The sequence below is a fragment of the Tamandua tetradactyla genome, chromosome 15 (genome assembly GCF_023851605.1).
Source record: "Tamandua tetradactyla isolate mTamTet1 chromosome 15, mTamTet1.pri, whole genome shotgun sequence".
NCBI classification, from domain to species: domain Eukaryota; kingdom Metazoa; phylum Chordata; class Mammalia; order Pilosa; family Myrmecophagidae; genus Tamandua; species Tamandua tetradactyla.
The window spans coordinates 83,412,881-83,484,969 of NC_135341.1; the positions used below are offsets into that span (position 1 = coordinate 83,412,881).

Sequence of the window (72,089 nt, forward strand, 5' to 3'; positions counted from 1 at the left end):
TATGAACCAAATGTTAGAATTAGCTGAAATGACATTAAATATTATGATAACTATGTTTTCATCTTTCAAAAAAGTTTTAAGGAAAGATGGAAGATATTTTAAGAGGCTTCAACCAAACTTCAGGAAATGAAACATACAATGTCTGGGATGGAAATTACACTGGGTGGATTTAACAACAAATTAGATATGACAGAAGAAAAGATTAGAGAACTTGAAGTCATAGCAATAGAAAATATTCAGAATGAAACACACAGAGAAAAAAGAAATTTAAAAATAAGGAAAGCATCAGTGAGTTGTGAACAACTTTGGTTGGCCTGTGTCAGTTTGAAACTGTTGTGTACCCCAGAAAAGTCATGCTCTTTAATCCTCATTCAGTATTGCTTGGTGGGATCTTTTTTTATTGTTTCCATGGAGATGAGACCCACACAATTGTGGGTAGAAACTTTTGATTAGATGGTACCCATGGATATGTGTCTTCACCCATTCAAGGTGGGGTTACTTATTGGAATCTTTTAAGAGGAAGCTATTTTGGAGAAAGCATCAAAACCAACAGAGACCACACAGCTGGAGACCTTTGGAGATATCCAAGGAAAATACCTCTGAGAAGCCTTATGAAATGAGGAAAGAAAGCTAGCAGACATGCCCTCCCAGCTGAGAGAGAAATCTGGAACTTCATTGGCCCTTTCTTTGGAATTAAGGTATCTTTCTCTGGATGCCTTAATTTGGACATTTTCATTGCCTGAGAACTGTAAGTTTGCAACTTAATAAATTCCTTTTTTTTTTTTTTAAAAAAAACAAGCTGCTCCATTTCTTGTATATTGCATTCCAGTGGCTTACGAACTAAAGCAGATTTTGGTACCAGAGAAGTGAGGTGCTGCAGTTTGCAAATACCAAACATGTTGAAATGGCTTTTTAAATGGATAAGGGAAAGATTCTGGAAAAGTTGTGAGGAGCTTGATAGAGAAGGCCTAGAATGCTTTAAAGGAGACTGTTCGTAGAAATGTGGGCTCTAAAGATACATCTGGTGAGGCCTTAGATAGAAATGATATACCTGTTATTGCAAACTGGAAGGAAGATGATCCTTGTTTTAAAGTGGCAGAAAATTTAGCAAAATTGACTACTGGTTTTGGCAGGAAGGTAGATTTTAAAAGCCATGAACTTGGATATTTAGCAATAGAGATTTCTAAATTAAATATGGAAAATGCACCCTGGTTTATCCTTGCAGCTTATAGTGAAATGCAACAAGAAAGAGATAAGCTGAGAACTGAACTCTTGGGTACAAAGAAACCAGAAATTGATGGTCTGTGAAATTCTGAGTTTCCAGAAAGGGAGGCTCCAGAGAATAGTGCCCCACGTGAGGATTTAACCAAACATAGAAGCAGTCAGCCATTACAGGACAAGCCAGGATTGGAGATGGAGTTATCCAGGAAAGATTTTTAGAAAGTCCTACTGTCTGATGGTTATGATACCCATCTACTACATAGAAAACTAGTAAAAATGTTATGGGATCTGTATAAACAATTACTGCCAGTATAGACTAAAAGGGACAAATTGAAGGGAAAAAAACCTTCAGAGGCAGAATTATGGAAACTAAGGTCTGAAGCCTAGAAACCTCAGGCCAAGAGAGATGACCCGCACAAGTACTTGGAGAGGGTGGGCAAGAGTGGGCCTTCCACCTCAGTGTTCTGGAAGGGTTGTACCCCAGGTCTTGGAGAGAGTGGAGCACTTTCCTTGGGGATTGGGAAGAGCCTGGCTGTCACCACATTGTTCGAGGGGGTTGAGAAGGTGCCCCAGAGATGGCAGAGAGCCCAGGTGCTGCCCCAATGCTTGGAGAGGGTGGAGAGAATGAGAAAACGGTGGTCTCCTCAGTGTCCTCCAAGGTTGCATTTGGATAGAGCCAGGCCACCATGTAGGCCCTTGGAAAGGGTAGAACTTCCACTTTCTAAAGCCCTGAGGATAAATGACTCTCAGACTTTGGAATGTAGTGGAGTTTGCCCTGCTGTTTTCAGAAGGGTTTGGGTCCAGTGACCCCTGTGTTCCTTCCAGTTTCTCCCTCTGGAAATGGGAATATGTATCCCATGACTGTCTCTCCTTTTTATATTGGCAGCAGCTAACTTGTTCTGAGTTTTGCTGGTCCAGAGCCAGAGGAGAGTTTTGCCTTAGGGCAGACCATGCCTGTGGCTGTCTTTGATGAGATTGTGTACTGTTTTTGACTGGGTACTGCGTTTGTATTGTTACTGAAATGTTTTAAGGCTTTATGATATTGTAATGGGATGAATGTATTTTGCATTTTGGGAAGAATATGTCTTTTTGGGTGTCCAAAGGGTGGAATGTCTTTTTAGGGTCCAAAGGGTGGAATATGCCAGTTTGAAACTGTCATGTATCCCAGAAAAGCCATGCTCTTTAATCCTCATTCAGTATGGCTGGGTGAGATCTTTTTTATTGTTTCCATGGAGATGTGACCCACCTAATTGTGGGTGAGATCTTTTGATTTGGTGTCTCCATCCATTCAAGGTGGGTTGCTTACTGGAGCCCTTTAAGAGGGAACCATTTTGGAGAGTGTTGACAGAGCCCACATAGGCAGAGACCTTTGGAGGTGCAGAAGGAAAACACCCCCAGGGAAGTATATCACCATGTGTCCTCCCAGCTGAGAGAGAAACTCTGCAATTCTTCAGCCCTTTCCTTGGCGTTAAGGTATCTTCCTATGGATGTCTTAACTTGGACAGTTTCACTGCCCGAGAACTGTAAACATGCAATTCAATAAATTCCCTTTTTAAAAGCCATTCCATTTCTGGTATATTGCATTCTGGCAGCTTACAAACTAAAACATGGTCTAATGTTTTATTGGAGTCCCCACAGGAGAATTGGGAGATAGGGGCAGATAGAAAGAAATATTTGAAGATGTAATGGCCCAAATTAGTCTAACATTGATGAAAATTATACCAGAAACATGAATGAAACTATATGAAAGCACATCATGATCAAATTGCTCAAAACCAATGATAAAGAAAGAAATCTTAAAAGCAGTTAGAGAAAAAATGGCATATTATATACAGAGTAACAGAGATAAGGATGACAGCAGATCTCTCATCAGAAACAATGAATGAAAAAAATCAGACAACCTAGATTTTTATACCCAGCAAAAGTGTCTTTCAAAAAAATGAAGGTAATATAAAGCTGTGTTTTGACAAACAAAAGCTAAAAAAAATCATCACCTGCAGATCCACACTATAAGAAACATTAAAGAAAGTCCTTCAGACAGAAGGAAAATGGTACTAGATACTGATTTTCAAAATGATACTAGATGAAAATCAGGATATACACAAGTGAATGATGAACACTGGAAATTGTATCTGCATGAGTAAATATTTATTATATTTTAAATTTCTTTAAAACAGACTGCTCAAACAAAAGTAGTGACAATGTACTGTGGGGTTTATAATATATTTATAAGTAAAATATATGATAAAATAGCATAAAGGCTAGAGGGTAAAAATGGATGTATGCTTTTGTCAGGTTTGTATAATATGTTGACATGATATAACATCATTTGGAGATAGACTGTGTTATAGGTTGTGATGGTTAATTTCATGTGTCAATTTAACCAGATTATGGTGTCCAGTTGTCTGTGATGATATTTTTGATTGTTACTGTGAGGATATTTCCTGGATTTAGATCTTGCTTGGTTGTTTGCACCTGTAGCTTAAAATATCTGCAATCAACAAAGGAGGTTGCCTTCAGCAATGAGAAAAGTCCCATAGAATCAATTGAAGGCCTTAAAAGGAAAACTAATGATTTCAGCAATCAGATAGAAGTATTTCTATCTTTACTTCAGTCAGCCTTCTTCATTGGCAGAATTCAATGTCACCTTCATCAGGTTTCCAACTTGTGGCCTGCCCTACAGAATTTGGACTTGCCAATCCCCATGCTTGTGTGAGTCAATTCCTATAATAATCTCTCTCTCTCTCTCTCTCTCTCTCTTCCTCTCCATACATATATATATACATAGGTATATATAATTTTATAATATCATATTTATGTTTCTCCAGAGAAATCTGACTGATACAGATTTTGGTACCGAGAGTATTCTTGAGAAACAGAACATTTTTTCTTTTATTTTTTTTTGGAGGCACCAGGAATCAAACCCAAGTTTCCAGCATTGCAGGTGAGAACTCTTCCTGCTGAGCCACCATGGCCCACCCAAGAAACAGAATTTTAAGGATGAGAGATTTTTGAGTTGGCTCTGGGAATTTGGGGATTGGCGGTTGTTCTAGTTTGCTAGCTGCCAGAAAGTAATATACTAGAAACAGAATGGCTTTTCAAAAGGGGAATTTAATAAGTTGCTAGTTTACAGTTCTAAGGCCAAGAAAATGTCCAATTAAAAGAAGTCTATAGAAATGTCCAATCAAAGGCATCCATCCAGGGAAAAATACCTTGGTTCAAGAAGGCTGATGAAGTTCAGGGTTTCTCTCTCAAGTGAGAAGGCACATAATGAACACAGTCCGGGCTTCTCTCTCAGTTGGAGGGGCACATGGCAAATAAGGCGTCATCTGCTAGCTTTCTCTCCTGGCTTCCAGTTTCATGAAGCTCCCCGGGAGGTGTTTTTCTTCTTTATCTCCAAAGGTCTCTGGCTCATGGACTCTCTGCTTCATGGTGCTGCAGCACTCTCTGCTTTCTCTGAATCTCTCACTCTCCAAAATCTTTCCTCTTTTATAGGACTCCAGAAACTTATCAAGACCCACGCAAGTAGGTGGAGACATGTCGTCACCTAATTCAGCTTAACAACCACTCCTGATTAGGTTACATCTCCAAGGAGATGATCTAATTACCTACAGTATTGAATAGGGATGATTCTGCCTCTAGTAAATGGGATTTTGATTAAAACATGGTTTTTCTAGGGTCCATACATCCTTACAAGCCAGAACAGCTGTCTAATATGATTAGATTAGAAGGCTTTAATGACTCTATTTCCAGTGATCAAGAAGGCACTGAGAGTCCATAGCATAAATTGGCAATAGAGATATGCAAAGTATTACCATTGGATGCTGGTATTAAAAAGTTTCTAAGAGGCAAGGCTCTGAGTGACAGTGGATTTGATACCTTGACAGTTTTGTGGTGTTAGAAAGTAGAATGGTGTTGGCTGGGTGATCTTAAATATGCTGGATATAGTTGTTAAAGAAAGGGATGAACTCAGGGCTTCAAATTCTTATCAAATGGGCTTTATTCCAGAGAAGTAATTCAATGTACATCACCAAATTGACAAAATATAAAAGAAAACTACCTGGTCATCTCAATTAATGCAGAAAAAGCATTTGAGAAAGCCAACATCCATTCCCAATAAAAGTCTCTGCAAATTAGGAATAGAAAGGAACTTCTGTAACCTGACAGAGGACTATGAAAAATGTACAGTAACATGAGAGTTAATGTGAAAGACTGAATATTTTCTTTCTAAGATAAGGAATAAGACAAGATGTCACTCTCATCACTTCATTCAACATTGTACTGCAGGTTCTAGTCAGAGCTGTCATACAAGAGAAGGAATAGAAGGCATCCATATTTAAAAAGAAGAATTAAAATGGTCTGTATTTGCAGATGACATGATTGTCTATCTAAAACATCTGATGGATTCTACGAACAAGTTACTAGAACTAATAAGTGAGTTTTGCAACAAACAACCAAACTGAAATTAAAATAGCAATACCATTTACAATAGCATCAAAAAAAGAGGAAACCTTTAGGACTAATTCTGACAAAAAACAAAACAAAACAAAAAGACAAATCGTGGCCAGTACAATGAAAATGATAAAACATTGCTGAAAGAAACTAAAGATGACATAAATAAAAAGAGAGATAAGTTTCGTTCATAGGTTGGTAGACTCAATATTGTTAAGATATCAGTTCTCTACAAATTGATCCATAGATGTCATATAATCTCAATCAAAATCCCAGCTGACTTTTTGTAGAAATTGGAAACCTGATTCAAAAATGTATATCAAAATCCAGTATCCTGGATTATCCAAAACACTTGGGGAAGAAACAGAGCAAAGGTGGAGGACACATAATTCCTTTTATATAAAACTCTGGAAAATTCAATTAATCTCTAGTGAAATAAAGCAGTGATTTCTTGAGGGGTCAGGGGTTCGCAGGAGCAGGAGAAAGGGGCATGAAGAAACCTGGGGGGATGGAAATGTTTAATATCTTGACTGTGGAGATGCTTTCACAGGTGTGTATATATGTCAAAACATCCAACTGTATACTTTAAATATGTGCAGTTTATTGGATAACAGTTTTACCTAAATGAGCCTGTCAAATTTTAATTTATTTATTTAAAAAAAAACAATCCAAATAAACTCCACTGGGAAATCCTTGAGGTTAGGGCTGTGCATTTCTCGTATTTTCCCCAGAGTACATCCCCAATATGGGTGTAGATAGGCTGCCCAATGAAGGGTTCTTTACTTTCATCCTTACGAGACATACCTGCATAGAAAGGAAACTCGCCAAGCAAGGATGTTTACTGGTTCCATTAAACTGATGGGGTAAGCCTGGTTTCCTGACGGTGCCAAAGTCATAGGGGTGAGGGGAGGTGGTGAGGTCACAAATTTCTCAGGAATGCTAGTTCAAGTTAATTTATTTTTATCTGAAATATTTGCAGTCCTGGAAGGATTTTAAAGGAGACAATTCAACCACCCAGGCAGAGAACAAGATGAGATGAGACAAAAATGATGATGATGATGCTACTATCTGCCAGTCGAGGGGCACTGACCATGAACCATCTGTTTCATGTCTTTAACCCTCACCCCAGCCCTTTGCAGAAGCTGTCCCCATCCCATCTTACAGAGCAGGAAACCCAGAGGTGGTAAGTAACAAGGACTCATCCAATTAATAAGTTGTGGAGCTAGAATTTGAACCTATGTCTGTTGGATTCCAAACCTTAGCCTCTTACCACTAAACTGCCCCATTCCCAGGCCAGTACACACTTGCCTACTTACCTACATACAGCACATACAAGGCCGTGCAAATACACACACATGCACAAGGGTCATCTGTTTATACACACATGCACACACATATTTGCATACACACATTTGCAGGGCACACATGGCCACGTGTACATGCCCTTGCACATACAATACACACACACACACACACACACACACACACACTTAGGGCATCATCAGAGCACACGTTCTCCCCTTTTGGTTCTGGCTTCTCCCCAGCAGTGGCCCACACATCCTGCTGCCAGCCTCTCCCAGCCCAGGCCCCAGGAGTCCTTAGGACGCTACAGACCTGAGTCTAAAGTGAAATTATGCTCAGGTCCTTGATCTGAGAACCGCTGGCAAGTCAGGACAATCAGATGCATCACATATTCTCATGAAAAAAATTTCTGACGGGCTTATTAACCTTTGAAAATATCAGCTCTCAGTTCAAAAGACTTCCTGAGCCCAGATCGAACTGAAAAATAACCTTAAGACAGACCACCCGGTTCCAGGCTGAGGGGAATTACTTTCAACCCAGGCCAGCACGTCCCTCAGACAAAATGTTCCACATACCGAACCTGACAGCAACCAGCTCTCGGGAGCAGGGGAGCCAAGTGTCAGCAGTTAGATTCTATCCACTGTGGTGTGACACGAGGCCGTTGTTCGGGACCACGTCCCTGTGGGGGCGACGGGTCGCAGGGAAGGAGCTGGCCAAGTGCCTTTGACATTTCTGCCACTGTGTTAGAGGACAGAGGGAGGGTCTACTTAGTAGTGCAGACAGTCACAGCCTTGGCCTCGTTCTGACCATCACTTTCTGCTGCAAATATTCGGTGTGGGGAAGAATCTCAGTGGGTGCTCTCAGAAGAAAAGAGATGGCGTGTCATGCTGAAAATCGGAGATAAACTGATAAATGAGGGTTGGAGGAATTGACTCATCTATGCCCACTATTTCCTGGTGGGGGCAGACTCCCCTCCTGCCTTCTTTTGGGTCACATTCTGGGCTCAGAAGACCACCTGTATTGTTTCTGAAAGTCTCGGTGTTCTTTCCCATCCCATGAAACTTATTTGACACAAAGCTTTTCCCCCAGAACAGCTGTCACGGACCACCAAGGCTAGCCTTGCCTCCGCTTGGAATAAACTGGGCAGTCTTGGGCAAGACCTTTAACTTGTGAGCCTCAGCTTATGCACGCATAGATGCGTACACTGGCGCCTGGCTGTGTACCTCAACAGTTGGCCATGAAGCTCAGCAGGACTAATGAGAAGATTGTGCAGAGTGAGAAGGAAGGTGACTATGCTTTGTCCCATTTTTCACCATTCTCCCCATTTGCTCAAGACTGCTGCATGGGTGCAGCCTTGCACAGGCCTCCAGGCATGTCCTCAAATGTTTTCTCTCTTCATGTACACCCATGAGAAATAGCATCCTGGCCTCCAGGTCCTGGATTCCTCTTCTCTTGCACTGCTGTAGTCAATCCCACCATTAGTGGTCTGGTGGGGCTTGAAATTCTAGCATCTCAGCCATCTGCCCAGCACCCAGCAACTACTTCAAACATCTCACTCCTGTAGCACCCAACACGATCCTCGCTCTTCTCATCTGGTCACTTTCCTTTTGATTATTCAGAGAAAATAAAGTTAGAGAGACATAAAGGCCCCATGATTGTCTCCCCCAAATTTCATCCTCTACTTCGTTCTACCCCTCTTCAACTCCTTCCTTCCTAGTACAAAGATTCCTTCTCATCCGTGATCAATTTCTCTATTTATCATCCCACCCCCTGCAGCCTTCTTGGGGACCACACATCACCACTGTCACTGCTGGAGCTTTGCTCCTTCCCTTGCTACTGGTCCCTTTGCAGCACATAAAGGGATTTTAGCCATGAGATGTGTGTTTCTGTAGAAACTTCTGTAGAAATTTGGACCTTGAGTTAGGCCAGAGGAAAAACACTATGTGAGGACAAGAATGGGGGAGGTACAGATATTGAGTAAGCTTCAAGGATAAGACTTTGAAGAATACAGTTGATTTACATTATGCACAGTAATTATGTTCTGTAAAGTTTCCATGAACACTGAATTAGCACACACGGAGCCATTGCTCCTAGGGAAAACACAGGGTTGCATTCCTGTGTACCTTTGGTCACACCTAGTCAATGCATAACCTAGTTGTTTTAGTCTGTTAAAGCTACCAGAATGCAATATACCAGAAGTGGCATGGCTTTTAAAAAAGGAATTTATTAAGGTGCAAGCTTACAGTTCTAAGGCTGTGAAAAAATCCAAATTAAGGCAACAATAAGGGGTTGCTTGAGCAACCTCTTGAAGGTTGCTCAAGAAAGGCTGATGCTGTCCGGAACACCTCTGTCAGCTGGAAAGACACATGGCTGCTGTCTGCTGGGGTCTTTGGTTTCTGGATACCTGTCTCAGCATGGAGGGCATGTGGCAATGTCTTCTGGCTTTCTCTCCTCATCTCATAAGGCTTCCCCAAGGCACTTTCCTTCTGCGTCTCCAAAGGTCTCTGGCTGTGTGGGCTCCAAAGCTTTTTCCAAATGATTCCCTCTTAAAGGACTCCTGTAAGGAACCCCACCTTGAATGGGTGGAGACACATCTCCTTGGAAACCACCTAATCAGAAGGTCCCACCTACAACTGGGTGGGTTACATCTCCATGGAAACAATAAAAAAGACCCCACCTAGCAATAATGAAAGAGGATTAAAGAGCATGGATTTTCCAGGGTACACGACACATTCACACTAGCACACTTGTCTTTTGTATGTTTCTATTTAGCAACACATTATTTAATATACTAGTAAGTTCACTAACATTGAACTTGCAGCCAACAACACTGTAATTCATGCCTGTATGAAATTTATCCAATATACATGTGTTTATTCCTTAGGTACATCACAGCCTTCTTGAGCTCAGGGACACTAGACAGCACTTCTACACTACTCTTGGGGGCCATTTTAATCAGCAAAATCACCAATAAAAGGCATAAAAATGTGGAAAATGTGACCTTAAATATATTGTGAAAAGGACGCTGTGTACAGTGTGAGAGCTGAAACAAGATGGCAGTGCATGGCCTTGCTTACCTTCAGCTGGGAACATGTATGTCACGTGGTTCGACTTTTTTGAAGACATTTTGCATGTCTGCAAATGACCAGAGAAGTGTCATGAGGATTGATTTTGGGGGCTACAAATAAATTTTAGTAAGGAGACAAATCCTTAAATACACAACCCCTGAATAATGAGGATTGAACTGTATATAGAAGTTGCCGTAGTGTTGCTGGAGAAGGGTCCTTGGATTGTGCAGACACTACATCCTCAGGCCCGTCATTCCCACCCACTCTACACCCCCATCTTGAAGAATTCTAAATCCCCAGGGCAACCAGACCCTTTAGAGGAACAATGAAAATTCAGGCCCTTGTAAAATCGCTGACAGTTGGGTAACTGACACATCACTATACTTTTGTTTTACAAATGCTAAGAAACCATCCTTCCCCCATAGAGCTGGCATCGTTCTCCCAGGTGTGACCTGATGGGTGCTACCTCTAGCTGCAGTCAGGTGGTCTCAGGACTTGCAAGCAGAGGGCCACACTCCCCATCTGCCAGAAGCACCTAGAACCCAGGCTGATCAACCTCTCACACCAGGAACTTGAATTTGATGGAAAGCATGTGGTTGAAACTAAGTCATTGTGTGAGCAGCCTCCTGGAGAAATTTCTCACGAGTTTATGCCTCTGGGGCCCCTGAGCTGCCCTCTTTCAAGCCTGAGGTTTGGCTGTTCAGTTTTTTCTTAAACTCTGTGAGCTATTCAAATCCTTCCAGTCACTCCCATTTCTGTTTTAGTCAAGACTTCAGTTGCCTGCAACCAGAGAACTTTGACGAATATAGGACTCTATAAAGCATTTCTTCTAAAAGCCCCCACCTCACTGCCACATGACCCCCCCCCCTCCTTCATAAAACGCCAGGCATCATGTCCTGTGCGGCTTTATCCTCAAAGTCGAAAGGGTAAGTGCTCTCATATCTACTTTGCAGGGGAGGTACCCGGCTCTGAAAGATGTGGGGATCTGTCCGGGGTTACAGAGTCTTGGTTATTCCCTGTTGGTAAACTCCTCCCAAGTAAAGGAAGTTAATGAAGGAAAGTGGAGGCTTTATGTCCAAGGCGGCACCTTTCTTCATTTCTTTCCTTCTCAGACTGCATAGTTTCCCATACGTGGAGGGAAGATATTCTTCCTTTTCCTGCTTTTTTCTGCAGATCAGCTTTTTCTTTTCACTCTTCAATGAACACCTTGCTAAAAAGGGCTCTTTCAGCCCCAACTCTAGACAGTGATTAACTTCAAGTTTCCATCTCTAACTACAGTTTCTGTTTCCCTTAGTTTGAATTATTAAAAAAAATTCTGCTTAGTGTCTGACCAGCTGTGGTGGAGTGAAAGATGGCCCCTGTATTAGCTAGGGTTCTCTAGAGAAACAGAATCAGCAAGAAATATCCATAGATATAAAATTTATAAAAGTGTCTCATGTAAACATGGGAATGTAGAGTCCAAAATCCATAGGACAGGCTGTGAAGCTGACGATTCCAATGGAGGGTCTGGATGAACTCCACAGGTGAGGCTCGCCAGCCAAAATAGGAAGAGACTGCCTCTTCTGAATCTTCCTTAAAAGCCTTCCAGTGCTTTGCTTAAGCATCACTCATTGCAGAAGACACTCCCCTTGGCTAATTACAACTGCAATCAGCTGATTACAACTCAATCAGCTGTGGATGCAGCCAACATGATCATGATTTAATTCTATGAAAAGTTTTCATATCAACAGACAGACCAACACTTGCCCAACCAGACAAACGGGCACCACCACCTGGCCAAGTTGACCCATGAACCTGACCATGACAAGCCCCTCAAATTCCTGGGACCTGTGCATATTACCTTATATGGAAACAGGGTGTTTGCAGATGTAATTATGTTAAGGATTTTTCGGGGGGGGGGGGGGAGATTATCCTAGATTATGAAAGTGGGCCCTAAATGCAGTCTCAAGCATCTTCATAAGAGGGAGACAGAAGCATATTTGGTACAGCTAGAAGAGGATAAGGGGATATGAAAATGGAGGCAGAGATTGGACTGATGTGGCCACAAGCCAAGGAATGCCTCCAGTCACTAGAAGTTGGAAGAGGCAAGGAAAAGAGTCTCCCCAAGACCCTCCAATAGGAGCATGGCCCTGCTGGCACCTTGGTTTCAGTCTAGTGATACTGACTTCAGATGTCTGGCCTCCAGAACTGCAAGAGAATAGTTACCCATCATTTTAAGCCACCAGATTTGTGGTAATTTGCAACCACAGGGAACTAATACAGCAAGTGTCCTTACATCGTTCAATCAACTGTGTGCAGGGACATGTTTACAGCAAAAATATGGCCGCTGAGTCCTGCCCTTTCAGCAGGGACTGTGGGAAGGGGGTGGATGGTTGATTCTAAAAGAAGGACTGGGGCTTGGAGACACCTACATGGGTTCCACTACAATTCCCTGACATCTGGCATCACAAAGGTATTAGAAGATGTGATAGAAAGCAAGATACAAGTCATGCCTGAAGCTAGTACCAAGCCTAGGACTTTCTCTTCCCCTGCTCAAATGGGGAATGAGTTCATTAACGGGCACTGGAGGGAAAGGGGAGAGGTTAGAAGTCTACCTGACCAGCAATTCAAACAAGTCAAACAAGAATTTGCGTAGTACTCTCCTTTTACCAGGCCTTGGGATAAGTGCTTGGTATAGGCACCAACCTGCCGTCTAGGGAAGACTAACCCCTGCATACCCAGGATAGTTAGGAAAGAATGTAACAGAATAATCTAATCATTCATTCATTCAACAACTGTTTGCTGTACACAAAGATGTATAAGATTAGGTGATATTATAATATGTAGAAAATATAAATAAAATATTTTCCTCACTCATGGGGTGAGGAAAACATGTAAGAAAACAAGCAAAAACAACCACAAATTTTGAAAAGCGCTGTGACGGAAAGGAGTACTGTGCTGAGACAGAGAATAAGGTGTGAGGAGTGGTGGGGCTGATCAGGGCTTGGAATCAGGAGTTGTGTCGGGGGTGGGGAGCGAGAAGTCGAATGGGCAATTGGATTTAAACCTTGGACTGCGAGGAAAGGTTTGCGCAAAAAAAGTGGAAATATGTTATTTAGAACCAAAGGAACAAGTAAAATGGTTCAGGAAAATAGTATATACAGAAGAAGGTATAAGTCTTAACTTTAGCTCAGTGTACAGAGAGGGACATGAACATCTACTTGTGAACAAGCAGTTTGGAAGAAACCAGGTACGAAAAGCCCAGCAACCGCGTTGCTTCCGCCTTCTCTGTGCTCAGACTACATTTCCCAGAATGCCGCACGAGCCGCGCGTGACCCGGAAGTTGTTCTTAGCCGCTTCCGACACAGGTTGACTCTGGACTATCATGGCGACCTACAGGGCTTGCGTGCCGCTTTGGCGTTGCCTGACAAGTTCCTGGGACGCGGAACGGGTCTGTTTCCGCGCCCGAGTCCGTCTCCGCCTCGGCGGCCTGCTTCGGCCGCTGCCCGGACCCTGCGGAGCGGGGCCGCCATGCCGTCAGCTCGGCTCCGAGGCGGGTAAGTGACCTGCCGGCTGTCGCTGAGACGCCCTCCTGCGAGACCTAGAACTTGTTCTGGCTGGAGAGAACCCCCTGGCTTGTCCTGCAGCACATTCTCACACCCGTCCAACTCCCCTCTGTACCTGCAGGATATGTTTGCCACTGTGTGTTCATTCATTCACCCAGCTAATAGCGCCTGAACTCCGATCGTTGCAAAGCCCCGCCGTAGGCTAGGGGCTATGGCAAATTGAAACGGGCTTTTCCTTGAGGGAACTCATGGCTCAATGGGAAAGTGGCAATGGTGTGTGACCCGGGCTGTGATAGGGAGATGTACGTAGGAGAGACACCTAAGCTAACTTAGAAGGTCAGAGAAGGCTTCCAGGAAAATAGGATCAAAACTGAGACCTGGTAACCATGGAACACTTTGCCAGCATTCCAAGCAGAGGGAACAGCATAGGCAAAGGTTCAGAAGTGAGACTGAACACAGGTAGTTTGGGAACGCATTTTGGTGTCTGAGTTGATGTGACCTGGTGATAGTTTTGTATCTGTATTTAGAGGAGAAATCACAGTTGCGTCTCAAGTTTCTGTTTTGAACACTTGAGTGAAGAATAGGCCCGTTTATGCCAAGATGGTGAGGATTAATTGTAGGGACTGTTTTTGTTTTTGTTTTTTTTGGCGGGAAAGGGAGCAGGAGTAGGAGATGGGGTGGGGAGATGGAAAGGGAGGCAGAATTAATCGTTATATTATGAACACGTGAAATTTGAGATATCTTTACGATTCAAGTGGGAATTTCTGGTATGCAGTTAGACATAAATTGAGAAATATCTGAGTAAAGATAGTATATGAAAGTGGGGGTTTGGGTAAGTTTGCCTGAGGGCATAGTGCTAAGTACCTACTGTATGCTGGGCACTTTGAGGGACCCTTGTTGCCAGAAAGAAGGGCAAGATAGGGTTCTAGTTTTCGGGGAGCACACTTTGGTGGGGGACACAGAGAAGTAAACAGACCCTCTTAGCTTTTTTCTAAGTGATGTTGGAAGCCATTGGTGAGTTGTAATCTTGGAAGTGATGCTGACTACATTTTGGAGAGATTATTGTGTTTGGGAGAATGGTCTATAGTGGGGCCAGAATGGAGGTAGGGAGACCACTTAAGAGGATGAGGATGAGGATGGCCCTGACTAGGGTGATGGCAGTGGGAAACGGAGAAGAGGTTTATGAGGTGTAACTGACAGCATGCTCTAAGCCTGTGTCTATGTCTCTTTGTAAAATGGGGATAATCATCCCCCCGTGGGGTTATTGTGAGGATTAAATGTGTTAATTCTATAACATACTTTGCTCAGTGAATACTGGCACATAATAAATATCTAATAAATATTAGCTGTAACCATTACTGTTCTCTTCACTACAGCTACTGAGTAGATGTGGAGGATAAGGGAGATGCCAGGGATGACTGAGGTTTCTGCCCGCATGACCTGCTGGACGAGGCTGAGACAGAGCAGTAGGAAGAGCAGGCTTCAGAGGAGAGAAAGTTGATGAATTCTGATTTGGTAATGTGGTTGTGCATATGAGATGTTCATTGGGTAAGCGGACGGAAGATGCTTCCGGTTGGTGACTCAGGTTGTAGAGTCTCCAGCAGCTAGAGATAACATAGGAGGCTGGGGATCATCCAGCAAGAATGTGGAAAGGGAGAAGAGAAAGCACAGTGTAGAATCCTGAGGGACACCACTAGATGAAGAGGTACTGGGAAGGAATGGCATTTTCGTCTTTTTTCCAGTGGGAGAGGAAATAGAGCTGAGGCAAAGGGATAGGCACGCTCCCTGAGAGTGCAGGGACAGAGGTTTCCTCTTCTGCCTGAGGCCCTCCCAGGACACTGCATGGATCATGTCCAGTGATCCAGTCCCCCTTTTCTACTTGCAATGCTTCACTCTAGGATTTCCTTTCCTTTTTTCTCTACCCCACTCAGTCTCCTGAGAAGCCTTTTCTGATCCTGGCGTGCCTTTCCCTGCTGCCAGGCTATCATTAGTTACTTCCTCTGTAATCACACAGGTCCCTGGGCTTCCCTTCTATGTAGCACATATGGTGAGGAGTACCAGGGTGGATTTGAAATGATCTAGGCTCTAGAATCAGACAAACTTTGATTTAAATCCTGGCTCTATCACTTAATAACTAGTTATTTCAGGGTAAACGTCAGCATCCTTATTTATAAAATTGGAATATCAGTATTTATTTTGTGGGTTATTCTAAGCATTTCTGAAATTATATGTAATGCCTGCTATATAGAAGACACTGAAAATGGTAGCAACCATTATTATTACTACATTACTTTTTTTCCTTGTTCCCTCTCTCACTAGATTTTGAATGTCTCAACACAGTGAGTATTCGGTAAATTTTAAATGAAGGACAATGAATGAGTGAATCTCATAGGTACTGATGTTAAGCAGTGTTGAGGCCAATATTTTGTCAGTTGTGTTTATCAGTAACTTACTTTTCTATTTAGAGGTTTGTTGGCTTGTCATTTTTGCCACCTTCTTATTTACAAAATTCATTTTAGCAGATTCTGGTAGCTCAGAAATCAAGAAACCTACATTTATGGATGAGGAAGTCCAAAGCATACTCATCAAGATGACAGGTTTGAATCTGCAGAAGATTTTTAAACCAGTTGTGCAGGAACTGAAGCCACCAACCTATAAATTAATGACCCAGGCACAGCTGGAAGAGGTATGTGAACGCGGCCGTAATGGTAGAATGCTGTTCTTTAAGGGGCCACATATGATTTCCAGAGGTTCCTTTAGATGCTCAGAGTGGCCCTTCCGCAAGCACTTGTGAAAGAAAGGAGCGCGGAGCATGGCCAGAATTAGGCAGGGCGGGGCACGTAGGTCAGGCCTGGGTGTCCAAGCGGAGCCTCCTGCCTGCTCGCAAACCAGCCTGGACATCCCTCCTTTTTCTTGCTGTTCCAGCTTCCTTCCTGGAGAAACAGCTGCCATGAGCTGCTTTGGGGCTAAAGGGTTGATGAGACCATGAAAGGTTCTGCTAAATAGCAATCAACTCTAAGGCTAGTGTTCTGTAGCCATGGTTACTGAGTGCTTTGTGGTAAACTCATTGATGCATGAATCTTTGAAGCATTATTGCTCTTATTTTCTAATTCAGAAGTCGCTTATAGTCACAGTAAATATTTCAAATATCTAGTAGTGTATCACGTGAAGAGTGAAAGTCCCCTTTCGCAGAGGAGGTGACTGCTGTTAAAAGAACAGCAGGAAGTAATGTATGTGGTAGTGAAGGGCATGGGTCCTGGAGTTGGGCTTCCTGGGCTTAAATCCCAGTACTACCACTTCCTAGCAATTTACTTAACACTTGTGTGCCTCTGTTTTCTCTCCCATAAAATAGAAATAATAACAGCACCTCAGTCACAGGCTTGTAGAGGGCATTAAATGAGCCAAGTATATTTGGAACAATACTAGGCACCCAGTAAATGCAATGCTTTACTCTATTTAAAGCAGGCTTTGTAGCCTGGCTCTGCTTCCAGTGCATTCATTGCTGTTCTGGCGATGGCTGACCCTGCAGCGGTTGTCTCAGCCACACGACAGAGGCAAAGGCCAGGAACCAGGAACCCACGCCTGGCTTTTTACTCACAGATTCATGGCTGCAGCTTCTTTTTCAGCCTTTAACATTTTTTTATTAATATCTGCTTTTGTAAGATGATCTTTTTGGCTCTGTAACCCTGTGGCTTTCTTTAAGAAACATTTTATTTCATTAGGCTACAAGACAGGCAGTTGAGGCAGCTAAAGTACGATTAAAAATGCCACCAGTTCTGGAAGAACGAGTGCCAATAAATGACGTATTGGCTGAAGATAAGATTTTGGAAGGAACAGAAACGGTCAAATACGTGTTTACTGATATATCATACAGCATCCCCCACCGGGTGAGTATGCCTGACAGCAAAATGACCTGTGTTGGAAATACCATGTGAAGATGGGCCTGAGGGATGAGGGTCATGTCCTCATCCACAGCCGTCTTTGATACTTCCAAACCAGGATTCGAGAAGATGTCATTTAAGGAGGAAGACAAAAGCAGCACAACCCCACGTCAACCTGTTACCATTTCTATATAGATCACGGACATACAGTGTTCCAGATTGAGACAGAATAAGGGCTTTACAGAGAGAAACAGACAGACACTCATACACACATGCACACCCCAAAACCACAAATGATAAGAACCTTCAGGGCAATGGGAGAAGGGAGAGTCTTCCTATCTAAGGTATAATGACTTCCTTAGGTGAAGCTTTTTGAGAAGATGGAGTGTTTCTTTCGTATAAACTCACTGATGGTGTCCACAATTCTCAACCTTCCCAAAGAACTTTTACTTCCAGAATGGCAAGTGTTTCTCAGATAATTTTCATTCAGTACTGCCGCCTTCTGTTGTCGTTTTTATTGCCTGGCTCCTCTTCCCTTGATTCCCAATTCCAGAGTAATGCTCTGGCACCTTAAAAATATGTTATCAGTTTCCTGCTTCAGCTTTTAAGTAAAGAGTAAACAGTATACCACACAATGCTGGGTTTGGGAGAACGACCACCCCATATTAATTGGTCTTTTATCCTAGTGATTGTTGGTTGGAGGACTTATTTGAGTCGTATCCATGTCTGTTTACCTGCCATCTGCTTTTGTGACATAACGAGGGATCACAAAGATTTCATTTTAATTAGAACTTAAGTTTTGAGGTTCTTTAATATTTGTTTACAGTGCTGTGAAGGCTGGTTGTTTAACATTGTATAACCTGAAAGAGATAAAGGAATGTGGAATTCAGTTTTCTCAAATTACCAAAAATCTTGAAGAACAGTTGTATTATTTTGGTATCTGCTATTTTTTTTTCTCTTCAATTTACAGTTCTTGATAAAGTTTTAATTATATCATCCTCAAGATACATCCAGAGACTCTTAAACCTCTGAAAAGTTGGGAGTCAGTACCATCTGATTATTTAAACATTAATTAGATGTGTATCAATTATCTTCTATGTGCAAGACTCTGTGTAAGTCACTCTGGGTGTTGCAAAGAATTATAACCCCAGTTCCTGCCCCTTCCAGTTATATAACGATATCTAAGAGGTGTCAAGTATTTAGCACAAGGTAAATTGCCAATAAACAGTAGGCGGATGCAGAGGAAGCCACTGCCACGGCCTAGGATTCGACAGTGGGAGAGTGAAGGGGTCAGAGGCAGGAGGGCCGGGCAGTCTCTGTGAGGCATTTATGGCCATATGAAAAATCCTAGTGGTGCAGAGTCAGAAGTCCACTTCCTTGGGTACTTTTTTTTGCCCCAAGGACTTTAAATGTAGATCATAAAGTAGTAAAATCTGTTTAGGTGAGACTTTGGGGTGGGGAAATGAAACAATTCAGAGCAGGCTTATGGCACATCTTTCCTCTGAAAAGGATTCAGATAAATTTAAGATCAGCTTTTTTTAGTTGACCTGTGTTATCTATTGAACCTACCTTAGCACCATTGTCAGTACTTAATAACTTTTCATTTTAGATTTGATTGTCAGACACACAGCAAGTGATTAGTGAAAGAAGTATCAAAACTTATCAAGTCGTTAAGGTTTAAAATTATCATTGAAGGCATCTAAGAGTGATTGCATTTTACATTTGCAAGTTGTGTTTTTATATCGTTGATTGCAAATTATTCTTATAATGGTGCTTAATGGGGTACTGGAACTAAAAATAAGTGCTCACACACTCATCCTTGATTACGTTTCTATTTTAGGAGCGTTTTATTGTTGTCAGAGAACCAAGTGGCACACTACGCAAGGCCTCTTGGGAAGAACGGGACAGGATGATACAAGTTTATTTCCCGAAAGAAGGTCGTAGAATTTTGACACCAGTAATTTTCAAGGAAGAAAATCTTAAGGTAAGGTGATTTGGGTTTCATATACTACAGTTAGTAGTGATAATTTCGTTGTTGAACCAAGTTGACCCTGGTTCTGCCTGGCACTGTGCCTTGGTAGACACAGATAAGCATTTCTGCTGTCACTGTAATGGGCTTAGCTGGTCTTTGAATCTGGGTGTGAGTCACAAAGCCCGTGTTGTTTCCATATACCTCTTGATGGGCACAGACGTGGCATGCATGTGGATGGGCCAGCTGTGGTGATGGCAGGACAGCTGCTGAACTTGCGTGTTCTTCTCATCTAATCCCAACCCCGTATGTCTGTGGTTTTAGGCCATGTATGGCCAGGACCGGCATGCTGATGTCCTCAATCTTTGTGTTGCCCAGTTTGAGCCAGATTCCACAGAGTATATCAAGGTGAGTGTGTTTTATAGTTTCTAAAACATGGTCTTAAGTACAGTTATTGTATACAATTTTTAAATCCAGCACAGTGAGCCTGGTTGTAAGCTTTGATACAAGAGGACGGAAGGAAAATAACTGAACACCTGAAATGTACCAGATGCATCTTCTCTCCTCACAGTAACCTTTGAGTGAAGGATCAGAGAATTTAATCTTTGAGAGTTAAGGAGTTTGCTGAAACTCGCACAACTAGAGCTTGTAGGGTTAGGACCCAAATTTGATGGCAAAGCCTTGTCGCTTTTCATTTTATCGTAGAGGAACGTTTTTTACTTAAAATTTGCCAGTATCCAATGTGTGTGTGTTGCTGTTCACCGTGGTGAGTAACCGTGTATGTTTAAGGTATTGTGTCCCTGTGTAAGACGGTGGTGTGAGGATGAGGATAGGGGGCACTTGGGGCACTGTGTAAAAACATGCCATCCAGACATGATTGTGGGGAAGGGTGCTGGATAAGTATTTGGATAATTGTCCCCTTTGGTCTAAAGTGTTAGGTGCTGAGAGAAGGTTGCAAAGTGCTCTCAGGAAAGGCTTCACAGGTTCCTTGATGGGCCTCTAGAAGGACAGGGAACACTGCAGCTGGTGGCATCGGGTGAGGAGAGGTGTTTCAGGCAGAGGGAACAATAGGAACCCCAGGCAGGAAGTAACAAGTATGTTTGAGAAATGGCCAATTGTCCCGTTTGCTCATACATGCAGTATATATGTTCAGATTAAGCTGGAATGGTGGGCCACAGAACAGGTGACCTCAGGTGCTGGGCTGAGGAATCTGGACTTAATTCAGCAGAAAATACTCTAATCAGAGTTCTCCTTTAGGAAGATCAGCTTAGTGCCTAATAAATAATGCTTGGCTGCTGAAAAGTAATTGATAGGGTTATAGATGTTCGTCATAACTTTTCCCTCAGTGGAGAAGGTACAGATTTGCTATCATTTAAGAAAATTCTTCTTTAATAGGACCTTTCTTCCCACCTAAGGTGGGTTGTACAAGGATTAGCTAGATCATAACTATTGGTTAATGATGTGGAGGTGGCTGGAAGTATACTGGGCTTTACTGGTGCTTTGTCTTGGGCAGCACTGATTCTAAGAAGTGTATATTGAGTAATGCTGCTTATTTCCTCTATTTTTATGTATCTGAAGATTGCATTTTATTTTGATAGGTTCATCACCAGACCTACGAAGATATAGATAAACATGGAAAATATGACCTTTTGCGTTCAACAAGACACTTTGGTGGGATGGTTTGGTATCTTGTAAATAAGAAAAAGATTGATGGCCTGCTGATTGACCAGATTCAGAGAGATTTGTAAGTGTGACCTTCGTAAGAAAAGGAATAATTCTTATTGCTGTTAACTGTATCTGTATCTAAGTTATGATGTTTTCCCAGTGATAGTGTCCTGCCCAGTGATAGCGTACTGCCCAGTGATAGCGTCCTGCCCTGTGATAGCGTCCTGCCCGGTGATAGCGTCCTGCCCTGTGATAGTGTCCTGCCCGGTGATAGTGTCCTGCCCGGTGATAGCGTCCTGCCCTGTGATAGCGTCCTGCCCGGTGATAGCGTACTGCCCAGTGATAGTGTCCTGCCCTGTGATAGCGTCCTGCCCTGTGATAGCGTCCTGCCCTGTGATAGTGTCCTGCCCGGTGATAGCGTCCTGCCCGGTGATAGCGTCCTGCCCGGTGATAGCGTCCTACCCTGTGATAGTGTCCTGCCCGGTGATAGTGTCCTGCCCGGTGATAGTGTCCTGCCCGGTGATAGCGTCCCGCCCGGTGATAGCGTCCTGCCCGGTGATAGTGTCCTGTCCAGTGATGAACTGAAGCTGCTGCTTCCCTTAATGTGTAGGTTTGCTGCTCCTGGCATAACCCAGCTTTCTCAGTCTTCGCTTTTGTGTTGCATGAACAGGGCTAGATTCCTTGAAAGAGCAGTGACTTTGGATCCATACTATATACCCTGGTCTTGGACTTATTCATGGGACATCCAGTGCTTGTCTTGTGTGTGTCAGGGACTGTGCCTCAGGATTAAATAGGAAGTGTAAGGAAGTGGACATAAGCTCTGCAAGGTGATTGTTTTCTGGTGTGACTGTTCCTAGGGCTTGTTTCAGTAAAAGTCATTTAGTTTATAGACATACTTTTGCTTTGATATTTCATGCTTTTGCAAGATTTTTACATCAGAAGAATTGGTTTGTCTTTTTTTTTTTTTTCAAATTACCTTGAAACAAAGAATGTCTTATTTTTAGTATGCAAGGTGGAGTGCTCCCAAGCTTCTAGCAGAAATAATACTGTTCTTTACAATTTATGATAAAACTGAAGAGTTATTTGGTTATGAGCATCTTTCTATCCGTGGCGTTAGGAAGGCCAAAATGACAAGAAACAGAAACTCATGGCTATAATAAAAAAGCCAGCCTTCCAAAAAAAGCCCTGGACTAAAAAGTCTGAACTAGAAGAGGGTTTAATGATTATATTACCTTCACAGAGCTAGCAGAATCAAGGTTTTTTGACTTACAGAGTCTCTTATAAGTAATCTGAATCATACATACCAAGGTAAGCATTTGGAATTAGAAGTTTCCATAGGCACTGTCTAAGGAGTACAGCCCTCGTTTCTCATACAAACAGCATTCCCAACGGTAGATGACTTAAGGTCAGCCCACTTCCCCAGCATGTGATAGTGTAATCCAACTCAGAAGCCAGAAGTATATTCCATCAGGTTAAGGAGGGGCCTGGGGGTGGTGGGGATGCTCATAAGTGTCCTCCTTGCCTTTTGGTGATTAATCAGCAGTGACATCTGCAAATAAATTTTCTGCTTGTAGAATTTCCCAAATATAATCATCCTGAAATTATTAGTATAAAAACAATATAACATTTTTGTAAAATTAAAAGCAACACAGAAATGTATCTTTTGAAATTAAATTGCTTTATCAAGGTGTACTATTCCATGATATTATATCATTATCACTTATAAAGGTTACATCTGAAGTGGTTCATTTGCACATGGGAGGGAGCTTTGGGTGCGCCCCCTTTACTCCCTGCTGGCAATGTGGACAGGACCGTGAGCTCGCTGCAGATCCCAGGCTGGACAGCAGGGTGGCTCTTCCTTACCACTTGGAGTTGGGCAAGCCTCAGTTCAGTTGGTTCAAAACTGAAATCTTTTTAAAATGCTCTTAAAACTGTAAAATGATTTTGCTCTCAATTTCAAATATGGGTTTGATGTGAAGCTAAATTGTTCTCAGACCCAAGCATAATACTTTAGCATGAACCATGATTCTAATATATAGAAACCCAGTTAAACACTTTATATGAAGACTACATGCCTAAGCTTTAAAGGGAATTACATTAAACTTTTACTTGGGGAGATACTTTGTTGCCATGCTTATTGGACTTTTTTTAGATTATAACAGGTACAACAAATTTGTAATGCACATTTTAGAATTTTCCCCCTAGAAAACTTCATGTATGAGCAGCTCTGGTTTCCTGTCGGTTCTCAGGATATGGCCTTGTTGGTAGGTGGGCCTTGTGATACACCAGAGCAGTTCTCTAACGCTACCATGGCTTGAGGAATTCTTTACCTACTTCCACTGCCACCCCCCTCTTTATCCCCCGATTCAGCTGAGAGAGCACTGAATTAGGGTGTCTTCACTTTCCCACCCCAAGGTCAGAAGCCAGTAGCTTGCTAAATAAGTGTCCCTAGCAGAGGAAGGGTTATTTTTATGTAGTCCCTAGCTTTGAGGTGCAAATGGTCAGAAGGTGTTGCCTGTGTGAGAAGGTAATGTGATAGTTTGAGAAAAGCTAGGAAGTTTTTAATAAAAATTGTTCATAAGTTTCTAGAAAGGTAAGTACAGACCAGAATGGAATTCTTGTCCTAGCTTTGTTGTAAGTAGTTTTGTGAATTTGCTAAAGTAGAACCTGAGTTTCCTTCTGTCTGATCTGAATAATTTCAAATTTGCTTGATGAGGATGCTGATTTTTAACTATTGGGTTCCTGTGAGTATTCAGATGGCCTAGCAGTCTTTCCTCGGCGTCTAGGAAGCCTCTTGTAAGGGCAGCTGAGGTATTTATTTATTCACTCATTCACACTCTCACTGAAATCCCATTAGCAGGTCATTTTGAGCATCCCCAACCATGAATCTCCTGCTATATATTATGGGGTGCAGGTGTATTTCTGCCCTCGGATTGGATTACCCTGTCACATGCTGGGGAAGTTGAGCTGGTTTGAAATCATAAACCATTCTGTGTGCTGTTTCTACAAAAAAAAATGATGTCCTTTTTCCAAAAAGAACATAGCCACATTTGGAATGTAGTCACTGTGATAAAACTAGGTACTGCCTTCAGTGACTCCTGCATTACCTGACACACAGAGTTGGGGAGGTCACATTAACCAGTTTTCCTAAAAATGCTTTTGAAAATACAAAGCAGAAGGTATTTACGTTTTTTTGAATTAGCTGGCCTGAGGAAAGTTCAGAAAGTAATTTAGTTTCAGGTTTTAACAGGACTGTAAAGCACATAAAAATAATCCTTCAATAATAGTAAGCCCTTTTCTCAGAGTTGATGATGCCACCAGCTTGGTCCAGCTCTATCACATGCTCCATCCAGATGGCCAGTCGGCTCAAGAGGCCAAAGAAAAGGCTGCAGAGGGATTAAACTTAGTTAAGGTAAAGAGTCTTTTCTCACGTTGTCTGTTTTTTGTTGGTAATAGAGTTGGGAAGAATTCAGAAGTCAGTCATACTTAATGGTAACCAAACAAAATCTGTGAATATGGAAACTTTGTGGTCTTGACAACATCAGTGTGATTTATGCCCCTATTATTTCTTCAACCCAGACAACTGTAACACAGAGGGGGTGGGGTGGGGATGGGGGGTGTGCAGTAAGATAGGTCTGGCAGTGCTGGTGCAGCTGAAATCCAGGAGTTCTGAGAGTGGGGGCAGTAGCCCACGCATTCTTTGGAGCACTGGCAGGGCCGAGCAGCATCTGAGGTGGTGAAGTCACCAGCAGAAAAGGGCAGAGGACTAAGTAGCACATGTCCCAAGAGCAGCTTCCTGTCCCTGGGAAGATGGCTGGTTCAGCAGTGATCACATCCCCATGGGGGAAGTGGGTGAGTGTGAGGAAGGGGAGAGGATGATGCATTTGTGTTTCCAAGCCTTAGCTGTGCTACCCTTTTGGAACTGCTTATCTCTCAAAACCATAGGCTTAGATTCTTCTGTAAATGTTGAGAGCTCAGGTGAATTTTTTTCTGGAAGGAAGGGAGAAGAGTTTACTGTATAATTTCATCTCCTAATGTTCAGAACAGGCATGATTTGGTGGATTGGCTTCCATCCCAGCAGTATTTTTTGCACACTGCAAGAGCAGCTCTAAGGCTTACTAAGGATAAAAATGGCCACTGATAAAACCCTAGGAGTAGAGAGAAATTAAATCTGATTTCCTCTAATAAGCCAGATAAAGCAAAATGCTTTTGGAGAAAATATTCTTGAAAGTGAAAAATTTGTTTGCCAATTCCAAATTTCTGTTGAACTAATGGTTTCCATTTTGCTCTAACAGGAGGTGCAATGCCAGGTTTTAATTTTTTTCTGAAGACAGGCTAAAACACATGATGGCCGTACTTCTGGTGTTTACAATAGTACTCTTGAACTGAGCTGGATACTGTTTTTCTGTCCATATGGATGTTTATTGTTTTATAAGTAAAAAAAAATTACTGTGAAACTTGGAAGTTTCAGATTTAAATGGGACTTTTGTTTGCTACCACAGGAATGTTAATGAGATCTCAAGACTGAAAATGCTATAAAAGAGTATATGTTCTATTGCTTAAACTTTTTTTTTAATTTGAACAGGTTTTTGCAAAAACAGAGGCACAGAAGGGACCATATATAGAATTAACACTGCAGACTTATCAAGAAGCATTCATTAGTCATTCTGCAGCTTCCTGAAAGTGTTTTTTAAATAAATTTCATTTTACTAAATACAAGATTTCTTTGTTAATATTGAACTAAATATTTTAAAATGTCAAGATTAAAAGGTATTGATATATAGTTTTCTATAAGGTTCTGTAAGTTCCAGGTAGTGGCTCTATAACAATCACAAAGAAAAACTTGGTAACTTATTTTCTTAGGCTACAAGTGGATAATTGCAAAATACCATGAGTGTGTTTATGAATTTCTCTAATTACATTAGATTAATTCATAGATTTTTTAAAAAAAGGTCCTACGCCTTTCTGAATGGGTAATTCAGACAGAGCCCCAGTTAATGAGGTAGTAACAAAGATCAGGGCATGGCATAAGAGCTCATATAGGCTGAGGGAAGAGATGCAATGACATTAAGGAAAAAGGCTTAGAGAATCATCACATAATTGAGTTCTAACAAAAATATGACTGATAATATCTGAAAAGACAAATTTAGCTTTATAAAGAATTAAAGCTTAGTCTTCTATAACTAGAAGCCTTCCCATTATTCAGAAAGCAAACAGTAAAGCATCATTAATTCAAGCTTTTATGAGATACAGTCTAATGACAGTATGAAAAAATGAAAAAAATCAAAGCGCATGTCTGCTATAGTTAACAAGGAAAACACAGTGATTTAAATGCTGTGCATGAATTCCCCTTAGAAGAGGGGGGTGCTCTGCTCCCTGTGGTCCACAGCTTCTGGGTATAAAAACCTAAGGGGTTTCTCATAGTCCAAAACACTGGTCAGAGTAAAGACCAACACCTGTACATAATGATCTGCTTAGTCCAGGTACATGGAAAACATTAATTCAGTATTCCAAAATATCTTCATCCAGATTGATATCTGTTGTGTCAATATCTTCTAAATCCAAATTATCCAACTCTACGTCCAGTTCGAGTAAACTCTACAAGGAAAAGGAGAGGGTGATGACGTTATAAAGAATGTGGCTCATGATCCAAAGTGAGAACTGAAATTCTGTTAATGGTTGATCAAAGGGCATCTTCCCATTTCAAAGACCCTGCTCTGAAGCTGATTACATCACTTAAGTCAAGTGTGGGGGCCTGCACATCCCGCAGACATCATGGTGACTTGTGAAGGGAGGGCCGGGGTGGAGGGGGGTCCCAGAGGGAACTCAGGGCCGAGGTCTGACCAACCTTCTCTTCTTTGTTGGCTGTATGGGAGGCCACTATAACTGTGGGAGGAGAAGCAGGCTTCCCTTCAAGTTCCTGAAAATCAAATGGAGATACATATGAAGACAAAGGAATTTGTTGTGGAGTTTAAAATTCCCCCCCAAGGGAAGGATGGTCAAGATTAGGAAGCCAGAGATGTTACTTAAAATTAATAAATCTCAAATCAAATTATCAAACTAAGAAGTTCACATGCAGTGTTCTACTGACCTGTTGGGGTGCAGGTCTTGAGGGTTGAAAGCCTTTAGCCTCTTCCATAACATTTCTTTCTTCATTTGGCTATCAGAGCATTAAGGCAATGATGAAATAAAATATTCTGAAACATAATTCAACTATGAACTTAACCCAACAATGATGTATTTAACTTAATTCAAAACCTGAAGTCCTGAGCACATTCTTTCCCTTGTCACATTAAGTGAAGCTTGATAGCCCAACCACTCACCGTGACAAGTGGGTACTGTTTGGCTGGGCAAAGATCAGCATGTGTTTCCTTCACCCATTCTTCAACGACAAATGCTTCTTTTAATCCAGGGAAAAGGTTTTCATACTCTGTTGGGTCAGCAAGGGACTCCGCTGCTTTCTGGTTGACTTTTGAAAGATTCTCTCTCCAGAGTTTCACCACCCTATTACAGATACCATGGGACCCAAGAGAGACTCAATACATACGCTCTGTTTTTATTTGGAAAGTTTCCTTCTAAAAGTAAAAGTCTGTACCTTGAAACTTGACTGGGTAAGTAAGTTCGGGCCAGGAAGGCAGCTTCTGGCAGCCGTCCAGTTCTAATCAAGAGTTCTAGGCAAGCATCAAGCCTAAAAATTAAAAGCAAGAAATACTGTTATCAAGAGTAAACACCGTAATAGTGACACACTATAGAAATCTGGATTTAGTGCAAAGTCAGGAAGTATTGCAGAAGTATTTCCGAGTCAAAATTCTCCCCACACATATACACCTAATTTCTGTCACTGGGCCACTTAACTGTCATGATGTGTTATACTCAATGGACTCCAGGGGATAAGACATCTGTGATCATTTCCAGTCCACTTAACTTAGTTTTAACAACTCTTAAGAATAATCTAAAGGGGTTTTTCAAGACAAGTTAAGGAATCTTAAGTAAGCAAGTTTTACAAGCTTCAGGATAAATATGTAACCAGAAGCTCAGTTTCACAAGTGGAAACACCGAGGCCAGCATCTCCCACACAAGAAGTGCCAGACGATACAGTGGTGCCCAAAAGGGAAATATGAGAGTGTCTAAAATGTTTCTTTCCTCTGTTCTTAATTCTATTTTTTCTATGTAAAATTTTATAATGTGGATGATTAAAATGCAGCCATGTGTGTTTAAGAATTAGGTATATTTTGGATTTTAGAAAGATAATACAATGCATATATTATACCTTTCATAACATACCCAGCCTCAAACAAAAATCACACATTAGTGTTTCTGCAATAACATACATACTAAGGGGGGGGGGGAGATTAAAACATCTAATTTTATATTTAAAACAATATAAAAAAGGTCAAGTGAGGTGAAAACAAATAATAGTGCTACCTCAGAGTTTGGGTCAGTTTTTGCCATCCAATTAAAGGAACTTTTCAGAATTATTTTGAATTTTTGAATTATGGATAAGAATAGTGGACCTATTCCCACACATATCTAAATCTATAAAAAATTTACATATATCTATTAGGGTACATATTTAAAGTGGGATTTACAACATACGGAAGTTTGGGATTTTAAAAGGTGTTTAGGGCAAGGTTAATGACTATGTTTATGTTTTATTTCATAATGTGGTCAACTGATGTCCATAATACTAATTCTTCTGGACTATAAAAAATATGTGACCTCATGCTTTATGGTTGGACTCAAATCTAAAAGTAACTAAGATCCTCATCTCTCTTTATTCTTGCTATGAACACATCAAAATTATCCAATGTGGGTACAATCACCTGCTGTTCAGTTACCAAATGCAGCAGCATAACAGCCTCTTGCCTTTATAAAATGTCTCAGCCATTAAGTGGCAGGGCTGTTGGGAAAGGAGTTGAACGTTTCTCCAACTTAGCCTCCCTGAGCAGCTCATTGGCTCCAACATACAGACCAAAAGTGCTAAGAGCATCCTTTGTCAAAGGTAAGTGCCATCAAGGTAGCCCTGTCCTTTTTTGGATGTGAAGCACCAACTGGCCTTCCCTCAGTTCTCTGTCCAGGGTTCGTTCCTCACACTCCTCTCCAAAACCCATCCTCAAAGTCCATACAGGAATGACTGGTTTTAGTACCACGCACACCTCTTTCAGAACCTGGGAGTGATACTTACTTGCCCTGTAAAAAGTAGCTCATGAAGGCCACGTTATTCTTGCCATCCTTCTCGGCACCCTCTGCCAGCTTGTTCACCATGGTGGCGTTTCCAGAGGCAGTGGCCAAAAGCAGCAGACCCCCATAATCCTGTGCGTGGTGCAGGCACTCCTGGGCTAGGCCAAACTGGCACTTACTGATGGCAAGCTCGGCAAGCTGTTTCCACTTCTGTTCTGACTATAAGGAAGAGTTTCCAAGTCAAAATACCTTTGGAAATAAACACTGAAATTTCTAATACCAACATTATTCTGTTAAGCTGTGCATTACTGTGTTGACAATGGAAGATACTGCAGCCTGTCAGAAATCAAAGAAAATACTGCGCATTCGATCATCTTAATAGAGCTAAAATCCATTTTGCACATCTCAAATGGATTTATTAGTAAACACTAGATTTAAATAACAATTGGGAGCCCTTACGATACAAACATCCATACAGTGTCATTAAACTGTCTTTTGAAATGTCAGAGTCCTTCCTTAAAACCAAAAACTTTATCACTAGTTTGGGATATTGGCAAATTACTGCTACATCTGCACTCTTTTAAGAATTCCTAGACTAGTTTCTTAGATCTTTCCTTCACTTCCAAAATACACGTCATACAGGATATGAAAATACATTTTCTTAACAAATTACAGTGCTAAGAATATCGCCAATATGATCCATTTAATGTATGCAAGGGTTAGCATAATGCATCTTTAAAAAAGACCAAAGACAGATAATTACCTCACCAAAATGGGTCACTAATTTGTATTTCAGAAAACTTTCATAACATCATTATGCCAAACATAGTGCAGTACCCACTGACCTTTCCATCACTTAAGAAAAATTATTAATTAGTACGTACCTCTGCTTCCACTGCCAACTGGTATGCAATTTTTAACTCTCCAAGCTGAAGTGCAAGCTCAAAGCGATGCTCAGGGTCTGTGGATACTGTAAGAGCTTGCTGCTTGAAGCCCTAAACAGATTAAAAACAAAGCAAAACACCATTTATATATGAAGGGGTATGTATCTATGCACACAAAATTGTGCGTGTGTGTGCTGTTTTACAGAGAATGCATACACACAAACACAGCAAATTATCCATTTCCATCACAAACTAAAAATACTCAGCTGACACAGAAACCCCACCCTGTAAAAAATTGAGTCATAAAATACCTAGTTTTCCTAAGATAACGAAAGCTGGCTGATGCTAGATAAACTCATGTAAAACAACAATCAACAAAATTAGAAATGTAAACAGGAAAAGAAATGTCAAAAAGAAAAGGACTTTTGGGAGGTTGCTTGAACAAAAGCCATTTGAAAATCAAAAAATTAGGTATGGGGTACAGACCTAGCTGTTGATAATCTACTCAGTCCAGTCCCCTGTTTCACAGAGGGGGAAACGGAAGAACAGACAGCTTTTAAATCACATGGCCAAAGTGAGTCGTCAGTGCACGATTATATGGCACGTCACTTACCTGGTTAGTGGCAGTATACGGGCAAAGAAATGAAAGTCAAACATAATACCTTCCAACCTGCTATCACTGTAGGTCATTTAGGAAAGCTAGACTGGGTCTGTTGTGAAAGTTATCACAGCCACAGTAAACACTGAATACCGATCTAACCAAAGTGCCGACATAACTGTTTTGAGAGGATAAAGGACAGGAAAGTGGTACATGTGTGGTAGGGGCAGGAGGTAAAAGAAAGCTCAATCCTTATCTTCTACAGAATTGGACGTCAAAAGTAAAAACTAAAACTAAAAAATGAAAAAAATAACAGCAATATACACATGTTACTTGGAGATGTGGAAATAAATATTAAAAACCTAAAAGAATTAAGTGATTACCTCTGGAGAAGAGAAATGGGAGAGAAGTGAGGGAGGGTGGGGATGCTTTTTTCCTTAAGACTTGCAGAATTTACTTTATGCTCCTAAAAAAGTGCATATATAACTTTGACTACAAAACACTATATTAAGAATATAGAGAAAACTCACTGTAGAAATGAAAATATTAATAGTATGGAAAAGGAAGACTGACAGTCACCTCCAGCATTTAAAGGGCACACACAGTACACAGGGAGAGGAAAAGGAAGAGCAGAAGGAGAGCGTGCCAACCTGAAGCAGGTGGCTTACACTTGCAGGAGAAATCAGAGGCAACTGAGAAACAAACTTATCCAAATCCATGCTAACATTCTTTCAAACTGCTGGCTTTAAAAAACAAAGAAAAAGAAAAAAAGAAACCAAAAACCCTCTCTACCTGCTTTTCCAAAAAGTGGGCAACTCTGGTCCTCTGCTCTTTGGGAATGGTGGGCAGGACCCTGTCAGCCATGCTGAAGTCCCTGCGCATGACGGCCGTCTGGTACTCCAGCACGGACACCAGCAGGGCGTAACTCACGATGCTCAGCTCCTTATCCCCCAGGTAAAGCCTGTTGTCCTTAGGAATGTAGCCCAGCAGATACATAGTTCTACAACAGAAACAGAAACTAGTTTACAAGCCTAAACTGCATGCGCGCACGCGCACACACACACACACACACACACACCAGCAGATACATAGTTCTACAACAGAAACAGAAACTAGTTTACAAGCCTAAACTGCATGTGCGCACGCGCACACACACACACACCAGCAGATACATAGTTCTACAACAGAAACAGAAACTAGTTTACAAGCCTAAACTGCATGCGCGCACGCGCACACACACACACACACACACACACACCAGCAGATACATAGTTCTACAACAGAAACAGAAACTAGTTTACAAGCCTAAACTGCATGTGCGCACGCGCACACACACACACACACACACACACACCAGCAGATACATAGTTCTACAACAGAAACAGAAACTAGTTTACAAGCCTAAACTGCATGTGCGCACGCGCACACACACACACACACACACACACACACACACACCAGCAGATACATAGTTCTACAACAGAAACAGAAACTAGTTTACAAGCCTAAACTGCATGCGCGCACGCGCACACACACACACACACACACACACACCAGCAGATACATAGTTCTACAACAGAAACAGAAACTAGTTTACAAGCCTAAACTGCATGTGCGCACGCGCACACACACACACACCAGCAGATACATAGTTCTACAACAGAAACAGAAACTAGTTTAGAAGCCTAAACTGCATGTGCGCACGCGCGCGCACACACACACACACACACACACACACCATAGTTCTACAACAGAAACAGAAACTAGTTTACAAGCCTAAACTGCATGCGCTCACGCACACACACACACACACACACACACACACACCAGCAGATACATAGTTCTACAACAGAAACAGAAACTAGTTTACAAGCCTAAACTGCATGCGCACATGCGCACACACACACGCCTCTAGCTCAAAACTTTTCCACTCGATTGATTCAATTTGGTTAGCAACAGCCAACCTAAAACAACAGCACACACAAATCAGGCTACTGTTCTACAAGCCAGCAACAGGTTTTATTTAAAAAGAACTCTTTTAATTTACAATGTTTAAGACAAAAACAAAAAGAGACTCAGCTACCTGTCCAAGTGGGCAATGGTGACGATCTCTCCTCCAACATAATAATTTAATCTGTTCACAGAACTTGTGTAAATGAAGCAATCGCCTACCCACAGCCCTGTTTTCACAATTTCCTGAATCTCACCAAGGACCTACAGAAAGAAAATAAAAACTGTTACCTTAGTCAACATAATAATACGGCACCTACAGAAAGAAAATAAAAACTATTACCTTATCCAACGTTATAATTACTGGCAATAACAAAAAGCTGAATATAATTAGAGATCATAAGAGATTATAGGGAATGCAAAGTATAACCCTATTTCAAGAAATAAAATCTTTCCTTAGAATTTCTCTCTCCTTTTTTCAAAAATTTAAGAAGATTCCCGGATAATTATTTTTAATGTGAAGTCTCATTGTTGGGTCAAATTATTTTAATGTGAAGTCTCATTGCTTACTGTGATGTAAACCCCTAACACATGTGATACTGGAACAATAAGTATTATCTTCCAGGACATCTCCACAACAGATGTCGTTATTATTTGGGAGCTTATTTAAACAACTCTGGCTAAAGAGCGTAAAACTTTTTAATTTCCTTTCTGAAGGGTATCAAAGTTAGTACCAAAGATTTCCTAAACACATTCTTTTAAATATATATTTGTTCAGACCCTAATCTTTGAGCCAAGATTTTAGTTTTCACATTTCACCAGAACTCCTTCTTAAAGGTTTAGTTTCCCCAAACCCAATTTATAATGAAGTGGTAAAATCAGTGGTGTTTTGTCAAATATAAGAACACAAATTGGTTAAGAAAGCTAAAGTTGTGCTGATAAAATTACCTCAAAGGCATCTTCAATGCCATCTTCAGTAACTCCCTCATGTGTTTCTTGTGCAGCCAGGACTTTTTCTGACAGATACTTAAGGATAAAAAATGATTCTTCAGTAGCAATACAGACAAGCTCTCCAGAGTCAGACCAGAAAATCTGCAATACAACAAACAAGGACAACCAATTTTTGGATTTCTGTGTGGATATAACAAACTTCATATACTTACTTCATTTCTTACAAGACCTATGTTCTTGTATTAAGATAGTAAGTATGCACTAATATATATATATATATTTTTTTGCATGGGCAGGACACTGGGAACTGAACCTGGGTCTCCAGCATTGCATTAATTTCATGTCATGGATATATATATATATACATATATGGGGATGGGGTGTGGTAGCAAGGAAGTCCTTAGTGGTGGAAAGACCAAGGGAAGCAGGAAGGAAAGCTGTCCTTAAACACTGGACACACTGTAATTTAAAGGAACAGCAGCCTATTTCCTGATACTCTAGAACAGTATTTCTCAAACATTTTTTCATTATCATTTCCCTAAAGACCCTCTGTCGACACTTTTTTCCTAACCTCCTATCGTCATAAAATTTAAATACTACAGATATATTACAATATTTATACACATGCAACATATATGAATAACACATGTATACACATGCACAAAATATAGCCTACGTGTATCTGTGCTTTATTCATAAAATTAGTAAGATTTTTTTACCCCCCCCACCACCCTCCAAACTAATTTTTACCCCTGTCAAGGTGACAGTGCCCCTGTTGAGAATGCATATTCTAGAAGACAGAACAAGGACAAACAAGTATGAGTTCCAATAAGGACACTTTGTCTCCAAAGGTAATTTCCTAAAGATGAAGCTGCAAACAAAGAAGCAGTCAGCTCTGAAAGATACAAAACTTTCTGTCAAGGGTGACATTCAGCTAAAGTTTTAACAGCCATCATCAGGCAGAGTTAAGAAAAGGCTTTCTGAACTGTGTAAGAGCTTCTTGGGCCTTTCCAAGTCAAGAGTTATTTGATTTCTTGTCTTCAGAGTATGCTTTCTTTTACTCTGTCAAAGACCACTTAAAATATGAATAGTACTTGGCATCAAAATATCCCAATGTCTACTGCCTCCTTCCAATACCACAATCCTGTTTTTCTAGGCAACCCTGAGTTAAATGTTAGTGAATCCAACACAACGGAACAGGGACAGCAGGGTACAAAGACATTCCTTGGTTCAGGGACCCAGAGACCATCACAATGATGTATACTATAAAAACAACAATGGGAGAAAACGCACGTGTTTGGGCTGAATTTCAATTCTGCGTATGAGTTCCGTGTTGTCCCAGTCATAAAAGGCTAAGCCATTTACAGATCTGACTCCCAATAAGAAACCTCCATAGATACCTAAAAAGAACGAAAAGGATTTAGTTGTTTTTGAACCATACCTAGTTTCTAAAAATGTATCATATGGAAAACAGCACTCACTTTCAGCTCCAAAATCTGGTTTAAATGATTTCTTTTCTTTGAAGTTCTTAAATATCTTTACAACACTGTTGCTCTCTCTTATTGCATACCTGGGAGCGGGGGGAGGCAGGCAAACATAGCACATTACATACTAAAACCATACTTCTGCCAAATGTTAGAAATATCTTAAAATATTTCTGAGTAATGAATTATGCAAAAACACAAAAAGATTTAAAGATTCAATGATGTATTTTTTTTCCTAAGATATCACTGAACTCCTTACAGTTGAATAAATACTGAATGGGTTTTACTCTATTAATCAAAATTACTAGGGCTTACAAACCATTTCAGAACAACCCAAATGTCTATCAATAGGCAAATGATTAAATAAACCACGGTACAGTCATACAATGGTATATTTCTCAGCAAGAAAAGGAACCAATTACTGATAGATGTGACAAAATGAATGATTTCAAAAATTATTCTGCTGAGCAAAAGAAGCCAGCTATAAGACTGCATACTGTATGATTCATTTTTATGAAACTGCAAAGACAAATTTAATCTACATATTGTTAAAAAGTGGATCAGTGATTGCCTGGGCCAGAGATTAGAGGCAGGGGAGCCGACTGATAAGAGGAACAAAGGGATCCGGGGGAATGACACAACTGTTCTATATCTTGATTCCACTGGTAGAAATACACTGTAGGCATTTGTCCAAATTCACTGAAATGGACATTTAAAATGGTGCATTTTATTGTGTATTAATTATACTTCAGTAAAGGTGATTTTTAAAAAAAAGAAAGAAAATCTTTTACAAGTGGCTCATGAGGCAGTTATGCTTGGCAGGGGCTCATGGAAGTGCCTATACTCAGGCCTCTGCTTGACAAGAGAGGCTGCGGCTCTCTGTGAAGGAAGTGACCTGACAGATGAATACTTCGCTTATGGCAGGGAAGATGCTGAGCAGAGCCCTGGCTGGATAGAAGTGAAAGGAGAGAGCTATCCAAATAGAGAGAGGTATGTTTAGAGCAGTGAAGCAACTCATGAACTATAATTTTACGTAAGATGATAAAGTATCTTAAAGCATATGGAACTGGATGTATGTACGAGTGTATTTGGGAAATTAATGAAAAGATCAAAACAATTCCTGACTTCTCAGAAATCTCATTGCTGAGGTATCCCATTGTTGGGGATGGAGGAAGCAAAATATACGGGGAAAACAAAACAAAGGAACTATGAAGATATAATTGAGTTGTGTGTTCTGAAAACACCAAAATCCTAATGTTTATCACACACCAAACTAGGAATCAAAATAACACCAGAATCAGTAACTCTCTAACAAAAATCCAGAGTTAAATGATTTTCCTGTTTTTAATGCAAACAGTTCATGAACATATTTGATTCAGACAGAAATTTGTTCTGTTAAGAAAAACAAAGGGGGAAGGGGCACCACCATAAAAATGAGTTTAAAAAAGATTCAATAAAGCTTTCACCAAAATGACATCAGACTGCAGCGTCTTCCCCAACTAGCTGGCAGAGGGCAGCAGCATCTTTGCATGCAGACCCAGGAGAAAAAGCCCATCCAGAAGGGCCTGGCTAACGACCTGACGTGGGGGCCTACTCGGCCTGCAACCCAAAAGCATGGGTTCCATCAAAGAAATGGGTACTGAGTCCCTACCTGAACGATTACTAGACTGGCCTGAGGGAGCCACCTTAGCACAGCTGTCTCTGACGCTAACCTTCCAGCAGGCAGCTCTGGAGAGAACTGTTCTTAAACATGGAGACACACAACCCACACTGAGCCTTGAGAGCCTCTTGAACACACCTGCACACAGAATACTCATCTGCAATCAGGGCAAGCTGAGCACCACAGAGCCACAACTTACTCTGAAGAATCGTGGGCCCATGCAAACTCCTGGGCAGACCCAAAGCTCTTGTTCCTCAATGCCATCGCAGTATAGATGATATACTCACCATCGCCGCACACCACAACAAACCTAGAATTAAAGAACCCAGGGAGGGAAGTAAGAAGGGCTGATGGCAAGTAAAAGTTTACGAATGATGACTCAGCTTTATGGGAAAGTAATTTTAATAACAAATAGTATTTCAGTTGATTGTTACAATCTAATCTAATTATCTTTTAAAAGTTATACATTTCTTTAAATACAGAGCTAGATATAAATATTCTAGCTAACAAATCCAAGCGCAAATTATGAGAGTGGAGTTATTGGTGAAAATGTTATTGCAATGGCCTTCTCCTATACACAAAGGACTCTAGGGACAGGAAGATGAGAATGGCTGAAAAGGTACAGGGGGAGGATTCTATTATTCAATTAGCAGTTGCTGAGTACCATTCGCCCAGCAGTTGGCTCATGACATTTATACCAGAGAAGGCACTATCTTGCTGCAGCTCTATCTTCATTTTAAAGCTGCGCATTCAAACGAATAAAAACTTTTACTCCAGTTTTTAACAGCTGTTAAATTTATAAAAATAAAAAGGATATCTTAACATACAAATAATGAGTACAAACAGAATGTTGCTTATTCAAATAAAATTTTCTCAACAGACATAAGATAACTCTCTCTAAAGTTATCATTGAGAACTCCTTAATGGCTGCTACCAAAAGCGTGCCAAAGGTAGCTGCAAAATATACAGCAAAGAATGTTTATGATATTAAGGGAAAAATATATAATGCATTCTTTTTTTTTTTTTGGCATGAGCAGGAACCGGGAATTGAACCTGGGTCTCTGGCATGGCAGGCAAGAATTCTGCCACCGAGCCACCACCACACCACCCTATATAGTACATTCTTAATCTTCATAAGATAATTATATTACATATCATTATGGGTATGACTGACTGAATTAGGCAGAACATCTTCTTTACATTTTGTCTTTTTTAATAATTGGGAGAGAATCATAAGATGCCCAGGCCTTTAAAAAGCTCCACAGGTTTAAACCCATTGTGCCAGAAATTCCTCTCTCTAGATGTTCAGTGCTTTATAAACTTAGGGGAGAAACAGAACTGACAGTTCAAATTCCAAATAAGAAGCGAGTTATTATCAATTCCCAACTTTTAAAAGTGAAACATGCCTTAAGAGCAATGTATCAGCAAGAATTTAGAGTACCTATTAAGTCTCAGGATAAGGCATGCTCCTTGCCCTCAAAGAAGCACAAAGGACACAAACCCATCACACTTGAAATACGAGTAAACACAAAATTCTTTAACTGTTCAAAATCGTGTGGTCTAAGAACAGGTCGGGAGGGAAAACGCTCTTTGCCTTGCCTGTCAACCCGCTCAGCTGGCACGGCCACCCCAGGCGTGCCGAGAACTGCGAAGCCAGAGCAAAAGCTCAGCGGGGAGCATGACCTGGACTGCGGAGAGACGCACGCCACAGGCAGGGGTGGCACAGACCTAGATGTCCAGGCCCCGCCCCAACACACACAGACGCGCAGAGGGATTCCTGAGAGTCCTTACCGCCCATTAGGATTGTGCTGAATAGTCTGAGGATATATCTCACAACTGCCCATATCCTTTACTGCCAGTGGCAATCTCTCTCCATCTTTAATTTCAGCATCTCCCATGGCTTTTAAGTTGGCCTGCTGCACTTCTGAGTGCTTGGCCCAAATGATCTTCCCATTGGCGTCCATGGACATGGCAGGTTCCTCCCGACCAAGCTGGAAGAATGGCAAATAGCTCTCAGCAGCGGAAAGGAGAGGAAACAAAACCTTAACAAAACAGACGCTCTACTACTTCAGTTACGGGAGTGCCCTGTTTACCAAACCTCCAGTACTGAATCTCTATTGCTTACTGAAAGAAACTCCAATTTAACAAAATCCTTGACTTGGAAAATGACCACATTGAGATACAAGGAGAACTGCGTCCCCTACGTCCACCGTCTAGACAGACTGGGCAATGCAGGGATCACCTTGATGATGATGCTGCCTTCATCATATCCCAAGGCGACGTTGTTGGACCCTCTCAGACTGGCCACGCACCAGACCCTCTCCATTCCATAATTTAGCGTGCTCTCCAGACGATAGGTACTTGAATGCCAAATACGCACTGTTCCTAAAAAGAACAATATAAATATTCCCTTTGGATTTGAACATCCAACAATGAAGTGTATCAGAACCAGTCAGATGAAAACCTTTCTATTCGAATGGAAAATAATACTTGGCAGCTTAATAACCAGTTTTTAAAATTTATAGTCTATAAGTAATTTTATAAAGCAACATAAATAGACATAAAATATTTATAAAAAAACGCAAAAACTAAGAAGTAAGATTTTCTGGGTAGAATGCTGACTCTGTGCCAGGTGTTTTATATAAAGTGATCTCTTTTCACTCACACAATAACTCCTATGAGATAGATATGTCTGTTCCCATTTCATAATTTTCCCAAATCACTATCCCTGAAGTGGCAGAACCTGAAGTTGAGCCCAAATTTGTTCAACTCCAAAGTACATGCTTTTTCTGTTTTTCTCTAGAACATCTGGTATCCCTTTATGTAGGTGACAGAATCAAAACACATTAAAATGATAATGATGATGATGATGATATCAATGATGCCCTTTTATTGTTCTATAGCTTAAGTTCACTACTCTAACAAAAACACCAAAATTCTTGGAAACCTCCAATCACAAAGCAGGAACACTACCTCACTTAGAAATCTACTTAGCAATTATAAGCATAGGAGAAAAAGTGCACTTATAACTTACCATCTTCTGAACCTGTGATAATGATTGGCAACTCAGGATGAAAACTGGCACACGACACATTTTGGGCATGCCCCTCCAATGTCTGCACACATGTTTTGTTCTGTAATCAAGACACAGAAAACATTTTTATTAGTGAAAAACAAGTAAGCCATCCTTAACCCCCCCAAAACCAGATATGTTGTAAAAATAGTGGTTATGACAATTTAAATAGTGTTCAATACAGAAGCTTTTGAAATAGAGTTCTCTTGTTGTATACATGAATATTTTCTCTAATTATTTCAGGCAACATGCAGACAAATGTAAATGTAACAATCAAAATTTCTTTAATCTTTAAAGAAAGGGGGGGGGAACCCACCCTGGAAGATTATGGTGTTCATTTGCATATCATTTCCCAAGTTCCAAAATAACGAATTTCCACCTTAATACCCATACCCTCCACCTGTGGACTCAGTAGAACAATGCAGCTTTCGCCTTTAATATTTGGATTCTGTATTTAAATACAGCTTTGAAGAAGTTTCAAATTAAAATGGTTTTCTAGTCCTCATTTTATTAACTGCTTGTGGAAGCTTTCCCATGTAAGAAGAAAAAAACAAACATAAGAAAATCTTGGCAGAGTAACAAGAGTTCATATTATGTCTACAAGAGTTCTGTGTGACAACAGGGTTGTACCATGGCTATGTCATGACATTATTCATTGACGTGCTAGTTTTCAAATATAAATAGAAGTGTGTACTGAGGATACCAGCAGATATTAGAATTCATTGTAATTAAAACGTTAACATTTCTAGTTTCTACTATTAAAGAAAAAATAAACATACTGGCATTTTATTTTTAAAAATCTTGATATGCATTTGTTTTTATCTTCAGGAAGAGTTCTAGAACTGCAGTTTAGGTTCAAACAGGGAGGCCTTAAGTATTATGCTATGAAGAGAGTGTAACAACCCAAGTTTTAACTCACCTATAAGAAAGAGTAAGAACAATATTGCATGTATGGCAAGTGAGGTTATGAAAACACTGTACCTGATAGTCCCATATTTTAACAAGACGGTCATCTGCCCCGGAAATGAGGTATGGTTTGTCACCACCACTGTAGTAGTCAATGCAATTCACACCTTTCTCATGTCCCTCCAGAGTGAAGTTTGGCGAAGAGGAGCCAAGCTGCCATACCTGCAGAGGTCAACACAGGGCATCTGCTTTCAAAAGGCAGCACCTTACATCTAGTAAATGCCAACGTCTGGGAAAGAGAAGCTAAAGAGCAGATTTTTTCACTTGTTTAGTTTTTTTCTTTCTCACTTCACTTGAACTTCCAGGGAACAGAGTTTTCAGAATCACTATGACATTTAATAAAAATGCCAATTTCCAGGCTGTACCTCTAGAGATTATAATTTGGTGGATCTACAAGCCCAGGAATCTGGATTTTTAACAGCCACCCTAGGTAATCTACAGGTTACACCTTCAGAAATATTACTTTAAAGTTAGAAGTGATTTTTACAAGAGATTGAATATAAAGCCAAAAAGTGGATTTAGCAAGATGAAAAGGGGGAAAATTACCACTCATATTTAAAAAATTTAAAGTCTGAAAAAATAGTCAAATATTCCTAAAATATTGGAGATCAAGTTTAATCTTTACAAATTATTACCTAGGGAGATCCTGTGGGGAGTGCAAAGGTATATAAACAAACATTTACCCCTTACTATATACAACAAATTTTATGGGAGCCAAAGATAAGACAATTCTTGCTCTCAAGATAAACCTAATTTAGTGAGGAAAGTTTAAAACTAATTACAACGTTTCTAACCCACGTAAGAAAAAAAAGGACAATGTGACTAAAGGAGAAAAGTAAGGTCAAAACTCTAAGATAATCAGAGAGATAATACTTTATATAAGTTAAAGAAAAACTAAAAAAGTGTTATGCAGATGTAACATACATGCGTTAAAAAAGTTAGTGTGAGACAATTTTAAATTTATGCATGTAGAGATAATTTAAACACTACAATGGAAAAAAAAATATGAATGCTTTCACTGCAACATATCTTAAGCATCTGATAGATAAGGCACTATGCTGTTTGCAACTGGGTGTCTGGGGAGGGAGGGTGACAAACAGTTCTTGCCCCTAACATCCCAACATTTCAGGGGATAAAGATTTCCAGCACAGTCAGTCAGGATGCAATGTGAGGAAGGCTACAGGAGAGGACAAAAGCAACTGAAGGAATGGGAGGAGCATGACAGGCTCTGCCTACAGGTGAAGGAGAAGTCTAAGGAGAGCTGCTCAGAGTAAACACTTGTGCTAATCCCTGAAAGATAAGTAGTTCTCCAGAGGAAAATAAACCAGAGACTGAAGAGTATTGCAGGCAGAGGGAACAGCTGAATAAGGCCAAGTTCTGCCATCATCCATAACATCTCTGGAAGACGGTAACTGGACCAAGGTCATAAGAGCTATCTCATAATATTAACTGAGACTAGTCTTGGAAAATCCTGTATGCCACATTAATGCATGTGGACTTTTTCCTTAGTTTGGGAACTGAAAAGATGGGATTTATGATTTAGAAAGCAAACTGGTAGCAGAACAGAGGAAAGCATTAAGAAAGAGGAAATGGAGGCATAGATTAACAATGAGGAGAGGTCAACAATGAATATTATACTAAAAGGAAAGGAAAGTTAGAAAAGATACTAACATCTTTCTTTTTTTTTTTTTATACATGGGCAGGCACCGGCAATCGAACCCAGGTCCTCTGGCATGGCAGGCAAGTGTTCTTGCCTGCTGAGCCACCGTGGCCCACCCCTAACATCTTTCTTAATGTGACTTTCCAGAGGCTAAAAAATTTCACATAGTATTGTCTCCTTTATGAAGGGTACTGAGTTGCCAAAGTATTTTTTGAAACAAAATATGCCCTTTGGGATTAAAATGAGAAGTTCTATTTTGACTCTAAACAAGCTTCTGATAGAAACTCTTCAGACAAGAATAACTTTCCAGGCAGCCAGCAGTAGGACACCTAGAACAACTACGTTTCACCAATCATCACAACTGACATACACAGTGGACACCCTACCTTGATGGTCCTGTCCAAAGAGGCACTGGCAAACTGATTGTTATCCTTGGGGTTGATCACAATCTGCATGACATAGTGGGTGTGTCCTTCAAACACTTGAGAGCAAGACCATTTTTTATCCCAGTCCCATAGCTTAATAAGCATGTCATCTAGGCCAAAAGAAAGTCTCAAGTTAGTTGGAATTTCTATTTTTTTCATTTCAGAACGAAGACAAAGAGTCTTTATGCCTATAAGCCAGCAAACCTAACACAAATCCTACATTCTGTGACTTACAGAAATAGAATCAGAACTGAATGCACTTTTCAAAATTCTCATCTATCCTAAGAATAAACATGACTCTCTACAGAAGGACACAAATAAAAGAGAAATTATTAACTAATAGCAAATATACAAATTCCGTGGGAAAATTTAAGGAAAACAGTGGGTTTTAAGGAATGACAAAATATCAATACATTTGATTATTGAATATGCCTACATATGACCGAATGTTGGCAATGACTAGAGAACAAGTACTTGCTCTTTTGATAAAAGATGAGTTTAAAGAGCTTCTGAATTACTTCTCAATTTTTAATTTAAAATGGCCTCAAAACACTTATGAATTCAGTACTTCTTGTTTTAATTGCCTTCCAAAAGACCCACCATTTTATATATTATAGAAGAAGCAAACTAGTATGGGCATAAAGATAGGACTAAGGTATGGCAACCTGCTCAAAACTCACTCATCAGCATGGAGATGAGTTTTCTGTTCAGCAGATGTTTAAGCATCTAGACTTTTAGGTCTTGTCTGCAGGAATCTGAGCATTGCTATACAAATCCTAAGTAGAGTTGATATTTCATTAAAACATGAAAGCAGCAGCACAGATAGCATGTTAATGGATTTAAATAGTTTAAAGGCTGCTTGGCATTAGAACTCCACTTGTAACAGCAGTAAAAGAATAGCATGTCTCACTGAATGAAAATAAATTACCTGAAGAGATGTACATGACAAAAAAGGGTCACCACTTACCACTGCTGGTTAGAATGAAAGGCTGGGTTGGATGAACAGCAATACAACGAATGTAGTCCGAGTGTGCCTCGAACATATGAACTCTCTCCAGAGTATTGTAATTGAACACTCTAATCTGCATGTCATCCTAGAAATGGAGATTTAAAAACCATCATCATTGTTATGAAGTTAAGCTGAATAAAAGATTATATCATAGGCTAAGGAATGAAGCACACGCTTTTGAACATTGCACTAATTAAAAAACAAATCAAGAATTAAAATTCTGTAATTCATTTATGAAATCATGACCAATCCAGAAAATGGGATTACAAATTCATATAATTACTTACTGCTCCTGTCACAACCCAATTCTTCCTTGCAACAAACTTTGCAGCTCGAACAGGAAGATCACACACTTCAAATGTCTTCACCAATGTCTTAAAATTTAATAAGAATATATGTTTTGAGTTATGAGAAAAATAACTGAAAAATCTATTCTGCTATATTTAAAACATTCATTTATTTAGATATCTTTGAATTTAAAAATGTCCTCAGGCTAAAATATGAAAGCTCAATATTCAAATGAAAAATAAAGGGCCAATTATTATTTCTTTAACAGTTCAAAATTAAAATGTTTTAAAAAGATAACAGAAAGCAAATGGCCATAAAATGGTATTTCAGATACTTTGTGCTCTGGCTGCTCTCTATGTCTACAGCCCCTTCTTTGGCTACTCCCAGCTTCACCGTGCTCCTCTTTTTCTCTCTTGTCTGGAAAACCCACCCATAGAATTTTGTACTCCCCTTTCATAATGTAGCATCTTCATGATTATTTGTTTAATGTCTACCTTTTCTACTAAGCTCCCTGAAGGCAACCGTGGGCAGTCTTGTTCACCGCTGTCTCCCCAGACCTTAGCACAGTAGCTGGCACACAACTGAAGTATAAGTACTGTTGATGAATTATTTCTTAGTTTCTTTTCTTTCAGTTAATCCCACAGAAGTGCCCAAAGAACAAGGTGTGATTCTTTTGAATGCTTTAGCAGTATGTTCCATGCAAATGCATTTATTTCTTTTTGGTGAATTATGACAACACAATTATTCAGGTGTTCCTTTAAGCTGCTCAGAATGGAATTACTAACATAGGATAAAAATAGAAAACGAGAAGACCCTCCTGGAAAGAGCAGAGATGAATGCACCTTTTTGTTTTCTTATTTTGAAGCCTATTCTTTAAAATTATAAAAACCCAACTATCATTTTTCAATCCCTCCTTTTGTACCAGGTGGCAATAATGAAAACAATCATACTGATTAATGAACTATGTGTACTCTTGCTTTAAAAAAAAAAAGGACAGTGACCGGTTCACAAGACTGTTGAACCTACTCTGGCTTCCCAAGCCAAACTTCACTCCAGAAACTGAGGGCAGACAGTTTTCAGCAAGAATATGTAATCTACAAGATGGCAGTAAGTCCAGGGACGCTCATGAAGAACCAACAAACACTGCGGTCATCTGAGCAGTAAAAAGAAGGCAGCTGTAGAACAAGTCAAGGTTCAGCATCCTGGTAGGTGCTGTGGCTACTACAAATGATAAAAGACATGGTCTCTGCCCTCAAGGAGTTAAACAATCTAAAGGGGAGGAGAAAGCTATGCACAGAAAATATACCGACATCCAATGTAAGTTAGGAAAATACTGATATTTGTATAGTATTTAAAGGTCTCATATACAATTTCACCTAGTTTGACTTGGCCTTTTCAACAATCCTGAGATGGAAGGAAAGCAAGCATTGTTATCTTCATTTTATATAAGTAAACTGAGGCTTACTTAGCATGGTTAAAAGCCTTGGTCATATCATTTAATCAGAAAGTTGGCTTCGAATTCATATTTTTTTCTTTTTTTTAAAATAATTTCATCCACCAAAGAATACATATCTCCTTATCTGAAACTCAAGCATATTTGAATTTACTTTCAAAACTCCTTTGGGAAGAAAGGCAGGGGAAGGGGCGCTCTCAAAAATTTTGATCTCAGTATATGTAAGCAGCAAATAACTCCTGTTGGGGATAATTAGAAGAAAAAACAGATAGCTCAATCATTCAACAAAACATACCGAGTATCTACTCTGAGTCTCACACTGTGTCAGGCTGTGTGCCAAGCACTGGAGCAACAGTTGGAAATGAGATTGGTATAATCTCTGCCTGCACAGAACCTTCAGTCTCAGAGGAAAGAATATATTAAATTAAATTACTAATGAGATGAGTCATGAAAGGGGAAGTACACAGGAGGGCACAGAAGAATACAAAAGAGAAAAGGGAGGAAAAAAGAACGATCCAGATAAAGTGGAGGTTTTCCTAGGATGCCTAGGAAAAGAGAAGGGAAATATATCTGAGTTTTAGGTCATATTATTGTGAAGTGACAGAACTGAAATGGAGCTGACCGAGGGAATCACTGGGAAGGTTCAGGTTAGAGCTGGATTGTGGAGACACCAACATATGAGAAGGCATAAAATTAGAAAGATTTTAAATATTTGGATGGAGAACTAGACAGAAAAAAATGCTTCTTAGCATGCATACCATCTGATCAAGGCAAAATTTACCAGCTAAAGATTTAAACTGCAGAAGACAGAAATCCTGAAAGGTTTGTAGTGACAGATGGAACGCTTATTATTTTTTAGTTGAAAATAAAATTACTGAGCAATTACCAGGTACTATTAAAGGTACTGGATTACAGCAATGACCAAAATGTTAATGTGTGTAGAGTCACTGACAGAGGTCTTGATTTAGTGTGCAGTTGTTACTGTCTCACTATAATGAGGAAGAAAATGTAAGGGTGTTTTTAGGGTTTCTATGTTTAAGGGTGTTCTTAAATTTTTCAAATGTGAATTTCATCTGGATTTATATGTTGAGGATAATTACATTTTAAACAGATGACTAAACTATATGGTATAGTGTTGACTAAATGATCTGTGGTTTGAAAGAAAAAGAATAAGACTGTAAAGACTGGAAAATACGGGATATAAACTAATTTGAGGGATTTATTATTTACACAGGTGAAAGAGCGTGAGGTAAGATTTAAGGTAGAACAGCTGCAGGATGGGTCAAAAGCTGACTACAGATATTTTCCTGACATAATCTATCATCTATGGCTGATTAAAATTGATCTGCATGCCACTATGTTGAGCATTTGGAGGAAAAAAAACCAAAAATCCCATTTTTAAGATTTAATATTCATTAAATGGAAAATTAATTATTAAATGTTAACTATTTTATTGAGAGCAAGGGATCTTCTATGACTTTCTATTTCCTTAATTTCAGGGAAGAGCTAATTCTACCTATATCAAAAGTTGCTATGGTTTTTTAATATTGTATATACAATGCTCAGAATAGTTTCTCCCACAAGCTATACCCTGATAAATGTTAGTTCCTCTTTATTTAAAATACTTTCTTCCAATTTACTTAAGAAAGAAGTTTGCACATGACTACAAGATCCTGTTATATTTCTTCTCTTTTATTATAAAGTCTAATGCAGTATTTTATTATTTCTAACAAAATCCTTAAAATTTCCTACCTGGGTTTCATGATTCCAAACACACACACTGCCGTTGTAAAGGCTTGCCAACATCCACGGCTCTGCAGGATGCAAATCCACACTTTTGACTCGATCAGATCGAGCAGTTAGTTTTCTCTTGATATCAAGTCGCAGAGGCTAAAGAGAAACAAACAAAGCACTGAAACTAAGCCAAGTAAGACAAATTTGAGATCCTAACCAAAAACTGTGCATTAACCAATTTGTACTTTGCTAAACTGCAAACAGAGTTTCAAGTCTAAAGCACCTATTTCTTCATGCATATATTTTAAAAAGAATAATTAAAATTTCAAAAAATGTATAGTAGCAGTTCTCAAATTTCTTTTGCTTTAGCACCCTTTACACTCTTAAAACATTTTGAGGGCCCAAATATTTTTGTTTATGAGGGTTATATCTTTTTATATTGACCACATTGAACATTAAAACTGAGAAAAGTTTAAATATTTAAGTATTAATTCATCTTAACATGTCAAAATATCAGCAGAGTGAAAAAGACACATAACATTCTATTTTTAGGAAACGTTTAAATAGTTTTAAATTCATAGACCTCTGGGAAGGATCTCAGGGACCCCTAGGGAATTGGGGACATTTTGAAGCTCTCCGGTTTACAGAATATCTGGTGAATAGATATAAATGACCTACTACATCATAAATTTGCTCCTGAGTCATTAGAGTCATATAAAAAAATTGTAAAGAAGTGTTATTCACGAAGTGTTAGTACCCCTAAACCATAATATTAAACTGAGTTCTTCAGAGAAAGTAGATTTATCTTGGTGAAAATGTTAGTAAATGCTAGGTAATGACATCCGTGATCAATCAGGATTATAACCATGGTGGCCTTTGAAATCAAATGGGAACATCTGTAACATTTTAATGGATTTAAACTACACAAGATAACTTCATGAAAACTAGAACAATTTGAATTGAAAAAGTACAAAACTATCCTGAGTCAGAAAATAACAACGGTTTCAAACAGCCTTGCTCAATTCAGATTCCTCATCTGAACCAAAGAACAAAGAAAATGATCTGAGTGTCTACTTCCCAATTCTCCCAAGGAGGAAAGCTGTCATTATGGGATCCAGAGTGATGTCTTACGGCAGCTGGGCTTAATTCTCCCTTGGAAGCATGCTGAGAAAGGCTGAGTTAAAATATATTTCCTCTTCAACAGATCTTAAATACAAGTTTAACTGGCAAGTTGAGTTTCTGTCAAATCTTAAGTTTTGTGGTCTTCAATGAGGCTCATGAATGGGACAAAAAATGTAAGGTTATTTTTCAACATAAAACAAAGATATAGCAGAGAAAATTTCCTGAGACAAAGTAAATATTTTTTCGTTCACCTCTTTTGTATCTTTACCATATCTGGGTTGCTGACTGTGTTAGTTAGATTCAGTTGTCAACTTGGCCAGGTGAGCATACCTAGTCTTGTTGCTGCAGACATGAACCAATGGTACCTGAACATCATCTGTTGCTAATTACATCTGCAGTCGGCTAGGAGGCGTGTCTGCTGCAATGAGTGACGTTTGACTTAATTGGCTGGTGCTTAAATGAGAGAGCTCAATATAGCACAGCCCAAGCAGCTCAGCATACCTTGTCTCAGCACTTGCAGCTCAGCCCAGGCCTTTGGAGATGCAGAAAGAAGTCACCCCGGGGAAAGTTGTTGGAACCCAGGGGCCTGGAGAGAAGACCAGCAGAGACCATCCTGTGCCTTCCACGTAAGAAAGAACCTCAGTGGAAAGTGAGCTGCCTTTCCTCTGAAGAACTAACAAAATAAACCCTCTTTTATTAAAAGCCAATCCATCTCTGGTGTGTTGCATTCCAGCAGCTAGCAAACTAGAACACTGACTATTCAAAATTCATGTTACTTTTGGATCTGACTCCCTCACTTTTGGCAACCACTTCTACCTCTTCCTTTACTTTAAAAGATCAGAGTTCTCTGGTTCTTCTCTCTACTACCACAAAATGTTTCCACTGTGATAACTACCACTCCATCTCAAACTTTCTATATTCAAACCATCTTCTTCTAATTCAAGGAAGCAGGCTCTTTTATTTCATCCATTTCTTAATTATGCCTTGTTCATTAACATTACACACTTTAATTCCTTTTTTCTGGTTCCTTCATAGTCAACAAACACAAGATGCCTATATATCCCAGAAACCATTTGGGGATAAACCATAAGCCAGCACATCACACACTCTTCCTTCGATAACTGGAGGAAATTGGACACCTATAGGTTGTGTAAATTTTATCATAAAAACATTTTTAATGATTTATTATTCAGTAAAAGTGATGTTCTAGGAAGGTGGACCAGAGGATTCTGAACCACTTCAGCTCATATATACCCCAACACAAATCCCAGGTTAAAAAGCATAGATATTGGCTTTTGCTATGATATTTCTCCCACAATTTAAGTGTCTACCTTGAATATGAGCTTGTACTAAATGCTCTACAAAGTACAAAGATGAGTAAGATGCCAGACCTGTGCAAGAGGTACAGATTAGGGAAGCAATACAAAATATAATGATTAAGCACATAAAATCATTAAGTGTAACGGTTAAGTGATACAAAAGTGACAAGGTGAGTAATTGACAAAGGTGTTCTACGTAGGTAAGGATCACTTTTGGCTATGAGGAACCAGTGAAGTCTTTATGGAAGAAGCATTTGAATTGGGCTTCGAAGAACAAGTATAATTGAGCACTGAATATTTTCTACAGGCAAAGCAAATATGCTTGGTGTTGCAGGGACTACAGGGTGAATAAATATCCCTTGAGGAGTTTACAATCTGGTGAGAAAGGTAAAAAAACTAGATAAATAATGCAACACAAGGCAGAATGTGGAAATGCCAAAAGAGGTAGCAAATGTCACAAATGTTTTAAAAGGGAAGCAAAAGAAAATTCAGATGGTTACATTAGTAAATGTGTCAGACTGAAGGTGACATTTCAATAAGATTTTAGTGACATGTAAGTGTCTGTATGTATAAGAGAGAGATTATAAGTAGCCTGATTATTTGTCTGCTTTTCTGATCAGAATCTAAGCTCTTTGAGGGCAAGATCAGTTTTGCTTTCATTTTACTGGGGATGGAAGTGGGGGTCTCCTAGTCAAAGGACGGCAAAGTCTCCGAGGTCAGAGAAGGCTGAAGGTGGGATGAACAGCTCATTTTGACAAGGGCTTACAGGTACGAGCTTCATTCAATACCTTCTTCCTTCCACCAAACAACCAGTTTTCAAATCGTTTTCATAATTACAACCATCTTGCTCTTCAATCTTACTGTCACTATCCCCAGCAGGGTTCTCATAGCTCCCAAACTGCCCCTTCCCCCAATTTCCATCTCCCAATCATCTAAGCAATCTTTCTCATGTGCCGGAGGACCCTTCCCAAAACACCTGAATCCTCTCTTGCTCAAACTCCCAAAGGTTTCATAGCAATCAAATAAAAATAACACTTCTTTCCTAATACGCAAGGTCCTGGACAATCTATTCCTAATTACCTTTCTAGATTTATCTCCCACCATACTCTTGGATAAATTTTAATCTCTAATCAAATTAAACTACTCAATATTCCTTGGTCCCTGAATATGCTGGGCCATTTCCTTCCTCTACACTTTATTCATTGTATTATTTCCACAAAGCAAATATCTGTCACAAATCATTAGCGATGCAAACGTAGACATCTCCCCAGGTTACAAAGAAAAGCAGCCTACTCTCCGTGAGGAGAGTAGAGGCCAGATGCACTAAGAAAGTCTTACGGCCTTGCTCATATTGTGCGTTCAACTCTAAATGCCTCTCACTGTTTCCATCTTCCAAAAACTGAATACATTCAGACTTAGCTTAAATGGCACTGCCACTAATAAGACCCTTCTGGTGACCTCAGCCAGAAGTATCCCTTCCTTACTTAACTTAAATTCCTACAGCATTTCATTTTGATCATTCATGGTACATTTGCGTACATGTTTCTTCTTGTTTACTACTCCAGACACTCCTTGAGGGCAGGGTCATTATGTAGACATGTCTTTTATCTCCACAGCACCATATATATTTGGTGGGATCTAGAAATCAGGTCTAGAAAATTACTCGGACCAGAAAGAAATTACAGTTTAGTGGGCATGTTTACTTAACCTTTCTCAAGTTTGACAGATGTAAATTAAGGCTATGCTATCATCTATTGCTTAGTGTTATGAGAATTAAATTAAATGTTAAGTACTTAGAACGTGCCTGGCCTGCAGTAAGTACTTAATAAACATTATTTATAATTCTATCTCTCAGTTGTTGTGAGATTAGGAAATATGGGCAAGTGTTTTGCACAGTAAATGCTCTATGGTAATGAACATTTTACATCTTTTACAAAAAAATTTGCAAATGTGTAAAGAATGAAAGAAATGCTCCTTCATTAAGAACATGCATCCTTAACTGTAAAGACTGCAAAAGAAACTACATCAGGCAGATCAAAGCTCCTTTTCTGAAAATGTCCATCATTGCAAGCATGGCAGACCCTAAACCACAGGTCATAGCAGTATGTAGTATCTTTAAGAGATTTGAGACCTCCTTCAGGGACTCTTAAACTGGGGACCCAAATAAGTTCATGGATGAGACTGGCGATGGGTGTCAATATGCTGCTGCCTGTGAGCCCACTGAAATAAATTCTAATGCAAGACTGGGTATGCTCCTTTAGGCACCTTCCTGGAAGTATCCATCACTTTTACCAGTTTCTTCAAGGGATCGATAATCCATACAAAAATGATAAGAATTTCTGCTCTAGTTCCAGCTAGGCTTCAATTAGCTAAACAAACTTAATTTTAGGTTGTTTTTTTAAAATGCAAGATGAAGGATTTGGATTCATTAATTCATAAGTTCTTCACACTCCAAAGTCTTTTGATGTTGTGCTTCAAAATGAGCAAAAAGATAGAAAACATTTAAATATAAATATAAAATCCTCTCTTAAGTTTTTTTTTTTTAAAGGGCATTATTTTCACACTACTGTTTTCCAATTAAAATACATAACGGACGCAGTGTTCCAAATTATTTTCGGTCATTTTCAATGGTGGGATGATAAGAAAAGTGCCGTCATGATTGCCATTCTTACCAGACACTGCTCTGCAAATGCAGAAATGTACACTAACCAATTTTACTCAAGACTCCAATCCTTTGCCCACTAGAAACCTCAGGGCTGGCACCCCAAAGCACTTAAAATTTCACTTTTAACTCCACACACACTTTAATTTTTTTTGCATCTCTCCTTAAGCTCGTAAGTTTGTGGAAGGCACACCTTATCCCAGAACAAACACAATTTGATTAGCGGTCTCCGTTTTAAGGGCATAGTAAGTAACTCTGTCAAAACCTCCTACGGAGTCCAACACCGTCTGCCTCTTAGATTCCACCGGACAGTGGACCCCGCTGACGACCGCGCGGTTCTAGGAAGCTCCGTAAGCACCGAGGGACTCAAGGATCCCTCGCTCGCAGCAGCAAACCACCGCGGCCTCCTGGGCCCCTCCGCCTCCCTCTCCGGGTTCAAGCTGCACCAGGACGTGGCAAGGCCGGAGGCAGCGGCGCGGCTGGAGACCGGGCCACTGCTCACTGCCGTCCCCAGTCCAGGAGCCCCGACACTCGGCCGCAGCCGGCGGGGCCCCGCTCCCACCTGCGGGGACCGGGCCTACCATGGCTCTCTCCGTCCGGCTCCGAGCGCCCTCGCCTGCGAACAGCTACTCCGGCTCGGCCAGACCCACCGACCCTCGTACCGGGAGACTGACTGACGTGGAACTTCCGGGAGGGAATTCTCGCGATAGTCAGAGGCCACGGCCGGGGCGCCTGCGCAGAGCCGTCGTTTCCCAAGCCGCGCCCCCGTTTCCTAGGCAATGCGGCCTTCTACGCGGGGGTGTGGCCTCGGCCCCAGAGGGAGGCGGCCCTGGGGTCCTCAGTGTGGCCAAGTCCTCCTGAATCGGGAGGTGCGGGAGAGAGAAAAACGCAGTGCTCAACCCCTGTCGGACGCTAAGGGCAGGGAAACCCCGCAAGCTGAGAGGCTGAGGAGCCGTGGGGCGGCCCCTGATGCCGTCTGTGAGGAGGAGAAAGGGAGAGGGACACGAGGGCGCTCTGCGCGCCCGGGCCGGACACTGACCCGGCCGGCATCCCGCCGAGCCGAAGAGCCTTCCGCCCTGGAGCTCCCCAGGGGGCAGGGACACGCCGCGCTGGACCCGATGCCCATTTATTGAGCCCTGACGGTTACTTCTTCCACATGTTCTTCTCCGTCTTGCGTTGTGTGCCCGACGAGCTTTCCTCCCAAACCCGAGACCCGAAGAAGTGAAATGCCCCACATAGTAAGAAGTAGAGTCAGGATTCTGAACCCAGGGCTGTAGAAAGGTCCTCCACGTCCCGTGCGGCTTCTCGGACGTCAGAAAGCATCTCCCGGGAAGACAGTTGAACCCGGAACGCGGACCTGGGCCCCCGGCGCTACGGCGTGAAGTGCGGGGCCTCTGCCAACCCCCCTCATCCCCCTCGGCTGGCTTTTCTTTTCTTTTTTTCTCAAACAGTAAAACTCGCCTCCGGCGACATATAAATGTGGTCTTAAAACTCGCTTTACAGTTTTTAAGACTTCCGGATTTTCAAGAAGGGAAAAAAAGTGTGCATATGTGTTTCTGTGTAGAGTGATATTCAGAGATCAGGTTATCTGGCTTCCGACCTTTGCCACTGGTTAGTCGTGTCACTTCTTTCTGGGCCTCTGTTTTCCTCATTAAGGAAAACAAACAAACAGCTTGGATGATTAAGAATTATCCATGGGGTGCACGGGGGTTCAGTGGGAGAATGAATGCCCGCGGTCCATACCGGAGACCCGGTTCGATTCCCGACCATGCACCCCACCCCCCCAAAAAAAAATCCATTTAAAAATTATTCCATTTTTACCATCCTGTGTCTCTGTGACATTCAATAGTAGAAAAAAGAACGGATCCTGTACCTGGTTTTAGGGCAAGCAGTGTGATCCCGTGATGTATAAATTGTGACTAATAATGACATACTTTGCCTACTCCATGGAGCAGTTGATGATCACAAGAGCTCGTTGAAAAATTAACAGATATGAACTGTATCTGATTTGCTTGAATGTTGGAGGCTTTCAATATGTCTGATTCCTGGATACTCTATATTTGAGGACGTATCTTCAAACTGTGTATTACTTAATACAGTAATATAGAATAAAATGATATACCATCTCTGTTGTGTCAGTTTGAATCTGTGGTGGATCCCAGAAAAGCATGTCCTTTAATCCTCATTCAATATTGCTGGGTAGAAGCATTTTGATGGTTCCCACGGAGCTGTGACCCACCCAATTGTAGGTAGTAACTTTTGATTAGATGATTTCCATGGAGGTGTGTCTCCACTCACTGAAGGTGGAGTTGCTTACTGGAATTCTTTAAAAGAGGAAACATTTTGGAGACAGTCCCTTTTGTAGAGCCATAAGAAAACCAGGAGACACTGCAATGTTCGCCATGTGCCCTTCCAGCTGAGAGAGAAACGTTGAACTTCATCAGCCTTCTTGAACCAAGGTATCTTTCCCTGGATGCCTTTGATTGGACATTTCTATAGACTTGTTTTAATTGGGACATTTTCTCAGCCTTAGAACTATACACTAGCAAATTATTAAATTCCTCTTTTTAAAAGGCATTCTGTTTCTGGTATTTTGCATTCTGGCAGCTAGCAGACTAGAACATCTGTTCTCAAGGTTGGGGATTATTAAATCCTTACATATTGTTAGGCATCCAAGGATTAATCTAACTGGCGTAGAGGTAGGGGCTGGGTTGCCAAGTATTATTCTCACTTTGTATCTTTCCTCATTTTTCCCACTGTAATTATCCAATATTAATTCTGCAATTGTAGGCTATAAATTCATTCTTCATTCTTTCACCCCTTACACACTGAATTTTCACTGTATACAAAGCACTATATAATAAGTGCTTAAGATAATATCCAGAAAAATTTGGTTTTGGGGTTTGGTTGAAAGAAATTTCTTTTTAAAGAAATAATATTCTCAAACATAATCTAATACATAAATATATCTCTTTTTGCTCGAGTTTAAAGTAAATTAAATCTTTTGCTTACTCTCTGGTTTAGAGGAGACTGGAAGGTTGGAAAAATAGCTCTGGGAAAGGAAGGAAATATGGACAAGTTTAGCAAATTGTAGAAGTTTAGCAAATTGTTAAAGGGTTTTCCAAGAGGTTGATTGCAATTGATCAACAGACCTCAAAGCCCTACCTTGTCAATCTCTGAGATGGCTGTTTCAACTCTGTGTTTGTGCTGCTGCTGGACGAATTCCAAGTGGAAGTTCAGCCAGCAGTGATTCTTATTGTACTCTGGGATATCCTTCCTTCTTATCCTATTCACACCCCTTTGTAAGAAGTTGAAAAAGTGAAAATAATTCCTTGAGGAAGAATCAATTAGCCTTGCTTAGCCTTGTCACTTAGCAAAGTGTCAAGTAGAAGCATGAAGAACTGACTTTCTCCCCTCCTACGTGTTATAATCTATAAGCAGAAAGGGTCAATTATGTACAAATACTGAATACCAGGCAGAATATGGGTACCCTGAGAGGATGTCCCAATAAATACCGTGGTAGGGGGGATAACAGGTTTCATAAAGGAGGCAGAATTTGAGCTGGATATTGAGGTGAAGAATGTATGGTGTGTTTAAGGACCAGAAAAGGTCCAGTTTGCTTGGAGAATGGCTTTCATTTAGAACAGCAGTGAATGAGATTGGGCTAGAACCTGCAGAGTTTTGAATGATAGGAGGAATTAGATTTTGATGGCTTTGATTCAGTAAGCAATTAGGAACCATTGGGCTAGAAAAGAAACTTGTTCATATCCAGGTTCTAGGAGATTCAGCTTTTGTTGATGTGTATGGTCCCCTGGAAGAAATGGATTGGGACAGTGAGGGACTACAAGTTTTGGGGAGGTAGGTATGGAAATAACAGTAATAATGAGTAACTTTGAGTGTCCACTATGTATCCGACATTGGGATATGCACTTTGCATACTGCAAACCTTTTGATGATCCTAATGATAGGTGTTATTTTATCCAACTTATAGATGAGAAACTGAGGCTCAGATGATTTAAGTAATATGCTCCATGTTACACTGTTTGAGAATGAGGGACAAAATTGAGATGGACTCAAGTCTATTGCCAAAACTAATGCTCTTTTTTTCTAGACCGTGATTTCTTCCTTTTTCCCTGAGAAGCTAGAATCAATAGGATATACAAATGACTTGTTCGTTGTGAGGTAAGGGAGAAGCATCCAAATGCTGATGTTTTGAATCTAATGAAACCAGAGGAATATCCTTTTTTTATTTTTGCATGGGCAGGCACCGGGAATTGAACCTGGGTCTCTGGCATGGCAGGTGAAAATTCTGCCACTGAGCCACCATCACACTGCCCAGGAATATCTTTAATTAGAGAATGGGTGGAAGAAATGGTGCCAGTAAATGACATAAAGAAGGAACGCTCAAAGTGGGAATACCAGGGAAACTCTCTGCCACGGATATACAGGGAAGTCAGAACATAGAGCTATTAGCAGTGTTAATGGCTGTAGAGAACTCAAGGAGGCTTAGCATTTGGAAAAATATTGCCAGTGAATTAAATGATTAGGGCACTGGTAGCCTTCAAAACATTTCAGCTGAGTACTGCTAAGAGAAGCAAGTTTCTAAGAAATTATTGGATGATAAAGAAATGGAAGTGATGAATATGCCTCATTTTTACCGAAAGATTAGTGTTGAAGGGCAAATGCTGATGTTAGCAATGTTGCACTGAAAGTGGATTAATTTGCTGCCTGCCAGAATGCCATATACCAGAAATGGAACAGCTTTTATAATGGGGAATTTAATAAGCTACAAGTTTACATTCTAAGGAAGTGAGAGTATCCAAATTAAGGCACCAACAAGAGGTTACCTTCACTCAAAAAAGGCCGATGGGTCAGGAGCACCTCTGTCAGCTGGGTAGTCACGTGGCTGGCATCTGTTGGTGCCTGGCTCCTGGGCTCCACTGCTTTCAGCCTTTGTTCCTGTGGGGGCTCCTCACTTTGCTTTTAGGGGGCTGGCTTTAATCTCTTGGCTTCCCTTAGCTCTCTCCAGGTTCTGGCTTGCTTCACATCTCATGGCAACATCTCAGCTCCGAGCATCTCCAAATATCTGTGTCTCTGTTCTCTCTGCTGTGAAGTTTCTGTTGGGTCTGAGGCTTCTGTCATTTCTCACTCTCTCCAAAATGTTTCCTCTTTTAAAGGATTCCAGTCTTAATCTAAAGACCCACCTGGAAGGGGTGGAGTCACATCTCCATCTAATCAACGGTCATACCCATAATTGGTGCATCCTATCTTCATGGGGATAATCTACTCAAAAGTTTCCACTTCCAATTTTGGATCAGGATTAAAAGAAACGGCTGCCTCCACGGATTGAATCAGGATTAAAACATGGCTTTTCTGAGGGTACAAAATACTTTCAAACTGGCACATTGTTCCTGTATTTAAGATATTAATGATTTCACAAATACACTCCAAATGGACATTTGTAGGATGAATAGGAATTCGCCAGACAAATGTCAAGAGGGCATTCTAGATGGAGGGAAGGAGAATTGGCTGTCTTCAGAGGAATAAAAGTAGCTCAGCATGCCTGCTCCAGAGTTTGAGAAATGGGGAGAGGAAGATGGATGCGGCTCAGATCCTGAAGGTGCACGACTGCCAGTTTAAGGAGTCTGGACTTTTTGTTGAAGGCTCTGGGGAACCACTGAAGAATGTTAAGTAGGGTAATATTTCATACTCCATTACTCAGTCATTGTTGCATGTCAGTTACTCTATTAAAGGAAATGTTAAAGATATCAGCTGATTTCTGCTTGAAGGGCGTGAAAGTGAGGGTTTTGACCACATAGTCATATACCTACCCATCAGCAGATTAAATCGAGTTGGAGAACCATTGAGCTGTCTTTAGAGAAGAACGAAGTTTGTGGCTGCCTGACACTTAGAAGCAAAGCTTTGACTGGTCAACCATAATGTACTGTGCATTTCATAGCATTACCTTCTAAGAACTTAAAATCTGTTAAAACAAAAAAACACACAACTTTCTCTATTCTCTATCTGAAAGTGCAACAATCCAAATTGTTAGTCACATTTTTGACATGGGTACACTTTTAGCTTTTGGGAAAAAATTACATTACCTTCATGATTCTTTAATAAAAATGTTTAAAGAAGGTAGGGTTTAAAATGAGCTTTGAATAAAATGAAGGAGGTGATTTCACAGATGGAAATTGTGAGACGTTATGAACATGGCAGGAGAGGTTTAGAAGTTTGTCATGTAGTGACCTTCACAGCATTCCACAGGTCTGGGCATTCTGTACCCAGGGGGCACCAAGACCACCCCATGGGAAATCATGTCCAGCCAGCTCTGTGGCTTTCTCTTTCCCAGGGGGTGGTCTTGTTGAAGTCTCCTCTCTGGGTCTCATTTTCCTTACCTGCTAAATAATGTCAAACAGCATGAGCTCTGAGGCCCATTCTTACCCCCGATTCTTTAGACTCTTGAGTCTATGATTCTATATGCTTATCAGACGAAGCTGGTGAGAAGAATAGCTGTGGGATGTAAGGGATGCTTAGCGTTTTTGACCTCATGTGTGGCACAGTAGCTCCTGCATATTTTATGGCATGTATTGCTGTTTTTTCTCTGAAAGTTAACTTCAATCAGGAAATTGTTGAGGTTTCATTATTCTTGGAACAATACAAACCTGAGAGTCCTGTGGCTCATGGCAAGGAGCTGGTGGGCAATGAGGGGTCAAGGGTGGAGGCCCTGCATATATGGTATACGGGGGCCCCAGTGTACATTCTCGGATAACCAACTCTTAAACTTTCTTTCCAGGGAAAGGATTTTGCAAGTTTCACATAAGCAACTTGATACATTTAGAACAAAAATGTTTCCTTAAGAATTATGTCCTTATAAATGACAGTGGTGCATATAAATAAATGAATAATAGATGATAAATGGCCTGGAATTCTGGCATATAACTTACCTTTAAATTAACTGAAAAAAAATTAATGTAAAAGTGAAATATCTGAAGTAACAAAGCCCTGCACTGTTGGGTAGCTGATGGCTGGTTAGCTGATGGCTTGGGGTAAGTGGCCGTACTATTTTATGGCTTCTCCAACACTGCACAATATAATTCCTATTAAATTGCCTTAATCCATTTCCTTCTAAAGAATTTGTCAGCTCAGGTTGATCAAAGAGCATTAAGGAATTTTAATTCAAATGCAGGTCTCACCTTAAGGTTTACAAACGTAGCCCTTGAGTTCTGAGCTCATGTTATGTTTTTGTACCTGAAGATCTTAATCTAAATCATATTGAGCTGCACTGCTATAGGGGTTTTCATTTGATGTCAAAGCAACTTCACATTTATGGTACTTGATGCAATCACTAAAATCCAAATAAAGGTATTATCTCTAGACAAAATAAATTGTTTCTTTTGCTAACTATGGTCATACCTTGATGCATCTGACACTGACAATGAATACAGATATATTTATCCTGTAAAGGTTTATATAAAGTTAATGTTAGTTTATTGGAATTTAATATCTCTAATTCTCTTTCTCATGTATCTCATTTATCTATCTATCTATCTATTATCTTTCATCTGTCTATAAATAGATAGGTAAAGTCTGAAAGGATATACACCAATATCTGGAGGAGGGGAAGGTATTACAGGTGATTTTGTTTATTTGAATTTTCTATTGTAAACATTATATATTAGTATAATAAAGAAAATGGGTTATTTTAAGCTAAATATAAAATATATCAAAGGAGCTTTCCATTTGGTGAAAACCTATTTGGATCTGACTGTAAAGCAAATAAATAGTTCTTGTTTTCTGCATGAATCTGAATTTTAATTTTATAAAGCCCACTTAGGGTGTAACAAAATGATATAGACACGTCCAGGAATGAACAGTTTGCCAAAAGAGAATATGAATCCCTTTCTGATTATTCTGGGAAACCAAGAATCAGGTGTGGAAAAAGGAAGTTGTCATGAATTTTTTGTTAAGGGTATTCCTGGTAGGCCTAGAGGAGGAAACAGCTTTCTTGGAAGGTTTAAGGGTGCAAGTGAAAAGATGGGGCAGATGTTAAGGGATCAGATGAAGGCTGGATGGACACTCCCAGGAGGCTGGTGGAAGGGCTGTAAGTAGGGCTGTTCTTCAGCTAGTAATGTACTAACATCGCCAACACGTATATTAAAGTATGGAGATTCATTCTTACTAGTTAAACAGTGGCTGCCTTGAATGCTTCTACCGCCCTCACCGATCAGGTCTCTTCTCCTTGGCTTCTCCACAGTCCAGCCTCTATGGGGGCAGCGCGGTACATACACCACAGTGGTCCCGTGGACCCTGATCCAGTGCAGCAGCCGGGGTCTGATCTGACACTGGGACTCTTTCCTGATTGATGAGTAACTTTGCCCTAGCATAGTAAAATATTTTGAATATCATCCCTTCCTTGTAAAGTAAAAAAAAAAAAAAAGATAAGGAATAAGTCCTTGATGTTTCAGGATACACAGAGTCACCCAGGGATGAGTCTGGCCCAGGCACCATGGCACTGACCATGCCTTCCAGACCAAAAGGGGAAAGAAGTGTTATAAGCAAGGCATCAGGGGCTAAGAGAGATCAAATAGAGTTGAGAGGCTATTCTGGAGGCTACTCTTATGCAAGCTTCAGCTAGTTATTGCTAATTGCCATGGTTTGCCAAACTCCAACCAACATCGCTCCTGTTAACTCTTTTTTTTTAAAGTTTTTTTTAATTGTGAAATACAACATATATACAAAGAAAAAGTAATAATTTTCAAAGTATACTTCAGCAAGTCATTACAGAAAAGCTTTCAGAGATTTGTCCTCCTAGCTGCTCCAAGACACTGACGGCTGGGAGGAATACCAGCATAGCGATTCAGCAGTCATACTCATCTGTTAAATCCCATTTTCTCTCTTAGAACTCCTCCTCTCCTCTGATCCTTCTCCCAATCTACAGGGATCTTCAGGCAATGCCCACTCTTTTTTTATGTTGAGAAGGGGTGTTGACAATAAAGGATAGGAGGTGCAATTATATGAAAACCTTGGAGAGGCTGTGTCTCTGGGTTCCCGGATTTATCTGACCTAGGAACCCTCTGGAAATTATAGGTTCCAGGAAAGTAAATTTAGTGCATGAAACTTTTAGAGTCTCAGTTCAAGCCCTAGGTGTTCTTAGAGTTAACGGGAGTAATGTTGGTTGGAGTTTAGCAAACCATGGCAATTAGCCCTATCTAGCTGGAGCTTGCATAATAGTATCCTTCAGAATAGACTCTTGACTCTCTGATCCTTCTTAGTCACTGATGCCTTATTTTATTATACTTCTTTTCCCTGCTTTTGTCAGGAAAGCGTAGTCAATCCCACATTGCCAAGGTGAGACACAACCACAGGAGTCAAGCCCCATGTTGTCAGGGAGATTTTCACCCCTGAATGTCATGTTCCATGTAGAAGGAGGGTAATGATTTTCCTCCTTTCCGAGAGAGAGAGAACACATCTGATCAACAAAGGAGGCTTCCTGGAAGCAACTCTCAGGCCTTGTTATATGTAGTCTTAGCTTCTTCATTACAGAAATAAATTTCACAAGGGCAAGCCTCAAAATCAAGGGCTTGATCTATTTTGTTGGGAGTCCCCAGTGGTTGAGAGGATACCCAGGGTTTCCCAGATGGGAAAGTTTAATACCTTTTTTTCTTTTCCTTTGAACCCTCCACCATATTCTGAGATATATACTGGTATTAAATTAAGCTGTACAGAATTACAAGGCTTCGTTCCCATTCTGGACTCCAGGAGTTTGGGTTATTTAAAAGAGCTATCCAGAAAGGGTCATTTAGGTGTTAAAGAAAATTTGGGTTCTAGACATAATAAATCTCTTTGCTTTTGGTCTCATACAATAGATAAAGGTCTACGGTATATAGACTATCATTTTTTATCCTGATTTACTTTAGTACCAGTCAGATTAGCTTTGTTTTTATCTCTAATTGAGGCCTGATGTCTTTATCAGTTACTTTAACTGCTATTGTATCCAGCTATGCTAACTTTCAGGGCTGCAGCATTCCATTTCTGGATCTTAGGTGTCACAAAGTTACTCAAAGTTCCAGGGAAATACCAGCTCATGCACATAAAGCTCAGTGTCTCAGAATCTAGAAATACACTTCAGACTGGGTGTGGCTGCTCTAACGGCTTACAATCTGGGCTCCCATTTTCTTAGAAGTATTTTCTGAAATAGACCTTAGCATATTTGTTCTTTTGTTTCTGGCTTATTTTGCACAGTACGTTGTCCCCAAGGTTTGTTCAGTTCACTGTGTGCTTCCTGATGGCCTTCCTTTTTTTTGTAGCCACACCACATTCCATCATATAAATGTAGCACAGTTCAACATTCTACTTTTGTCATTGTATTTTTAGGCTCCCTCCATCTATCATGACATCATGGGTACGGTCCAAAATAAAAAAAACATTTATTACATTATCCTCACTTGGTTGTACAATTAGCAACACTTTCACTTTAGACAATTCCCACTGGTCCATAGCAACAAAGAACTGACAAACACAATGTTGCCAAATATCAAATCAAAACCATCCCTTGTCACTTGTCCCTTCCCCCTAATTTGTTGCCCCTGGTAGTGCTGGGGTACTGTTGATGTCTTCCTGTTAACTATTGGCCATTGCATGCATTTTTAGTTTTGCCCCTATACCCTCAACTATTGATGTCTCCAATATCAATTGTTTGAAATAGTTCATGTCAGAACTTATTTATAATTATAGATTTCATCATGGATACTTGGCATTATATATTCCCTTCTGATCATATTCACCTTCAATATGGCAATGTGACGTATAATCCCAAAATTAGTTACCATCATTTCTATCTGTTCCCTTGCATTTAAGCTCAACCTCTTTGAGTAGCCTCTCCCCAGTCTCTAGTTTCTGTGTACCTCTAAGTCTGTTTTATTCTATAATGTAACCTCTGAAATTATCTTTACTAGAGTCATAGTAGTGAAATCATATAGTATCTGTCCTTTTGCGCCTGACTTCCTTCACTCAGCATTACGTCTGCAAGGTTAATCTATGTCATCATATCCTTTGGAACCTCCTTTTGTCTTACTACTGTATAATATTCCATAGTATACCACATTTTGTTTATCCACTTGTCTGTTGATGGGGTCTTGGATGGTTTCCATTTTTTGACAATTGTGAATAGTGCCACTATAACATTGGTGTGCAAATGTTTGTTCATGTCACTGCTTTCAGCTTTCTGGGTTTATACCGATTATTGGTATTGGCAGGCCATAGGGCAACTCAATATTTAGCTTTCTGAGGAATCACCAAACTGTCTTCCACAGGTGCTGTACCATTATACATTCCCACCAACAGTGCAACAGTGCATAATTCAATTCTTCCATTTCCTCTCCAACATTTGTTGTTTAATAGCAGTCACTCTTATAGGTGTGAGGTGATATTCATGGTCTTGATTTGCATTTCCCTTGTAGCTAATGAAAATGAGCATCTCTTCATGTGCTTTTTAGCCATTTGTATTTGCTCTTCAGAAAAGTGTCTGTTTATACCCTTTGCCCATTAAATAATTGGGTTGAGCTGTATAATTTCTTCATGTACACAGGATATCAAGCCTTTACCCAATATATGGTTTCCAAATATTTTCTCCCATTGAGTTGGCTGCCTCTTCACCTTTTTGACAAAGTCCTTTGAGGCACAAAAGCTCTTGTTCATATGGAGTTCCTGTTTATTTATTTTTTCACTGCTTGTGCTTTAAGTTTAAAAGTTAAGAAGCTACTTCCTAGTACTAGATCTTGATGTTTCCTTGCATTTTCTTCTAGAAGTTTTTTTTACTGACTCTTACATTTAGGTCTTTAATCCACTTTGAATTAATTTTTGTATAGTGTGTAAGGTAGGGGGTCCTCTTTCATTCTTTTGCCTATTGATATCTGATTCTCAATGCCCATTTATTGAAAAGAATGTTCTGCACCATTTCAAAGGATTTGGGGGTCTTATCAAAGATCAATTGTCCATTGATTTGGTTGTCCATCTCCACACTCTTGATTTGACTCCATTTGTTGATACTTCTGTCTTGGTGCCAGTACCATGCTGTTTTGACCACTATGGCTTTATAGTAAGCTTTAAAGTCAGGACATATTAGTATTCCTACCTAGCTCTTCTCTTTTAGATATCTTTAGATATTTGGGGGTGTCTTTCCCTTCCAAATAAATTTGATAATGAGCATTTCCAAGTCTTCAAAGTAGGTTGCTGAGATTTTAATTGGTATTGCCTTGAATTTGTAGACCAATTTGGGCAGAACTGACATCTTAATGATATTCATTCTTCCCATACATGAGTGTGGAATGTCATTCCATGTATTTAGGTCATTTTAAAATTTCTTTTAGCAATGTTTTCTGGTTTGTGTATACAAGTCCTTGGCATCTCTGATTAGGCTTAGTCCTAGATACCTGATTCTTTTGGTCACTATTTTGAGTGGAATTTTTTCCTCAATTGTTTCCTCAGATAGGCTGTTACTTGTCTATAGAAACAGTACTGATTTTTGTACATTTATTTTGTATCCTGCCACTTTGCTGAATTTGTTTATTAGCTCAAGAAACTTTGTCGTAGATTTCTCAGGGTTTTCTAAAGTATAGCATCATGTCATCTGAAAATGAGGAAAGTTTTATTTCTTCTTTTCCTATTTGGATGCCTTTTATTTCCTTCCCCTGTCAAATCATTCCAGCTAGGACTTCTAGCACAATGTTGAACAATACTGGTAGCAGTGGACATCCTTGTCTTGTTTCTGATCTTAGGGGAAAGCTTTCAGTCTCTGGCCATGAAGTATGATGCTGCCTATGGGTTTTTCACATATGCCCTTTATGATGCTGAGGAAGTTTCCTTTGATTCCTACCTTTTAAAGTGTTTTTGTCAGGGAAGGATGCTGAATTTTGTCAAATGCTTTTTCAGCATCAATTGATATGATCATGTGATTTTCTTCCCTTTGATTTCTTAATGTGCTGTATTATGTTGATTGATTTTCACGTGTTGAACCCCCCTTGCATTCCTGGTATAAACCCACTTGGTTGTGATATATCATTCTTTTAATCTGGATTTGATTTAGATTTGTGAAAATAAAATTTTATGGTAACATATATACAACATTAAGCTTCCCATTTTAACCATTTTCAAGTATAAATTCAGTGGTGTTAATTACATTCACAATTGTGTGCTCCCAGCAGGTTAACACTTTGATATTCTGTTAATTTTCTCCCCGCATCTTTTAGCCCTGACTCTCTGGAAGTCTCTGCTCAATCATCTGTCTCAACTTCTCTCTCCATTTTCTCTCCCATCGCTTCCTTCCTCACCTGAATTAGAACAAGAGAGAAAGGTACACAGTAGCCACCAGTATTCCCAATTTGGATCAGGATCTTTCTCCACATGTGTACTTTTTAATACAATTTCAAGGCTTCATGAACCCTGTGCTGGTTTGAAAAGGCTTATGTCCCCTAGAAAAGCCATGTTTCACTCCTAATCCCATTTTGTAAAGGCAGCCATTTCTTTTAATCCCTATTCAGCACTGTATGTCTGAAACATTGATTAGATTATCTTCCTGGAGTTGTGACTCAATCAAGAGTGGTTGGTAAACTGGATTAGGTGGAGACATGGCTCCAGCTATTCCAGGTGGGTCTTGATCAGTTTACTGGAATCCTATAAGAGAGGAAACATCTTGTAGAAAGCAGGAGATTCAGAGAGAGCAGAGAAGAATGACAGAGCCATGAGAAATTCACAACAGAGAACGCCACAGAACCACGAAGCAGAGAGTCCACCAGACAGTGACTCTGGGAGATGAAGAAGGAAAGTGCCTCTTGGGGAGCTGGAGAGGAAGCTAGCAGATGACGCTGTGTTCCTCATGTGCCCTTCCAGCTGAGAGAGAAGCCCTAAGCATGTTCACCGTGTGTCTGTCCACTTGAGAGAGAAACCCTCAACGTCATCAGCCTCCTTGAACCAAGGTATCCTTCCCTGGATGCCTTAGATTGTACATTTCTACAGACTTGTTTTAATTGGAACATTTTCTTGGCCTTAGAACTGTAAACTAGCAACTTATTAAATTCCCCCTTTAAAAAGCCATTCTGTTCCTGGTATATTGCATTCCTGCAGCTAGCAAACTAGAACAGACCCCATGTTAAAAAGCCAAGTACCAAGCCTATGACATAGACAGTGCAATTAAATTCCATAGCATTTCCCAATGTGCTACAAGTCATTTAAGGCTCTGGGGATAGAAAGATAAAAAGGCACCATCTCTTATCTTAAGGAGCTTATTAAGATAATATAAAAAATCCCATAAATAGAGTAATTTTGCTCTCGCAAACACATCCAAGGTGATTACTCCTTGGACAATATGATAAAATAATTCTGCCTGGTAAAAAAGTAGGAAGATTGGGTGAGCTGAAAATTCCAATTGCAGCATTAAGGGTGGAGACCTAGTTTCAGATTTTAGTGGCCTGTAACCAAATGGCCAAACAAATGAAACATGAAGGGCACAGTGCTGTGGTCACCTGCAGGCGTCAGGAGCACTTCCCCCTGTGCAGTGGGTGAGCACCACCGTGTTCCCACTGGGAGCTGGGACCAGCTGCAAAGGCTAGAGGGCGTGCATGGGAAACCAAGGAGAAAGCAGGCTGCACACGGCCACTTCTGAGCTCTGCATAAGAAGAAGCATCAATCTTGCTTTAGGCATTGGGGGAGAAGGCAGAAAGACCAGAAATTTAGCTCCATCTTCCAGTTGTCAAGACTACAGCGAGGAGGGCTCTTAATGCAGCTTCAGGACATTTTTCACGCCTCAGATATGTTCCCATTATTTTATCCCCTACCACTCCCAGCTGCAATTTGCTGAAAAGCTCATATGCACAACAAAACCCTGAGTGGAAATCACCAGTCAGCTAAGGCTGGGGGAGTCCCTTAGCCTGTGACTATATTGTGGAATTATGTAATACATTTAAATTTATACAAATTCAGCTATTTGAAATTTAAAAAAAAAGAAGAAAAATAATTTAAACAGATTAAGTAGATCTTCTTTCCTTATCATGGAATGAGACCGAATTAAAAGTGAACTGCTCTTCTGCAGAGTGTTTCAGCTCCTTTGTTCCCCCTTCACCTCACTGAATGAGATTCTGGGGTTCAACATAGGTCATTTTCCTATCACATGCCCATAAATGCAATCCACCTTTGTCATCTAGTGCTTAAGCCAAGAAACAATAATCAAAGAGAAAAAATGGCTGTGTTGGTCTTACTGAAAGACAGCACATCCATCTCTAGCGTGGATCCTTCCTGAGAATGTTTCTAAGGGTTATTTTATTGTGAGTTTTGCATGGCACACTAAATGTAGAACCCAAACCTTGCTTGTGTGGCTCTGCTAGGAAATCAAAATATCTCTATTTCTCCTGTTGAGAAAGGACAATTTAGACAGCTAACTAGCAAATTTAGGATGCTAAATGGATCGTTTACAATGAAGAATGTAGTTGGGCTATTTCAATTCAATGACCTGTTATAGAAGGTTTGTGGATACAGTGAAAATTCCTGCTACCCATGAGCCTTCACCCCTTCTCTTGAGCGCTAGAAAGAAGATGCAAACCCAGCACAAAGGCGCACAATCTGCTTTAGGAGATTGAAGAAGGCTTCATGGAAGAGGGGGTACTTAAAAATGGGCCAGATCTCAGCAAGTGGAAATAGTAACAACAGTTGACATTTATTGAGGTTTGGCCATGTGCCACAGGCTTTGGTGCTTTCATCAAACAACTCTGAAGGTAATTCCATTTTATAGATGAGAAATCTCGTGGTCACATAGGTTAAACCACTTGCCCAAGACTGCAATATATGATAGAGCTGAGCCTGCAGGGCCAATGAATATTGTAAGATAAAAACCCTACATGTTATAAGGATAAGCTTAAGCAATAAATGAGCACTCTGTCAATGTTAGTTCCCCTCCTGTCTTTCTATATTGTATATCTCTATAGCACCTAGCTCAGAATTAATAAAAGGGCCAAGAAGAAACAAGAGGACTGGGGGATGGGGCTGAAGTAGGGAGGGCAGGAAACTGGCACAAGTCCCTGGGGCCTGGCAGGCTAGAAAAAACCCAGTGCAAATCCTACATAAGATTTTTAGCTGGTCTGTTATTGCGGAAGAATTGAAAATAGCATCTTCACCAGGATCCAGATTTATTCATGGCAACTGTGCTTATAAATATTTGTTGATTGATTTCCAGAAGCCACAAACCTATCAATCTATCTATTCATCAATGAACAAACCACATACATACATACACACACACATAAATGCACATAATTATATTAATTTAATATATATTAAATATTAGAAATTTGGGCAGCATATGGGAGTAGTTCTTTTCCTTTATCTTCTGACCCATCTATGCGGCCGGCCGTTGCTGTGTTGGCTGCCCAGCATGCCCTCCCTGCAGAGAAGAAGCCCCTCCCCTGGCAGCTCGAGCTTGAGTGTGGCCAGGTGGCCTCGGTGCTCCTGTAAGGTGCTGCAGCCCACACCGAATCTTGAGGGTCCCGTCGGCTTGTGATAACTCGCAGTGGAGTCCAGCTGCACAGGTGGGGTGACCGAGGACAGTGAGATGCATCGTTCAGGGTGGCAGCTGAGCAAACAGGGCCTGTGGCCAGATGGCAGCTCTGCCTGGTTCCCCCGCTAACGTGCAGCTGATACATTCCTTTGGAATTTAAGTTACCCGGAATCAGCCCTGCCTGGCACAATATCCAATATTGTGCCAGACACATGAAAAGATGTTATGGTGCGTTCAATGGTGATTGTAGCCTGAAGGAAGGCCCCAAGTGTCATGTCTGCTTTAATAAGAGCCAAAGTGAATTTGGAATAGCCAGTAACTGTTTGAAATTGGACTTGGGTTTGATTATCATTTAAGGAAACCGTGCTCTTTTCTCTCTTGATATATGGTGGCAAGAAAACTGTCGGAATCAGTCATCAAACTGGGCCTGACCCGTGGCTTTGGGCTGCACGGTGGACTTCTTGGCTCATTCCTTATTTAATCTGAAGCCAGGTCAGACTATCCAGGTGGAGTGTTCATAAAAACCAAAGCCTTAGTGTGAACATTTTCTTTAAGGTCAGGGTAATTTACAGTTTGTCCGGAGAAGCTTTTAGAGTCGTTGAATGTGACTGTAATCCACAATGCAGTCTCATTACCCTTCCCTGCTATTAGGAATTGATTCTGGCACGGTTCCTTCAGGTGGAAGTGACTCTGTCAGCAATTGCTGTTTCTTTTTTCACACATCGGGGTCCCCTCCACTGAAGTATTAAAGTCTCTTTAATGTTCCTTTAGGAAAGGTTAAATAAAGTCATCACCACAATTTGGAATTTCATATCTGCAGCTATTTCTACTCTGCTTTATTCCTTGAGCAATTAGCAATCATGCAGAGTGGAAGACTTTTCCTGACATTACTTGAGCTTGCCACTCTGGGGGCAGGGTGGACCTGGAGGAAAATGCAGCATACAAGGCACTTAGCTCCTGTTCTCTATATCCTTGTGGACTTCCCGTGCACTTTAGGAACAGATAACACTGTCACCAAACTCTTTCCAGCCTCTTGCGGCTTAACTTGAGACATCTCAGAGACCTGACTCCTTTCAGTAAATGAGCAGGAGCTGACAAAAGAATGTGGTTCACTCATTTTATTTATGAACACTGGAGTTCCTGTAGCTTCCAGGGAATAGGAAAATGCCTCTTAGTAGTGCCCATTGTGTTCAATTCCTGATACCATGCTTTTTAACCAGTTTGCATTCACACCCCTTTGGTTAAATATAACAGTTCCCCAACCTCATATATTGCATGCTGCTAAAACAAACACCATACAATTGTTAGCTTAACAACAGGAAGTTATTGGTTCACAGTTACAGAGGCTGGGAGGCTTACTTTCTCTGGGGGAGTCAGTGATCTTTAGGGCTCCTTGGCTTTTCAGCCTCAAGGCAATGCATATGGCCTTGTTTTCTCTTTTCTCTTCTGGATTCCATTGATTTCTAGCCTCTTGTTTGTCCCATGGCTTCTCTTTCTGTGTCAAATTTCCTTTGCTTATAAGGACTTCAGCCCTATTGGATTAAGACCCACCTGCATTCAATCTGGGCACCCCTTAACTAATGACATCTTCAAATATCCTGTTTACAAATGGGTTCACACCCATGGGACCGGGGGTCAGACCTGAACATGCCTTTTATGGGGGACATGATTCAATTACAGACTTACCAGAAGTCAAGTAGATGCTGTTAATTTTCTTTAAATTTATTATTGATTTTTTAAAGTTACCAAATATGAAACCGTATTGTAATATTGAATATACTTTTTAAAATAAAGGAGGCTCCCTGGGGGTGTTGGTCAGGCTCTGTTGGGAGGAAGCCCCTGGTTGTCAGTCCAGAGCTATGGCAGACCTGCAGGGTGACAGACCCAATAGCACTCCGCCTTCTCCTTCTTGTCATCCACTTTAAACATCCATTTGTTTTCCCAGACTTCCTTGCAGTGAGGGATGGCCATGTGCTATGGTTGTTATAGCAATGATATACAAGCAGAATTCTGCTGGTTGGGAGTTTTTGGAAAACTTCGCATCCCTTATGAAGGGGACAAAGGATCTGACTCCATCCTTCATTCTTCCTTCCTGCCTTGGGGCTGTGTGCCACCTCCAGCCACCTGTCTTTTCAACATAAAATGATAACAATACCTAACTCATGGATTGTCACAAAGATTATAGATATATTTGGATTAGAGTTATTTTTCAAAAATATCAACCCCAATTTTTTGCACTTGGATTTCCTTTTACCCTTTGTATTGTGACTCCCCTATTCTCATCTCTCATATTCATGGTCAGCCATTTAGTGGTTACTGCCCCAGTGGTGAGACGTACTGGTAAAGCTGGCTGAACGAGGACTCACTTCTAGCCACTGAGTAGGTGGGGGTGGGAACAGAAAGAACTCGAGGCACAGACTAAAGTAATCTTAAAGATTCAAGATGATTTGAAATCTATAAATCTCAAAGTCATATCGAGGAAGATGGAGAAGATGTACTCTCCCCTATTCGTTCTCCTGATTTCAACTAAAAATCCAGAACAGTATATATAATACAAACATAAGAAAACTCTTGAGATTTGAAGAGAGGAAGGCAGATGATAGAGCCCTCAGGACTCAAAAAACGACACGGTGGCGAGTTCCCTAGGTTTTCCTTTTGCCTCATATATCCCAGACTTGGAGCTGAAGAAGCCAGCAACACAGAAATACCAACAGATGTGGACCCAAGAACTCCAACAAAAGCCTGCTCTCACAATCAAAGGACCGGGAAAGGGGCCCCCTAGCAATATAGAAATCTCTTAGACAGTAGTTACTCTACTCCAACGAGATATCACAGATTAAAACTGTGACCCCACCCAGTCAATGCCAGGAGAGACTAACTGGGCAGACTAGACGTCTACCCACCAGGCTATGAAAAGCCATCCTGATCCCATACAGCCCCCAGTAAGGAGGTGTCAGCCAAGGCTGAATAAGGAGCGGACACTTGTCCCCACTGAGCCAGGATGGGGACCGGCCTCTCCCC

The 72,089-nt window shown here is 40.5% G+C and overlaps 2 protein-coding genes across 6 annotated transcripts; one reads left to right on the forward strand and one right to left on the reverse strand.

Annotated features, from left to right (window-relative positions):
• The first annotated feature begins 13,391 nt into the window (after nt 1-13,391).
• Nucleotides 13,392-25,843, forward strand: MRPS22 (mitochondrial ribosomal protein S22). 5 transcript variants are annotated; one of them, XM_077130253.1, is made up of 8 exons: nt 13,392-13,579; nt 16,108-16,274; nt 17,311-17,475; nt 19,310-19,453; nt 19,763-19,846; nt 21,037-21,182; nt 24,407-24,515; nt 25,689-25,839. In XM_077130253.1, exons 1-8 carry the CDS (start codon nt 13,408-13,410, stop codon nt 25,782-25,784), a joined length of 1,083 nt encoding a protein of 360 aa, XP_076986368.1. In that variant the 5' UTR covers nt 13,392-13,407; the 3' UTR covers nt 25,785-25,839. The 5 variants fall into 5 exon arrangements, with proteins under 5 accessions (XP_076986368.1, XP_076986369.1, XP_076986370.1 ...); XM_077130254.1 differs by having other exon boundaries at nt 16,111-16,274; XM_077130257.1 differs by lacking the exon at nt 13,392-13,579 and adding an exon at nt 13,953-14,047 and having other exon boundaries at nt 16,111-16,274.
• Nucleotides 25,844-26,325: 482 nt separating this feature from the next.
• COPB2 (coat protein complex I subunit beta 2) lies at nt 26,326-53,237 on the reverse strand. Its single transcript, XM_077130252.1, has 22 exons — nt 53,104-53,237; nt 47,438-47,575; nt 44,232-44,318; nt 43,903-44,029; nt 42,897-43,045; nt 40,866-41,012; nt 39,846-39,945; nt 39,054-39,196; nt 38,603-38,802; nt 37,011-37,121; nt 35,149-35,237; nt 34,961-35,067; nt 33,665-33,808; nt 32,850-32,980; nt 31,559-31,766; nt 30,169-30,279; nt 29,289-29,503; nt 27,699-27,791; nt 27,427-27,607; nt 27,195-27,263; nt 26,952-27,023; nt 26,326-26,701 (listed from the first exon to the last, which is right to left on the reverse strand). Exons 1-22 carry the CDS (start codon nt 53,104-53,106, stop codon nt 26,606-26,608), a joined length of 2,721 nt encoding a protein of 906 aa, XP_076986367.1. The 5' UTR covers nt 53,107-53,237; the 3' UTR covers nt 26,326-26,605.
• Nucleotides 53,238-72,089: the final 18,852 nt, after the last annotated feature.

What these genes read in the sequence shown, in the direction of transcription:
- MRPS22 (XM_077130253.1), top strand. Translation starts at nt 13,408, where the DNA reads ATGGCGACCTACAGGGCTTGCGTGCCGCTTTGGCGTTGCCTGACAAGT. An exon ending in TCAGCTCGGCTCCGAGGCGG is followed by an intron (nt 13,580 to 16,107) that starts GTAAGTGACCTG and finishes AATTCATTTTAG; the next exon opens with CAGATTCTGGTAGCTCAGAA. An exon ending in CATACAGCATCCCCCACCGG is followed by an intron (nt 17,476 to 19,309) that starts GTGAGTATGCCT and finishes TTTCTATTTTAG; the next exon opens with GAGCGTTTTATTGTTGTCAG.
- COPB2 (XM_077130252.1), bottom strand. An exon ending in AAGGCAGCATCATCATCAAG is followed by an intron (nt 38,803 to 39,053) that starts GTGATCCCTGCA and finishes CCATTCTTCCAG; the next exon opens with CTTGGTCGGGAGGAACCTGC. An exon ending in CAGCCAACAAAGAAGAGAAG is followed by an intron (nt 26,702 to 26,951) that starts GTTGGTCAGACC and finishes TTTTCCTTGTAG; the next exon opens with AGTTTACTCGAACTGGACGT.